This window comes from Macaca fascicularis, chromosome 1 (genome assembly GCF_037993035.2).
Source record: "Macaca fascicularis isolate 582-1 chromosome 1, T2T-MFA8v1.1".
NCBI lineage: Eukaryota > Metazoa > Chordata > Mammalia > Primates > Cercopithecidae > Macaca > Macaca fascicularis.
The window spans coordinates 17,806,179-17,867,126 of record NC_088375.1 but is presented as its reverse complement, the minus strand read 5'-3'; the positions used below and the strand labels follow the sequence as shown (position 1 = coordinate 17,867,126).

Genomic DNA, 60,948 nt, shown 5'->3' with positions numbered 1-60,948 from the left:
TCTCATGGGTCATTGCCAGCTCCTGAGATTTTTCCTAGTGTTTTCTGTCATGTTTGAGATCTTCTACACCTTTTAAAAATTACTTACAGCCAAAATATATATCCTAATGAATAATGCCTTTCAAAATAAACCTGGAAAACAAACCACTCATTCAAGTTTTGCTGGCATTGTTCCAAACATTTTGCAAGTTCCTCATTTGTCAGTGTCTTCAGAGACAACATAAAGTCACATAACAAAGTGAGCCATTTATACCTGATTTTTGGACCAAAACATTATCATTCACTAGGCTAGGATCAGAATTTTTTGGCAATTAAAGAAAAAAAAAAAAAAAAGGCCAGCCAGGCACAGTGGCTCACACCTATAATCCCAGCACTTTGGGAGGCCGAGGCAGGAGGACAGCTTGAGCCCAGGAGTTTAGGACCAGCCTAAGCAATATGGCAAGATGCAGTCCCTACAAAACCTCTTTTTTTTTTTTTTTTTTTTTTGAGACGGAGTCTCGCTGTTGCTCAGGCTGGAGTGCAGTGGCGTGATCTCGGCTCACTGCAAGCTCCGCCTCCCAGGTTCACGCCATTCTCCTGCCTCAGCCTCCCGAGTAGCTGGGACTATAGGCACCCGCCACCATGCCCGGCTAATTTTTTTGTATTTTTTAGTAGAGACGGGGTTTCACCATGTTAGCCAGGATGGTCTCGATCTCCTGACCTCATGATCGGCCAGCCTCGGCCTCCCAAAGTGCTGGGATTACAGGCATGAGCCACCAGGCCCGGCCTACAAAACATCTTTTAAATTAGCTGGGTGTGGTGACACATGCCTTTAGTACCAACTACTCAGGAGGCTGAGGCAAGAGCCCAAGAGTTCAAGGCCACAGTGAGTTATGATCATGCTGGGGCACTGCAGCCTTGGTGACAGATCAAGGCCTTGTCTCTAAAAAATTGAAAACACAGGCCGAGCATGGTGGCTCATGTCTGTAATCCCAGCACTTTGGGAGGCTGAGGCAGGCAGATTGCCTGAGCTCAGGAGTTCAAGACCAGCCTGGGCAACATGGTGAAACCCCGTCTCTACTAAAATACAAAAAATTAGCCGGGCGTGGCAGCATGTGCCTGTTGTCCCAGCTACTCAGGAGGCTGAGGCAGGAGAATTGCTTGAACCCAGGAGGCGGAGCTTGCAGTGAGCCAAGACCGCGCCACTGCACTCCAGCCTGGGCAACAGAGCGAGACTCTGTCTCAAAAAAAAAAAAAAAAAAAATCGAAGAAACAAAATTTTAAAAGCCCAAATTGTCACCATCATCGAAGACTTTTTTTTAATGTGCTACAAGATTTAAGCAAGGGCAATATCATTAAAAACATATATATGGCTGCAAAGGTGATGAAGACTCTGAGAGAAATAACATTCACTTGAACGTGGGCACAAAACTGTGTGTTAAAACCATCCATTATTTAACAGTCACAGGCACATATACTACAAACGTATTTTACTTATGTAACTTCTTCCCAGGTAGATTTTATACACATGGTAGGCTAAAAATTAAAACTGCTTTTCCACAAAACTGATAAATTATCAGATTCTTGGTTCTTTCACGATATCGTAACATTAAATCATTAAAAATATTATAAGGCAATTTAATGTAAACTACTAGCATTTACAAAACAGTAAAGTTATAAAAAATTGTATTCCAGGCAAATGCACCAAATACCAGTGAACATGAAACAGGAGTGAAGTCTGCTGGAGAACATTAAAAAACAGTTTTCAGTGAGTTCACTTCATATTCATGCTGCACTGGGCCTAACGCGTTCAGCACCATGAAACAGACACTTCGGCAGCTAGAGATGTTACTTCTGTCTGACTTTTTTCCTAAAATGAAAAAGCAGTCTGTGAAATGTGTGGTAAGAACGATCTCTCTCGAGTCGCACAGGGTCCAGGGCCACTGCAGTTGACTCAGTTGTTCCCATCCTCGTTTTATCTGATAAAGTACTTCATTTGGCCACTCTGGAAGAATTTATTTTCTTGATATCAACTGGGCTCAGAATCAGCGTTCCATTTTTGAATTTTCCAACCTGTCCAATCCGTCCATTTGACAAAATACTGGGAGCGGACTTCTTCTTTTTGGATTTCCTACATTTAAAGTAAGAGAAAGGTACTATAAATAGTCTTAAACTTACCAACAAGCATCGCAGTACCACCAACCAGGCCACTGCAGTCTGGCCTGCAAATTCCTGGTTGCCTGCCATGCACACCCCCTACCCCACTACGCCTTCCTGTGGTCCCTGAAACATGCCACTGCCTTCCTGCCTCGGGGCCCTCGCACTGGTTTCTTCGGAGAGGAATGTTCTGCTACCAGACCTTTCCAGGCTGCCCCTCTTCTTTGCTCAGTTCTCAGCTCCCATGTCACCTCCTCAGACTGATTTCCCAGCTCACCCCCTCCCTGTGGTTTTCTTTCACAATGCGCTCTTTCAACTTCTCTACAATACTTGCCAGTACCTGATATCATCTTACTTATCCATTTGTATGTTTTGGGGTGTTTCCCTTCCTACAGTGAAGCTCCTCAAGGGCAGGGATATCTTTAGTGTGATTACAGCTGTACACCAACACCTAAAGCACCCACATGCCTGGCACAGAGAGGCATTCAACAGACAGAGATCGGTGGCCAGAACAAATGACCATTTTACAGCACATACAAGTGCAGTAGGAGCTCAAGAAAACAGGCTAAGACAAAAAGAGTCCGTTCTGAAACGGTAACTCAAAGAGAGAGAAAAAGGCACTTGAACAAAAGCTAAGAAACAAGTATAAAGCAACGAAGTCAACATCCCTTATTCATAATTACGGTGCTCTATCTTACGTGGTATGTCAAAGAGCAGGCAATACAGACCCAGACTATGCTGCTGTAGCAGCACTCTTAGAACAGAAATCTTTTCTTGGAAATGTAAACTGCAGCTTTTCCACTAGTCACTTGGAGTGTCGGTGAAAAGTGGGAGATTGGAGAAACTTCCTAATTCAGTTCTCAGGCAGCTGTTTCATCTTGCACAATTTACTAAATCCTACTTTGATGAGGATAAATGAGAGACAGTGAAGCACTCTAATGGGCTAGCAACACCACACACATTCAAGGCATCCTTTGCAGAACTAATCAGTAGGTTCACCCAGATTGTTCAACCCCAGGCCCTGATAAAATCACTCACCTGTCCTCCTGTCCTTTCCTCTTCTTTTTCTTGAAAATATCTGTTTCTTGGGCCTGATTTCAGAATTTAAGATCATATACATATCAGTAATGTATAATGGGATTCAAACAAAGGCAAGAGGTTTGTGACCAAGTCACTGAGATACTATTTTTAATATTTCTTTCAAGTGGGCATATTAAACATAACAGTCTCAAAGTTTTACCCTAAAACCCTTTCAAGAATGTGAAAGGCTGGGCCTGGCGTGGTGGCTCATGTCTATAGTCCTAGCACTCCAGGAAGCCAAGGCAGGAGGATCACTTGATCCCAGGAGTTCAAGACCAGCCTGGGTAACACAGCAAGATCCTGTCTCAGTTAGAAAGAAAAAGAAAAAAGAATGTGAATGGCTATTCCAGGTAAGACTAATAGTCTTACACTGAAAGCTCAAATCTTCCATTTTAGGTGAAAGGTAGAAAGTGTAACATCTATTCCCCTTGTGGTTTTTCATAGGCCCTTGTGTTGTATACAAGGTTATACAATGTAAAATGCAAAAAAAAAAAAAAAAAAAAAAAAAAAAAACCAGAAAACAACAAAAAAAACTAAGGATAGAAGAAAGATCAAAGTAGCCTGCATTATTGGAACAGGATTGCTATAGTTTGGATATTTGACCCTCCAAACCTCAGGTTGAAATTTGATCCCAAAATTAGAGACGGGACCTGGTGGTAGGTGTTTGGATCATGGCAACGGATCCTTCATGAATGGCTTGGTGCTGTCCTCATGGTAATGAGTGAGTTCTCCCTCTGTTACTTCCCATTTCCCATGAGAGCTGTTTGTTAAAAAGAGCCCAGCACCTCTCCACGCTGCTGCTTCGCTCTTTCACGTCTCGCTCTTGCCACGTGATCTCTGTACACATGGGCTTCCCTCTGCCTTCCCTCATGAGTGGAAGCAGCTTCAGACTCTCACCGGAAGCCAAGCAGATGCCAGTGCTATGCTTCCTGTGCAGTCTGCAGAACTATGCTCCAAATCAGCCTCTTTTCTTTATAAATTACCCAGCATCAGGCATTCCTTTACAGCAACACAAAAGGACTAAGACAAGGAGTTTGCTATTTCAAAGCAAACCTTGCATGTAAGTATGCCAGATTACTTGGCTGGTATTACTAAACAGAGCTAACTTGAAGAAGTGGAGAGCATGGGATCCTTTAACTCTGATGCCTTCGTTGCCCTCCAAGCAGCGGCTTCCGGCATTCCACTGTGTCAAAGAGCATCCATCTTCCCATTCTAGCTGAATAAAGGACAGACCATCACACCTACCAGTCTCTTTTCTTCTTCCTTTGCTGCCTTTTTTTCTTTAATTTGCTCCTGTAAAACCTTGTAATTCACATAACTCTTCTTAGGAGGCTGTAATGAAAGAACAAGGAAACAAACCATCATATTTTATTCTGCAAAAATGTGCCAGTGTCCCTTGCCCTGACTTGCTCTTGGCTTTCCTTGCTCTTGCTTTTTTGGCATGTTGTCTGGTGATGAAAGGTAGCAGCAGCCCCTCACCTTAGCGCCCAACATAATGGCACGTTCCTGTTCCAGGATTCTCTCCTTTCCTTTTCCATAACCAGTGATCCCAAAGCGGTGCACTTCCAAACGAGCCTGCGGACACAAAGCACACTCAGACACAAGTGCGTTCCAACAACTCCCAAGAAAAAAACATATTGCCAGAAGTAATGCATTTCAGATCCACTGCTCTGTAATAACAGCGCATAGGAATAATAACTCCACTGTTGTGTGGTCAAAGGAGCTCTATGGAGGCTCTCCTACCACATACCATCTCCCACAACATCTTTCTCCCATATTTTTCCTTGGAGACAGGGTCTTGCTCTGTTTCCCCCCACCGCCCCAGGATGGAGTACAGTTAAAAAGAGGCGTGATCATGTCTCACTGCAGCCTTGACCTCCTGGGCATGATTTCCCTAGTAGCTAGGACTATAGGCACACACCACCACACCCAGCTAATTCTTAAAAAGTTTTGTAGAGAACAGGTCTCACCATGTTGCCCAGACTGGCCTTGAACTTCTAGGCTCAAGTGATCCTCCCACCTCAGCCTCCCAAAGTGCTGGGATTACAGGTGTGAGCCACCGTGCCTGGCCCTCTCCCATGGTTTTTTTTTTTTTTTTTTGAGACGAAGTCTCGCTCTGTAGCCCAGGCTGGAGTGCAGTGGCATGATCTCGGCTCACTGCAAGCTCCACCTCCCGGGTTCATGCCATTCTCCTGCCTCAGCCTCCCGAGTAGCTGGGACTACAGGCATCCGCCACGACGCCCGGCTAATTTTTTGTATATTTTAGTAGAGACGGGGTTTCACCATGTTAGCCAGGATTATCTCAATCTCCTGACCTCGTGATCTGCCCGCCTCGGCCTCCCAAAGTGCTAGGATTACAGGCGTGAGCCACTGTGCCCAGCCCTCTCCCATGTTTAATTTGAACAGCTGATACAAAGATTTATCTCTGCACAAAGTAATAACAGAGCCAGGATTCAACGCAGACCTCTGTAGTTAAGAGCTTTAAGATGCTCTCTAAAACAAGCCATTGTCCATAAAGGCAATAATTTCAACTGAAAAACACCTCTCCAAACACACACACTCACACTTAGAAACCATTTATTGCAGCAGCTTCAAACATAGATCTATAGTTTTAGAAGGAAGAGAAAACGTCAGCAATACCCACTCTTAGTTGTTAGATTACTTCTTCCCATCTTTTTTCTTACGTGCTTTTTAAAACATTACAACCACTGAATATACATATCCCCATAATTACCATTGCATCAGTGGCATTGTAGTCACAAAACCATCATGTATTAAATGAGTATATATAATACTCAATCAAGTGAGTGCAGACCGGGCGTGGTGGCTCACGCCTGTCATCCCAGCACTTTGGGAGGACGAGCCAGGTAGATCACTTGAGGTCAGGAGTTCAAGACCAGCTTGGCCAACATGGTGAAACCCCACCTCTATTAAAAATACAAAAATTAGCTGGGTGTGGTGGCACATGCCTGTAATCCCAGCTACTCGGGAGGCTGAAGTGGGAGGATCACTTGAACCCAGGAGCCAGAGGCTGCAGTGAGCCAAGATCCTACCACTGCACTACAGCCTGGGTGACAGAGGGAGACTGTCTCAAAACAAAAAAGTGAATGCAGTATGATTTGCTTAACCATTTTCCCAACTTTTAGACATGTAAAATATTCATTTTTAGATACTATAAAACTGTTAATTTTGGCCAGGCGCAGTGGCTCATGCCTGTAATCCCAGCACTTTGGAAGGCCGAGGCAGGGGGATCACCTGAGGTTGACCTACATGGGGAAATCCCATCTCTACTAAAAATGCAAAAAATTAGCTGGGTGTGGTGGCAGGCACCTGTAATCCCAACTGCTCAGGAGGCTAAGGCAGAAGAATCACTTGAACCCAGGAGGTGCAGGTTGCAGTGAGCCGAGATGGCGCCATTGCACTCAAGCCTGAGCAACAAGAGTGAAACTCTATCTCAAAAACAAAAAACTGTTAATTTTTATAATATCTAACATTTATACTACACAGTTTGCATGTCATGTTATAAACTTACAATAAATTTAATACAAACATACATTTATAAACAAATATCGTAAATAAAGTTAATTATAAATAATTTAACAATCTCAAAGTACATACCTTTTCTAGATTAAATTCTTGTATATCCACATCTCTCTCCAAAACACCAGATTCAGTCTGCTGAGAGAAAAAATTCTTATTTAGATTGTCTGTTACTATATCATTATAGTATCTATCACCAAAAGAGTAATGTTTTAAGGAACCTGAAAGTAACCCTCTCACACCCACTAGACTGGCTACTATCAAAAAACCAGAAAATAACAAGTGTTGGCAAGGATGTAGAGAAACTAGAACCCATGTCCTCTATTGGTGGGAATGTTTTACCACGTGGTATAGGCATTGGGGAAAACAATTATCATGGTTCCTCAAAAATTAAAAAATAGAATTATGTGATCTGACAATTCCTCTTCTGGGCACATACCCAAAAGAACCTGGAGAGATATTTGTACACCTACATTCATAGCAGCATTACTCATAGTAAATGCAGACGCAACTCAAATGTCCACCAACAGACGAACAGATATTTTTGAACGTGGCATATACACATGCTGGAATATTCCACAGCCTGAAAAAAGAAGGAACTCCTAACCCATGCTACAACATGGATGAACCTGGAAGACATGATGCTAAGTGAAATAAGCCAGTCACAGAAGGGTATGTGCATGATTCCATTTTATGAAATATCCAGAGGAGTCAAATTCACACAGACAGAAGTTAGAATGGCTGCCACCAGGGGCCGGGGGGAGGGAATGGGGAGTTGGTGTTTAATGGGTATAGAACATCAGCATCAGTCTGGCAAGCTGAGAAGGTTTCTAAAGATGGATGGTAATGAGGGCAGCACAACACTGTGAATGAGCTTAACACTACTGAACTGCACGCTTAAAAATGGTTAAAATGGGTCGGGTGCGGTGGCTCATGCCTGTAATCCCAGCACTTTGGGAGGCTGAGGCAGGCGGATCACAAGGTCAGGAGATCGAGACCATCCTGGCTAACACAGTGAAACCCCGTCTCTACTAAAGATACAAAAAATTAGCCAGGCATGGTGTCAGGCATCTGTAGTCCCAGCTACTTGGCAGGCTGAGGCAGGAGAATGGCATGAACCTGGGAGGCGGAGCTTGCAGTGAGCCGAGATCGCCTCTGCACTCCAGCCTGGGCAACAGAGTGAGACATCGTCTCAGAAAGAAAAAAAAAAAAAAGGTTAAAATGGTCAATTTTACATTCATGTATATTTCACCACAATTTAAAAATTGGAAAACAGAAAGAAACCTTGAAACTGGCCCAGATGGCTAAATGTCAAAAGTAATACAAGCATGTTGCTCAAAATCCTAATGAACAACTAACAGAAGAAAAATAAAGACAATACTTTTTAGGGTCTCAAAGCTTATAAAAGTAATGATGAGAAACTGAGAGAAAAAAGAAAAGCTGGTAAGAGAGCAATGCCTGAATCTCACATATCACATACAGAAAATTCTGCTTGCTGCTTGCTGGGAGGGTTTAGGAAAGGAAGCCTATGAGCAGGAATTTTAGAGGGTAAAATTTAGAGAGTGAAACTGCTATATTCAAGTAATTATTTCTTTCTTCCCTCCCATCTGGTCACTAGAGTAATGGGCTAAACAGTTCTTTCAGGAACATCAGATTCCTAACATGGTGGAGATTTGGTTTATAATTCCTAATAGAAAATGATGCCGCTGCAAATGCCCCCAAAATACGTGACTCTTTGTAACAACCTATCCCCTGCCCTACCTGCCAAGAGGTGCCTATCACAACGGCACCATGTGCCATTGTCCACCAATGGTGGCAGTCCACCCTGCAACTACACAGTCCACGAGGCAGCCACAATGGAGTCCACTTGCTCTCTCCTTCTCCAAACAGGAGCTGTGCTTCCGCTTAGCCTGGTTCCTCATCCCCCACCCTAGCCTCCAACACCGTATTTAAGGTGTGTGGGTTTGGACAGTCAGTCACTGCATGTTTTCATAGACGATGGCTCCTGTCTCCCTATGAAATGACTCTTCAGATGATGACCTCTGCACTTAATTCACAGGGGGGTTATTATGATAAAACAGGATAAAGTGTATTAAGTGTGTGGCACAGGGTCCAAAAAACAGCAAGGCTTACCCAATGCTCTTATTCCTAACGGATCTACTGACTATACCATCAGCAGCATCACAGGCATCCACTGTCACACTGGACACTGACTGGCTCGCCACAGGATTGGGGTGCTGATGGTAACAGAGGACGGGACAGCAGAGGACCACTGTCAGGGTCCAGGAGTATGGCCTAGCTCTGTGCTATTAATCACAACAGACATACTTTCCATTTGCTTCATCTTCCTTCCTGGCTTAACATTTTCTCCAAACCTGTCTCCCACTTGGCTGACAGTGTCAAGTGCCTTAACTAAGACCACAGGCATAGCATGGAGGACTCTGTGTGAGCCACTTCCATTTTACCTACCCCGGAAAGAGTCTTCTTCCTATTCCATGACTGGAAAAAATTCCACATTTACTTTCAAGTTACGACATCTTTTCCACTGCCATGCACATCCAATCTATTTACTACGACCATATCTAAGCCCTAAAAAATCAAACAAAACCCTGTATACTGTTCCCAGGTCTCCAAGATCCCCTAAGTTATTTACCACCTTTTCTAAACATTTAAGTAATTCCTCTTTCCTCCTACCTGCGTCACTGAAGTAATGACTAAATCAACTTTCTAAGTCGAACATTTCCATTTCTTTTTTCCTTTTTCTTTTTTTTTTTTTTTTGAGACAGGGTCTCACTCTGTCGCCAGGCTGGAGTGCAGTGGTGCGAGGCACGTCAAATTTCTAGCAATACTGGGGATGTCATAGATGTTTTTGGCTGATCTGTTACTAGAGATTAGCATGAGAATGGAACAATTTAAAGAGGATTTCAGCACAGTAATAAAATTCTTGGCCAACTGTATGATAGCTATGAGGCTGAAACCCCTGGGCCCTGGAGAGAGACTGGCCTACAAAAGAGAGGAGCAATATCAGGCCTCTCCTAGTCCCTGCTGTCCCCATCAGCAGCCACAGAGAACACCTAATCCCCTGCACCTTGGCCGTGGGGACACCAGGGCTGAGGGGCCGACTAGACCAAGGGGAGGAGAGAGCCCCTTGGTGGTAGCTCTGGCACAGACACAGATACCTCGGTGTCCTCATCCCTCTTTAAGCAGTTCACCAGAAACATCTTAGTTTTGTAGCTATTGATGGCTTTTTGAGAAAGGGTCTGAGGTCTAGATCTGTGCATGTATCAAACACAAACTTTTGGGAAAAAAAAATTCTTGGCTCATTATTTCACAGACGCTGAGTCCCTATTAGCACGACCCACCACTACCTAATTTTTATTTTTATTCATAGCTTGAGAGTCACTTCAGCACATTATTCATAATACATGACCTGACTGAGAAACCATCAGCGGTCTCCTCGGTTTTCTTTCCCCCCATATTCTCTGCGGTAGGAGGCACTACTGCCCATAGGCAATACTGCGTCCTCCTCTACTTCCAGGCACACAGGCGACTCACGCTTCCCTGTCTACTTGATGCTAGGAATGCCCAGGGGGCTCTCCCTGGCCAAGAAACACGAGCAGAAGGGGTGTGTGCTTACTTCCACGTGAAACCCTGAAGAGCCCTTCATTAACTCCCCTTTCCTTCATTAAAGCAACTAACAACCCTCCAGATGGTGGCACCCCATCATCCTGGGTCCCTAGATGAGGATGGTGTGGCACAGGAGACCTGCCTCTGCAAATTCTGATGGCCATGTAACATGAGAAAAATTAACTTTTGTCTTTTAAACCACTGGGATGTAGGGATTATTTGTTATCAAATCACAGTCTAACCGATCCCAACTAATCTAGCCTTACTATCCCACACAAGGAGAGGGATATGTATGGAGATTTTGAGAACTTATATGTTGGGCAGGGAAGAAGGAGGAAAAGCTAGAAAAAGAACAATTTGGAAGAAAAGTGAGAGATGAAGGCAGGCAGACCACCAGACTCAGCAAACCTGTCTATGGGATGATTTAGGTATTTTCTCTTACGCGGCTGTGATTTTTTTTTTTTTTTTTTTTTTTAAAGTCTATTAGTTGAAGAGCCCAACCAACCTGTCTCCAGTTAGAGAAAGAGTAGCTCGGTAAACAAACGCTCTTTTAAAAATGCAGGCAGTTAGCCGGGCGCGGTGGCTCAAGCCTGTAATCCCAGCACTTTGGGAGGCTGAGACGGGCGGATCACTAGGTCAGGAGATCGAGACCATCCTGGCTAACACGGTGAAACCCCGTCTCTACTAAAAAATACAAAAAACTAGCCGGGCGAGGTGGCGGGCGCCTGTGGTCCCAGCTACTCCGGAGGCTGAGGCAGAAGAATGGCGTAAACCCGGGAGGCGGAGCTTGCAGTGAGCTGAGATCCGGCCACTGCACTCCAGCCTGGGCGACAGAGCAAGACTCCGTCTCAAAAAAAAAAAAAAAAAATGCAGGCAGCTGTATGAATATTAAGAAGTTTGTTCATACCTTGATGAGTCTAAATTACTTCAGCTAGATTATTTTCTTCCTAACACCCGTCTGACACTGCTCTACCCAGGAACAGGGAGTCTGGCGTAAAAGTAATAAGCGGCACTGGAGCATGGAGGATTTCCAGGTGGATTACCGTGCAGTGGGCTACATCCATACTGTGGGGAAGTATGGGAGGTGCAAGAATTTGGGGAACGATCAAAGCTATCTGACTATAACTTGTGAGAAATGTCTCTATGTCTCGCTATGGCTCAGAGTCAGTGTACTTGTGTCACTCAAAGGACAAAGAGCAGAGCCTAACCTCACCTATGCTCTCTCTAGTATAGCAGTTAAGTACACAGTGTTGAAGCCAGAACGCGTGGGGTCTGAACCCGACCTTTGACTCTTAGTTCAGTTTCATAATCCTTTATTTGGCATCCTTAGGGTCAGGTTCCAGCTTTAAAATTCAGAAGCCTTTACATTTTTAAAAGGCAAAACTGAACATACTGAATATTATAGACCACTTCCAGTAGGGTCCAAGACAGTAACCCATAATTAAACACATTAGTATTTCTGTGGCAATATCTATGAATATTCATACCAAATGAGATGAACAAAAAAAAAATTTTTTTTTTTTTTGAGACAGAATCTTGCTCTGTTGCCCAGGCTGTAGTGTAGTGGCACGATCTCGGCTCACTGCAACCTCCGACTACCGGATTCAAGCGATTCTCCTGCCACGGCCTCCCAAGTAGCTGGGACTACAGGCGCCCGCCACCATGCCCAGTTAATTTTTGTATTTTTAGTAGAGACAGGGTTTCACCATATTGGCCAGGCTGGTCTTGAACTCCTGACCTTCTGATCCACCTGCCTCAGCCTCCCAAAGTGCTGGGATTACAGGCATGAGCCACCGTGCCCGGCCGAACAAAAATGATTTTTAAAAGATTTGTCAGATTTTTTTGCCAAATAAATTTGCACCAATCTTAAAAGAAAAAGGATCAATCAAATTGTGGTTTCCAGAGCTCTGGGTGTTCGGAATTGCAGATATGGGGCTGTGAGGTTAATGTTTAACTACAGGCAAGTAACTTAACCTCTTGGAAGTCTCAGGCTCCTCTGTGAAATGAAGACAGGTCCCAGGAATTGTGAGGATTGAGACCATAAATGAGTTAATGAATAAACACTCTCAGTACACCCCCAGTAAGTATTAGCAATTCGCTATATGCTCAGGGGCAGCCTCCGTGTACCTCAGTCTCAGGATGCAAAGGTCCCTTCTGATCTACGGAACACTATTCTATCATGAGTTTCTTATCTCTTTCTTATCTAAGGCCACAAAGGAGGCTAAGGTTCCTGAAACAGGGCCAGTGAATGATTCACGTTAAGACGGCCCAATGCTAGCTGTGGAGAAATGGCAGCGACACAGCCCTAAGGGCTGAGCAACACACAGGCGCGTTGAGCTACATCTGACACTTCCATTGCTTAAAGCGTAAGAATTTCCTTCCTTGCAGGCAGTCTTGCACTTATGAAAGAGTAGGTTTGCCCATTCATTTTTTTGAGATCATGAGTCCAGGCCATGCTGTTTGAACCTGGACCACTGCAACAAACCCCTAAATCAGTCTCCTCATGCCTCTTGGTATTGCTCCCTTACAATCCATTCACCATATAGGAGCTACAGTGATCTTTTCAAAATTTAAATCAGATCACCTCATGCCCTTGCATGAAATTCTTTGGTGGCTTCTCATGTACTTAAGACTAAAGTCCCAAGGCTCACTACTGCCTATGAGACCTGGCAAGAGCTGGTCCCAGCCTGTCTCTCTTGTATCAGCACCAACCATTCTCCCCTCTGTCCTAGTCCTGCTAGACTTCTTCCAGCTCCTTGAACATGCCAGGTCTCTTCACACCCCACAGTGTTAGCAAGGCTGTTTTCCCCTCCTTGGCTCGCTCTTCTCTGTCCCATTCACCAGCACCATTTAATACAGCATTAGCCTGAATGCTGCCTCCTGAGAGAACTCCCTGAGCACTATATCTAGACTAGGTTCTGCATGGTACTCCAGGAACCCATTTGTTTATAATTCTTTCTAATTATATTATATTGCTCAACTCCGAAGTAGATTGTATAGTATACTCCATAAAGGCAAAGCACTATTACCTTCTTCACTGCTCCATCTGCAAGGTCTGCAGACAGCAGGCACCCAGTGATTGCTGGAATAAATGGAGGAATGAATATGTGATCTCTTACTGTTTCCAGTCAAATTACTTGTATAGTCACTACATTAAAAATGGGACATGGGCCGGACGCAGTGGCTCACGCCTGTAATCCCAGCACTTTGGGAGGTCGAGAAGGGCAGATCACGAGGTTGAGATCGAGACCATCCTGGCCAACATGGTGAAACCCGTCTCTACTAAAAATACAAAAATTAGCTGGGCATGGTGGTGTGCATCTGTAGTCCCAGCTACTCAGGAGGCTGACGGAGAATCGCTTGAACACGGGAGGCAGAAGTTGTAGTGAGCTGAGATCGGGCCACTGCACTCCAGCCTCGTGACAGAGCAAGACTCCATCTCAAAAAAAAAAGGGACATGATGGCTGGGCACAGTGGCTCTCAAACCTGTAATCCCAGTGCTTTGGGAGGCCGAGGGAAAAGGACTTCTTGAGACCAGTGGTTCAAGACCAAGCCTGGGCAACAAAACAAGACCCAAACTCTACAAAAAATTTTAAAATGAGCCAGGCATAGTGGTGTGCCCTATAGTCTTAGCTACTTGGGAGGCTGAGGCAGGCGGATGGCTTGAGCCCAGGAATTGGAGGCTGCAGTGAGCTATGATCGCACCACTGCACTCCAGCAGAAGTGACAGAGTGACACCCTGTCTCTAAACATAAAAAATACATATATAAATAGTGGCCAAGTTCCCAGATAAACCCATGAAAACCTGCTTCAATGCACAATGCAGCTTAATCATAGAATTTATAGCACAAGTTCTGGAAAAATAAGGTCATTTCCTGGGTCTAGGCGGGGCTAGCTGGATTGTTGTCCAACGCACCATCCCCTTCTTCCTTTCTCAAGCATTCTCTAAAAATGACCAGCTGATGCTATGATTGGTCATGGAGGTTATCATTAACCATCATATATTTTTGCCACCCATGTCTGTTTAACTGCCCTGCAATGGCTTAGAAGTTTTTAGAGAACAAGGGCACAACTATACTTTCCCATGTTACATAAACTCAGCACAGATGGTGTACTCCAATTAGCACCAGCTGGCTGACTACTCTTTCACTTAGCATACCCAGAATATGCTGTAAGAACTAGCATTCTATTCACGTGTATTTATTTCCACGCTGCAATGGCAACATTCTGAGGTCGTTTTACGGGTGTATGTGTTTTTAATGTGTCCACATTCTAGCTCCTTAACAAGACACACTCACATTTCAAAGGACGCATTTTAAAAAAAAAAAGAGGAAAGGGCACAGCAACAATGACAAATGAAAAATTTCATTAAGGTCAGGAAGTTCAAAATGTAGAGTGAGCTGAGGCTCCTGAGAAAAGCCAACTTGAATGCACAAGGGCTCGCTTGGAAAAGGAAGCAAGAGACAATCTGACAGACCGCCACGCATGCTCTGTTATTAAGCAACAGGGAAATGCAGACTCATTCAATCCCAACTCTTCTGTCCTTTCTATTAAAAAAAACTTTCCATTCCAGAAAGAACATGAGGGAACATAAGAGGAAACTGAAGTCTGAGACACTTGAAGAAACAAGAAAGGGTGCCTCAATGCTTTATGTTAAAGTCTTCAAATGCTGAATTATATTGCAAAGCAGTGCTCTCCAACATTTTTCACATCATGACACATACAGAAAATACCAGTATTTGTAGGATACACTGGGGTACTGGGATATGGCCAGCTTCGGGGCTCTGGTTGCCCCAAACACCAAGGAAATCCATTTCTTGACCCATCCGTAACAGTTACCAGAGCCTTAGTATTTGGAACATAAGAGTTAAGAAGCTTATCTAGAATCCTAAAATAAAGGTAGGTACAGTTACAGATTCACTAAAAATCTTTTTTTTTTTTTTTTTTTTTTTTGAGACAGTCTCGCTCTGTCACCCAGGCTGGAGTGCAGTGACACAACCACAGCCCACTGCAGCCTCGACTTCCTGAGCTCAAGCAATCCTCTGGTCTCAGCCTCCCAAAGTGCTGGGATCACTGGTGTGAGCCACCACGCTCAGCAAGCAGAATGCACTAAGGATCTTTGAGGAAGAGATGCCAGTGAGCTTGACGTGAAGTGCTACCTGAATTTTAGAAAAGATTATACAGATAGTTTTTAAAACCATAAAGATGCGGCAAACACTGGACACTAACATACATTTACACATTCATAAAGAACAATGCAAGCCAAACTATCTTTGTCGTGGGTAGAATTGTGCCTCTAAAAACATATGGCCATGTCCTACTCCTCTTCAGAATCTGTGATTATGATCTTACTTGGAAAAGGATCTTTATAGCACAATTAAACATCTCAAGACGAGATCATCCCAGATTCAGGGTGGGCCCTAAAGCCAAGAGAAAGGCAGAGGGAACCATGAGACTCAGGGACACAGGGATGAAAGCCATATTAAGACGGAGGCAGAGATTATAGTTATGCAACACACCACAAGCCAAGGAAACTCTTAGAGCCACCTTCTGGTCAGAGGCAAAGCATTCTCCCCCAGAGCCCTCAGAGGGAGCATGGTCCTGCCAACAATTTGATTTTGGACTTCTGGACTACAGAACTATAAGAGAATACATTTCTGTTGGTTGAAGTCACCATGTTTGTGGTAATTTGTTAGAGTGGCCTTAGAAACTAATACATACAATCCTCACTTTTTTGTTGATAGACAAAGGTTTGCAGGACATGGGGGAGGTTACAGAAATGGAATAGCAATGAATTTGTCAAAGCCATTATGACATGCTTGTCAATAAATTAAAAACATCTGGGGCCGGGTACAATGGCTCACGCCTGTAGTCCCAGCACTTTGGGAGGCCAAGGCGGGTGGATCATGAGATCAGAAGATCAAGACCATCCTGGCTAACACAGTGAAACCCCATCTCTACTAAACATACAAAAAACTAGGCAGACTTGGTGGCGGGCGCCTGTAGTCCCAGCTACTCGGGAGGCTGAGGCAGAAGAATGGCGTGAACACAGGAGGCAGAGTTTGCAGTGAGCCAAGATTACACCACTGCACTCTAGCCTGGATGACAGAGCGAGACTCCGTCTCAAAAAAAAAAAATTAAAAACATTTGGAGGAGAAACCACACCTCCCTTGAGGACTGAATTTTGGGTCAGATTTACAAGTTCAGTCTGAAAAGGATTACTGCTCAGAAAAATCAAATTGCTTTTCCACCAGCATTGCTTTTCCTCAAGAGCAAGAATTTCTATATATTTTGTTCACTGCTATATCTCAGTGCCTACAACTGTGGCTAGCACGTAACAGGAATGCCAGAAAGAGTTGCTGAAAGGGTTAACTCAGCAGGCCTGTGTTTATCAAACCCTGCACATTCTCAAGAAAGTCCTATTTTCAACACTGGCAGTTGGCTGGCTCCTGAGGATTGAGCAATTAGAATATTCTGCCTGATCAGAGTGTTTTTGCATACCTGAAGTCTTGAACCACTGCTGTACCAAGTTTTCCCAGACAGTTTATCCTAGCAATGTGATTGATGGCGAATACCTGCTTTTCACTGGAGGTTTAGAACTTGCATAACTAAGGTCAGTCTATAGGCCTACATGACTGATAAGGGCTATATGCTGTCTTGGGTCCTGTGAGTCCTTTTGGCAAATCTGCAGGCCTAAGGATAGTCAGGCATTCCTGCCACAGTCTAAAAAGCTACTCACCTAATACTACAATACCAGGGGTTTCACCACGTACATATAAGCTAACCAACTCATTACCTTTGTGCTCTTGTTATGATCTGGCGTCAATTTTCTTTTTTTATTTCTGCTGTGAAATTCTACCACTTCTACTTGTTCCCTATTGTTCTTTAGGGAAGAGGGATGAAGTGCAGCAGCAAGGATCTCTGGTTCTGAAGAGGGACCTGTGGGGGTCCCAGCAGGAGCACAACGCCGCTCTTCTCTAAGTTCCTTGAAGAAGTTCGAAGCGCTCTTCCTCTGGCCTCTTACGGGAGAACCAGGTAGGGGAGATGGCTCTGCTGCCAAGGCCGCTGCAGCCTCCACATCTCTCTTCTTGTTTTCCCTTTTCTTTATGATCTTCTGTTCTGTTTCACCTTCCGTATCTCCTGTTTGTTCAAACACAGGAAGGAAAATAAATATTTTCAGTCTTAGCTACCATCAATATCAAATCATATGAATGTACCTGTATATATGAACCTGTATATATTCCAGGGCTATATGCACCTAGAAGCACACACAAAGAAATAAACTATCTGTTTTCCTTCAAATAGAGTGTATCTGCAAAATGCAGAGAATCCAAAATGTGGTCATCTTTTCCTAGGTAACTATATTTACGTCTTCGACACTTATTAGTACAATCACTTTAGTCCCCACCTTGGTCCTTACTCAAAGTGTCATCACAGCAATAGTCCCCAGGGCTGGTAATCCCAATTGGCTTTATACTAAAAATATCAGGCACTGCAGCCACTGTTTCTTTTTAACACTCTCTAGGTTACAGGAACATGGAATAGTCTTCCTATTTTCTTTCACAGTTAGGAATTAAGATGAACCTAAGACAACTGGCTCAATTTGAATGCCTTTGTTTTCTATTAAATTCTCTTATTTACTCTATATTTCACTTGTTCAGACTCTAACCAGTCACCTGAAAGTTCTAACCAGAATCCTAGGCATCCTTACTCACATGCATTACAAATACTACAGAGCTCTCTAAATTACCAGCTGTTGATTTATGCTTGCTACTATTTGCTTAATCTTTTACACAATAAACATTTAAGAGCCAACTAAACTTTGGCATTAAGGATATAAAAATGAATAGACACATTCAATGCCTTCAGAGTTCCTACCATGTTTTCCAGCCTGTGTTGACATAAATTATATTATTTTGCAGAATAATCTTTTCCTCTAGATTTTAAACTTCTCAAGGTCAGAGACTAAGTCTTCTCTGTCCTCCAGTATGTCCAAGGGCACAGAAATACTGGTGAATACAACAAGCGTGGGGTCTGGGGCTAGAATCAGAATCCAGGCTCTGCAAAAATTACCAGTTAGACAACCTGTATCAGGTTTCATGAACCTCTAGTACTTGTTCTCACATTTGCAATCATGGGATTTATGACAGTGTCTATTTCATGAAGTTAAAAATTAAATTAGCAAATACATGAAAAGCATGTGGTATATGGCAAGTTCTCAATACTTTTAATTATCATTCCTACTGTTTAGGTGAGCTTAAAATTTTGAGCAGTCGTACCAAAATAAAAATAGCTTTTAAAATATCACGCTGTAAATTTAAGAAATGTGTGTTGTCCTGAAATCTAATGATTTTCCTTAGTGCATGTGCAAAGGGTGTCACCTTCTTCCGGGCAAGCTCTTCAGAGTATGAGGCACTGTGTTCCTACTGACACGCCATGCGACTTTAATGGGCTCTTTTATTTTCCTTTTCCCCCATCAAGATAAAGAATGGAGAGTAAAAGGTTGGCGCACTTGTTTAAAAAAAAAAAAAAAAAAAAAAAAAAAGGCCGGGCGCGGTGGCTCACGACTGTGAGCACTTTGGTCGGTGGAGATGGGCGGATCACAAGGTCAGGAGATCGAGACCATCCTGGCTAACACGGCGGAAACCCTATCTCTACTGAAAATACAAAAAATTAGCCGGGCGTGGTGGTGCGCGCCTGTAGTCCCAGTTACTCGGAGGCTGAGGCAGGAGAATGGCGTAAACTCGGGAGGCGGAGCTTGCAGTGAGCCGAGATCGCGCCACTGCACTCCAGCCTGGGCGACAGAGCGAGACTCCGTCTCAAAAAAAAAAAAAAAAAAGTTGGAAAAGGACAACTCGCCAAGGGCTATGTCTCTGGCGAGGGACACACAAGGATGAAGCTGGTGAATTATCCAACAGGCCCGAGGCCCCAGGGCGAAATGACACTATCGCACCAAGGTCAGGCAGGTCTTGGGGGTGGCATGGGGAAAGGGGACTTCCCAGAGCTCAAGAAAACGTGGAAAAGTGGGCTACTTCGAGAGTCCAAGGTCCTGTGCGCACTGCCCGCGTTAAATCGGAAAGCCTTGGTGCTTCCTACAAGAAAGTACGACGGTCCCCACACTTGGGGACGAGTTGGAAGGTCTGATGAATAACTCGACAGAGCCCGGTCAAGGGGTGACTTCCGATGGAGAAATGTGTTCTGCATCCGCTACTGGAACCAGGTGGGACGAAGTTACGGGTGCTTGACATGCAAGAACCTTTAGCCTCAAAGCAGAGGCCAATCCAGCACAGGCCGCACAGGAGAACCACGTTCCTCAGATCTGCTCTCCACGTGGGCTCCTGGGACCCCGCACTCACCGAAGTCGTAAAGGTTCTGGAGCAGAGCGTCAAGAAGTGTCGGAGAACTGGGAAGTGTGGAGGACCCCGGGCCTTGCTCCTGCGACATTGTGGGATCAACCGAGGAATCAAACCTCATTCTGCCGCGCGGCGTCCCCGCTTCCGGGTTCCGCGACTGCGCGCATGCGCCATAGGGCCCTGCGCGGCTTCCGTCCTGGCTGAGATGGCGGCGCCCGGGGTCCTGTGGTGCGGCTGCAGAGGGTGCCGCCGCCCTAAGCGAAGTAGGGCCGTCCTGCGCGAAAGAACCGCCCCCAGCAGCAGCACCACCACTGCTTAGCAAAGAATCCCAGACCCCGCCCGGGACGGCAGCCGCACCATGGAGTCTCCCAGTTCATCTAACTCTTATTTCTCCGTTGGTCCAACCAGTCCCAGCGCTGTCGTGCTCCTCTACTCGGTAGGCGCCCAGGGAAAAGAGGCCCAGAGCGGAGCTGCGCGAGATAGTACCCGTTTCTCCCACTCCCTATTCCTCCGGCCCAAGACCCTTGCCCAAAAGAGCTGGCCCCCTAGGCTCCCGAGGAGGGGTTAGTTGGTTGGGTTGGTTTCCAGGACAACAGTGTATCGTTGTGTGTCTGTGTGTGCATGCTTTTGGAAGTTTCTACCGATTATGGTTCCTTTGGTTCCTTTCCACTTGTTCCTTCTCTTTCTTTCTATCAGGCCCTGGGCCTTCAGAAAGCTCCTGGACACGGGAATGAGGGGGGGGGAGAATTGGAGTCTCCCCATCTCTAGCGAGGGCGTGTCCAGCTACCTTTTGGGCAAACCTGAGAAACCTGCGGGTCTGACCCGCCCTGAGATAGCCTGTGGCTCCGCACCCCGTTCTTTGCTGCTGTTATATTCCTGGGAGTAAAGCACTTGGCTTGTATGTGGGGATAGAGTTTTAAACACTTTAATGTAGGAAAATTTAGAACTTCTAGACATTTTTATTGCCTGTTTTTGTCTTCCAGTCATTATTGTACCTTTTTCACAAATCATTTTGGAGGACCGCCAGCGCCACCCAGCTTCTCTCCCGCTTGCCTTTTTTTCCCCCAACCCCCTCTTCCTCTCTTGGTTTTAACCGGTCTTTTTTGCTGGCAGATGTTGGTCACCCACGATTTTCATGAAGAAATTATGAGATGGAAGTTTTATAGCCTTTTTTATAGCCTTCAGGATTGCACAGTCCTGGGGCAACTGATTTGGTTTTTGTTTGTTTTTTGTTGTTTTTAACCACTAAATTGGTCTTTAGCTACTTTAGGAGGAAATAAAATAATTCATTTTAAAAGCATATTAGCATGTCCTGGTGATTAGTGTCCGGTTTGGGCTTAAATGTAGTGTTCATTTGTGCAGAAAGGTCAAAACAGGGTTAACACGACAGAGCAAGATAAACATCCCAGTTTTGAAAGAGAATATGGCTTCCTTCAAATTGAGACACCAGTATTCTTTGGAACATGGAGAAACTTCTGTTCCCTCTCTATCAAGACCTTTCGGTTTCTGATAGCTAACTGCCTATAAGGCTTATTATTTAAATCTCTCTCTACATTGATCTTCCCCACAGTTCTGTGGTGGATATCAACTTTGTTTTCTGACTGCTACTCCAGAGCAGGCATGAAGGGAAGAGGGTTGCTATGCAGATCCAGCTTTTAACATGTAGCTGTTTAAGCTCTCAACTGGTTTGTGAATTGGCTGGAATTTTCATTTTGTACGTTAAAGGAAGGAGTTGGTTTTTTTGTTTTTTTTTTTACTTCCCCCTTCACCAACGATTCTTTAATAAGACTTGAGTCCACTTTTTCATGTGAAAAACTATGGCAGTTGGATCTGAGCATTCTGTAGTTCTGATGCTGGACAGCAACCCTCTAGTTCTCGCTACTGTTTTGTGACTGGATAACCTTTACTTCCATGGTAACCTTACTTTCTCTTAGTACTTCAGGCTGTTTTTATTTCCCCAGCTACACTGTTACTGTGTAATACTCTGATCTAAAAGTAGCATTTTAGAAACATACAAGATACTGCTGATTGCAGCAAACATTAGGAATATATACAGTATCCTACTCATTATTCTCAGTTTCTGAGATATAGAAGTTACAGATCCAGGCTCTGCCTTTAAGGGCACAAGAAGTCATAAAAGTAAACAAGTAATTACAGTTAAGTAGGATAAGGGCAATGATTGCAGCATGCATAGCGTGTTGTGGGAGTGACAAGAAGGGGCACCTGACCAGTTTGAGTACTTGGAGAAGGTTTCTAAGAAAAGGTGACATCTGAGCTGATCTTCCTTTTTTTTTTTTTTTTTTTTTTTGAGACACTCTTGCTCTGTTGCCAGGCTGGAGAACAGTGGCTTGATCCTGGTTCACTGCAACCTTCGTCTCCAGGGCTCAAGCAATTCTCCTGCCTTAGCCTCCCGAGTAGCTGGGATTTTAGGCACATGCCACCACGCCCTGCTAATGTTTGTATTTTTAGTAAAGACAAGGACCCACTGTGTCGGCCAGGCTGGGCTCGAACTCCTGACCTCCAAGTGATCTACTTACCTCCCAAAGTGCTGGAATTACAGGCATGAGCCACTGTGCCTGGCCTGAGCTGAGTTTTTGAGCTGTGAATGGCAGATGAGGGAGAGGAAAACTGTCCTAGACATTGATGTAAGAAAACTATTCCCTTGCATATTTGGGGTTAGAATTAGTTAGTTAGGTTTGGGTGGAAGAAAGGAGACGTGAGAAACAAAGTAAGGAAGTAGGCAGATGATATTTCCTAAAGAAATTTTATGTGTCGTGTTTACATATCCTTAGGGATAAAATCATAACTTTATGGGTGATCTTAATCTTATGTATGTGTGTGTGTGTGCGCGCGTGTGTGTGTATACACATATATGTATACGTAAAAATAAATATGTGGGTTTTTTTTTTTTTTTGAGATGGTGTCTCACTCTGTCACCCAGGCTGGAGTGTAATGGCACGATCTTGGCTCACTGCAGCCTTCACCTCCAGGGTTCAAGAGATTATCCTGCCTCAGCATCCCAAGTAGCTGGGATTACAGCTGCCTGCCACCACACCCGGCTAATTTTTGTATTTTTAGTAAAGAAGGGGTTTCACCATGTTGGCCAGGCTGGTCTCGCACTCATGGCCTCAAGTGATCCGCCTGCCTTGGCCTCCCAAAGTACATTTATATTTTTGAAAGTCTGAGAAGACTACTAGGTTTCTGGTGTGATTATCTGTATAGGTAACCTGTCTTGCCTGAGTAGAGATTGTAGGAAGAGAATCAGGTTGGGGAGGGAATCTGATGCATAAAAGTGGTGATCAGTTAGAATGCTATTGCAGTAATCCAGAAAAGTAATGAAATCTGAAGTAAGGCAGTAACAGTGAGCCCGGGAAGAAGGGAAACTGATGAATTTGTGTGATATTTATGACAGTAAATCATCAGCCTTTGGAACCATTTGAATGTGGTGGCTAAGGAAGAGAGCATAATCTGAAGTTCACTGTTGGGTTTCTACGATTTGGCAACTGGGCAGATGATGAGGCCTTTCATTGATAGGAAATATGGGGAGAGGAGCAGGTTTAGTCAGGGTAATAGAATTCAGTTTGGGGTGTGTTCAGTTTGTGATGTAAGAGAGAAATATAATGATTTTTAACTTGTGGATTATCATGTTATGGGCCAGATACATTCCATGGTATTTGGGAGAGATCCAAGTAGAGTTAGAAATACGGTGCCAGAGCAAGAGAGGGGGTCTGGCCTAATTGTATAGATTTTTCAGCAAATAGGTTGTATCTGTAGCCATCGGTGAGCCTGAAATCATTCAGCGAGACCCTAGAATGAAAAGAAGACCGAGGGTGGGTAACCACTGGTGTGCCATAATCCAGATGATGACTTCCTGTTCAAGTCCAAGTGAAAGATCCAGATGCCTTACAGTATCCCACAAGACTGTACATGATCTCTTAACTGCTATTACTCTGACTTTACTAATCTTCATGTTCACCTGTGCTTTAGCCACCCTGGCCTTCTGTTTCTCAGTCAGTAAGCATGTTCTTCCCTCAGAATGCTCATAGTCCCTTCTGTGTGGCATGCTATGTTTTCTCAGAATTTTTATTGCTGGCTGGGCCGGGCATGGTGGCTCACGCCTATAATCCCAGCACTTTGGGAGGCCGAAGTGGGTGGATCACCTGAGGTCGGGAGTTTGTGACCAGCCTGACCAACATGGAGAAACCCCATCTCTACTAAAAACACAAAATTAGCTGGGCATGGTGGTGCATGCCTATAATCCCAGCTACTCAGGAGGCTGAGGCAGGAGAATTGCTTGAACCCGGGAGGCAGAGGTTGCGATGAGCTGAGATCGTGCCATTGCACTCCAGCCTGGGCAACAAGAGTGAAACTCCATCTCAAAAAAAATAAATTAAGTATTATACAAATTTATAATTAAATAAATCCTGTTTTTAAAAAAGGTAATAAATACTGAAAACTTAGCATTTTCTCATTATTATACTGTTACTTGTGCTCTTGAGATTATTTGTCTATCATGCTGGAACGTGGAGATCCTATATAACTGTGTGCTACTGCTCATTTCTCCTCAGTTTTGCATTTGCTGGGGTCAGATTCGTAGCTTTAAATCTGCCCTGGTGGGAGCATATATCTCACAAAAATTGACGAATGCTATAACTCAGAGCTCTCCCATATCAAGTGTTAAATGGTTAAACATTGACCAACATACTACTGGTGGTATCACTAAATGAATTTACCTTGTTTATTTGTTGTCTGTCTTTCCATAAGGACATGTAAGCTCTCAGTGCAGTCCCTGCTTTCCTTGTTCATGCTGTATTCACAGCCTATAAAACAGTGCCTGGTACACTGTGAGCTCTCAGTCACTATCTGTTGAATGAATGGATCCTCCAGAGCAGTTAAAAGGGAGGTACACGAAAGGCCTATTTCACTAGCAATAGGGAGAGGTCTGCTCTACTCTAAGTAAGATGGGGAAGAGATAGTTCCCCTAAGGCTTACTTGGGTTCTTCTTTGTGTTATGTTCCTGAGTGAGTAGCCATGTAAATTTACTTAGTGATAGTAAAAAATTCTCAAGCATAGTATAGGGAAGGCCAATTAATGAGCAGGAACACTCAACCCTAGCTGCACATAGGAATCACTTGGAGTATTTTAAAAAAAGAATTCTGACAGCTAAGCAGCACTCACAGACCAAATTAATCAAAAATCTCTAGAGGTGGAACCTGGATATCAGTATTTATTTTGAAGTGCCCCCAGGTTATTTTAATGTGCAGCCTGAGTTAAAAACCACTGGATTCGGCCGGGCGCGGTGGCTCACACCTGTAATCCCAGCACTTTGGGAGGCCGAGGCAGGTGGATCACAAGGTCCAGGAGATCAAGACCATCCTGGCTAACACGGTGAAACCCCGTCTCTACTAAAAAATGCAAAAAATTAGCCAGGCATAGTGGCGGGTGCCTGTAGTCCCAGCCGCTCGGGAGGCTGAGGCAGGAGAATGGTGTGAAACTGGGAGGCGGAGCTTGTAATGAGCCAAGATTGTGCCACTGCACTCCAGCCTGGGCAACAGAGCAAGACTCCGTCTCAAAAAAAAAAAAAACCAGAAAAAAACACTGGATTCGACATTGGGTAAGAGCCAGAATGGGGAGAGAGTTGAGCCTTATCCTGTGAATACCGAGGAGCCATCATTGACAGGGTTCAAAAAGTGAGTTCATTCTGTAATTTATTTTTTCATTCTACAGTGACATGATTTCCTACTAGAAACTGGGAGTACAGAAATGTGTAAGACACCTTATCTACCAGATAAGAAGTTCACAGTCTTGTAAGGGAGGCACCAAATACAAGTTTAATGAAGTGTTTTAGAGACCATCTTGAAAATCCAATTATTGAGGGCTCAGTAAAGACTGAAAGGAAAGGATGACCTATTCAATCTAGGTAAAGGGGAGAAGCAGAATATGGGACACAGAAGAGGTAACACAAGCTCTGGTTTATGGCTAAATATTTCCCAGGTGAACAGTGTGGAAGGAGCATTTGTAAATGCCCCTCTCAATAACTGGTACCACCGTCCACCTTGTTCTTCATGAAAAAGACTCTCTCTCTCTTGATCACCACTATATCCTCAGCACATACTACGGTGTCAAGCACATAGGCATTCAAATATTTGAGAATGAATCCCATTCTGTAGAGGGAGCAACTTGAACAAAGATCTGGGAACACAGTTTGTTTAGGGAACTGCAGGTCATGACATAGCTGGACTGTTGGATTAAGAGGAATGGTCATGAGGCAGGAGGTGGGGGTCATGAAGAGCCTGGGGTCATATGCTAAGACAGGCGGACTTGATGTAAATCCACCTTGCAAGTAACAGAACCATGGAAGGATTGTAGATGATCATATTTGGCAAGCTTTTTCAAAGTATACATGCCTGCTAGTTTCCCTTAGGGTTTTTTATCCTGAAGACTCCCTCGCTCCCATACATGTCTATGTTTATGTGCAGTTGACCTTTGAACAACATGGGAGTTAGGGGCACCAAACCTCTGCACAGTTGAAAATCCACAAATAACTTTTGACTCTCCAAAAATTTCATTAGTAATAACCTACTGTTGACTTAGCTGATAACATAAGCAATTCATTAATGTTTATTTTATATGTTATATGTATTATGTACTGTATTCTTAATAAAGTATGCTAGAGAAAAGAAAATGTTACTAAGAAAATCGTAAGGAAGAGAAAATATATTTACTGTTCATCAAGTGGGAGTGGATCGTCATTAATCCACTTCATCCTCGTCACTTCACATTGAGTACGCTGACGAGGAGGAGGTGGAGGAAGAGGAGGGGTTGGATTTGCCCTCTCAGGAGTGGCAGAAGCAGAAAATCCTCATACAGGCCAGGCATGGTGGTTCACGCCTGTAATCCAGTGCTTTGGGAGGCCAAGGTGGGAAGATAATTTGAGCTCAGGAGTTTGAGAGCAGCTTGGGCAACATAGCAAGACCTGCATCTCTATTGAAAAAAAATTTTAATTTAAAAATCCTCGTGTAAGTGGACCTGTGCAGTTCAAATGTGTGTTAAGGGTCAACTATATATACATATATACACACACACAAACACAGAGTCATATGATGCATAACAATGTTTTACTCAATATATGATGGTGGTCCCATAAGATTATAATATTGTATTTTTACTGTATCTTTTTTTGTGTTTCTTTGTGTAAATATGTACCATTGTGTTACAGTTGCTTATAGCATTCAATACAGTAACATGCTGTACAGTTTGTAACCTAGGAGCAATAGGCTAACCACTATACCATCTAGCCTAGGTATGTAGTAGGCTATACCGTCTGAGTTTGTGTAAACACACTCTATGATGTTTGCACAATGATGAAATTGCCTACCAATGCATTTCTCAGAGTGTCTTTCTGCTGTTAAGCAGTGCATGACTGTATGTGTGTATGTATGTACCCCCAGCTGATTCTGGTCCTTTTCTCCTTCCACTCCCAGGACCACTAAATGGGAAGTTCTTGTTTTTAAGCCCTAAAATGATATAATGGTAGTTGGCTGCAGTCTATAGAGCTCAAACTGATACAACTATATATTTATTAATAAGAAATGTGGGATTTGAGAAAGTTTTCCAGCCTTATAAGCAAGAGTATTTAATATATTACAAGGATTGCAACTTTACATGAGAACTTCAACAGTGAAAAGACCTTTCCTTCATATAGTCTATATATGGACATAAAAATGTTCATGTTTGCATGTTTCACCTGCCACCTTTTTATAAACTCCTCATAAATGCTATTTGCTTCCACTTATATTCTTAGGCCAAATTGTGGTCTCAGTTAACATTCTGTATTCTAGTACCTCAACATTTAGTCTTTCAGTTACTGAGTTCACTTATTGACCAATTTTGCTGTATTCCAAATACAACCAGATGTTGGAAATACAAGAGGAAATGAACTTTCCTATCTTCAAGATAATTTCATTCTGGTAGGGAGACAGACATGCAAACAATTACAGTGTTGTCGGATACATACCATAATAGATGTAGATAGTAGGAAAAGAAGTGACAGGGAAAATAGGAGTGATTCCATCCAGGACTCTGGGAGAGATTTCATAGAAGAGTGGTGCCTAAGCCTCTAAAGCATTTAGAATGCTGCTTAACACTTTAGTGTTAGCACTATTACAAGTGTCTTGACTCTTAGTAAGCAGTTATATGTGTTAGCTATAATTATTATTACTATTACTTTTGAAGAAAAGTACTTTTTAAAAAATTAACAATTCAGATGTCATTGGTAGCCTTGTAAAGAGCAGTTTCAGGGGCTGATTGGTTAGAAGCTGGATGGCAGGGGCTGAATAAGAAATAAAAAATTTGTCACAGGCCAGGCACAATAGCTCACACCTGTAATCCCAGCACTTTGGGAGGCCAAGGCAGGAGGATTGCTTGAGCCAGGAGTTTGAGACCAGCCTGGGCAACAGAGCAAGACTGTACCTCATTAATATTATTATTATTATTATTATCATTTTATTTTGTAGAGATGGGGTCTTGCTATGTTGCCCAAGCTGGTCTTGAATGCCTGGCTTCAAGCAGTCCTCCTGCATCAGCCTCCCAAAGTGCTGGAATTAACATGCATGAGCCACCATGCCCAGCCAAGACTCTGTCTCTACAAAAAAAAATTAAGAATTAGCTGGGCTTGGTGGTATGCACTTGTAATCCTAGCTACTCGAGAGGCTGAGGCAGGAGGGAGAATTGCTTTAGGAGTTCAAGGCTGTAGTGAGCTATATAATGGTGTCACTGTACTCCAGCCTGAGCAAGAGAATGAGCTCTTGTCTCAAAAAAAAAAAAAGAAGAAAAGAAAGTTATCACAGCAATGTACTGCTCAATAGTACCTTATTGGAGCACTTGTTTCTTGAGTGATTTGTCCTTTTGTTTGCACCATATGGTTTTTTATTTTATATAATTTGTGTTTCAAATGTATGTTTTAATGTAATTTAAAAAGCTAAGCAGAGGCAAACGAAACAAGTTTGTCAGTGTGGCCGATGAAACCAGGTAAAGTTGACCAGATTACTCTAGGGCTTAATGTCTCATCTTTGCTGTCTTCATTAAATTTCCCAAAGAGGTACTGGCAATGGTAGCAATCAGAAATGTAATAAAATATTATAAGTCAGTATCAATCTGTTGATCCTAATTTTCTTTACATCTCTTTTTCTTACTATGTGAAAATCTAACATCAGAACACTCTACTCCTTTTCATATGTCATAGAGTAAAATTTTGTCAAAGATGAAACCTTACCAATGTAGTCTTTAATCTGTCCTGATTTATTTTACAGTATGTGCTCATAACTTTCTGGCCTTATCCACAGAAGGAGCTCAAAAAGTGGGATGAGTTTGAAGATATTTTAGAAGAGAGGAGGCATGTCAGTGACTTGAAATTTGCAATGAAATGCTACACACCTCTTGTCTATAAGGGAATTACTCCATGTAAACCAACTGATATTAAATGTAGTGTTCTCAGTTCTGAAGAGATTCATTATGTCATTAAACAGGTAAGTGATTCTCTCTTCAACCATGGCCAGATTTGTTCATTGTCAGCAAGTTCTAGATTCTATAATTTATTTTGCTATCTTTAATATATCCTTTTAGGCTGAGCTGTATTCATCACATTTATCAAATACTTATCGTATCCATATGTGTTAGCCTTTTGCTGAACACTGGACTAGAAGTCTAACAGTGAGCAAGTTGAGCATAAGTGAAATAAGTCATCTGGGCATAAGTGAAATATGATATGAGACATGCTAGTAGTGGAAGCCCAGTGTGCAGGGGCGCTAATTAATTATAGGGGCAACTCATTTGGTATAGGGAGTCAAGGAAGTGATTTTTTTTAATGAGGCCTAAAAGATAATTAGAGATTTTGCAAGTGAATTAGGGAAAGAGTATTCAAGCCAAACAAATAACTTATTCCCGTGGTTTTCACACCTCCACATTAGCATTACCCAGGGAGCTTTTCAAAATCCCCATATCATCCCCATGCCAATTAAATAAAATGTCAGGGAAGGAATATCAGTAGTTTTTAAAGAAGCCCAGGTGATTCCAAAGTATAGCAAAGTTTGGGAGCCACTGGCTTGTTTTAAGGACTGAAGCCGTGAAAAGACTTGTACTTTTCTCTTGGAGAAGCTGTCAGTTTTCTCTGGTAGGAGATAGGTTGAGCCTATTCCATTAAGTGCATCCAATTTTCCTCATCAATTAGATGCTAACAACAGTGGTTCTTAACACTGGCTTCCCCTTAGAATCACCTGTAGGACTTTTGCAGAAAGTTTACTTTCACTGTACTGAAACTAGTTCAGTATGACTAGACCAAAGAGCAAAGAAGGGATGATAATAAGAAATAAACCTGGAGAGGTAAGAAGGGTCGTGTTGTGAAGGACTTTGTAAACCACATTGGATTGTATTTTATCCTAGTACAGTGCAAAGATGTTAAAAGGTTTCAAGATAGAGTGTGACACGATCGGCTAATGTTTTAGAAAAACCATCTGCTAAAACTAGACAGGAAGTCTGCTTGTGATGCTCTTGGAATAATCCCTTTGTGCAGTCATAGTTGCCTAGACTAGGGAGTGGTTGTAGAAACAGAGAAATGCACAGATGTAAGGGATTTGAGAGGTGGGGTCTACTTTATTTATGACCAGTTGGGTGTAGAAATGGAAGGAAAAGAAAGAATCAAGGATGATAAACCCGTTCACTGAAATAGGGAACTTAAGAGGGAACCAGTTTGGGAGGGAAACTTAAGTTCTGTTATAGCTGTGTGATTTGAAGACATCATAATGAAGGTATTTGGTGGGCAGGAGCTTCCTGATCGCTGGCCCTCCACGTCATATCACCCAGGTGCTCATATGGTTGTAGGCCCACAGGTGGATAAATGGATGTGTTGCAGCCGTTACTGACCTGGGGCTTGGTCCCGCCCAGATCCTCTCGTTCATAGCTTTGGGAGTATGGCATTGAATGACTGGCCTCATTTTTGCTAGCAGCAATCTCCTATTGCTCCTGCCCCCATTTTTTTCCTGGTCCGAAAATAAAATATTCCTCTTTCCTAAGAAACTCCTCTAAGGAATATGCTCTCTCCTTTTTTTTTCTTTTGGTCCTCTATAAATGTCTTAAAGGAAAACAAGCGTGCATGCAACTAGTGTGTTTTTGTAAGGAGAGTGAACTCATTCAGAATTGCAGTATTCTTGCTTGATGTTGGTTACCAAAGAATGTTAACATTTAGCGCTGCCTCTTTATTCATGTAGACTGTGGCTCACTCTCATCTTCCCTGTAGACAGAACTGACTCCGTTCATGTTTAAGGACTCTCCCTGACTTTGGCTGTTACCTCCAGTTTTTTTTGAGACAGAGTCTCGCTCTGTCACCGAGGCTGGAGTGCAGTGGCGCCATCTCGGCTCACTGCAAGCTCTGCCCCCTGGGTTCATGCCATTCTCCTGCTTCAGCCTCCTGAGTAGCTGGGACTACAGTCTTTAAATTTACCTCTCATGCTCGAAGGCTGACCTGTAGAGATCTTGCTTTTTTAACTTTTAACTGGAGTTTAATCAGGTTTGTGGCCTTGGGAACGTTTTTTATCTCTGCTCTCTGTTTTCTTGATTTGGATATATGAGCTGTGCTCCTAATCCTTTGTTTTTATTGGCCTTACATATCCTGGGGAAGCTATCCAGTTTTATCTGGTTGGGCCTATTTCATAAGTGAAGTCAAGTTTCCTCATCAGACGCTAACAACAGCAGTTCTTTCTTATGGAAGCACTTGGAGAACTTTTGCAAAAGTTACTATTATTATGCACTAGGAGCTAAACTCCATGAAGGCAAGAATTCCTGTCTCTTTTTTCACTGTGGTGTTCCCAGTGCCTAACACATAGTAGACATTCAATCAATATTTGTCGAATTAGTGAATTTTTAAAATTGAGGAATTTTTAAAATTGAGGCCATGGTCCCATCTACAGAGATTCTGATTTAACTGGTCTGGGATAGGACCCAGGCATCTCTCTCTCTTTCTTCTACTTTTTTTTTTTTTTTTTTTTTTTTTTTACAAAGTCTCACTCTTGTCCCCAGGCTGGAGTGCAATGGCACAATCTTGGCTCACTGCAACCTCCGCCTCCCAGGTTCAAGCAGTTCTCCTGCCTCAGCCTCTCGAGTAGCTGGGATTACAGGTGCCTGCCACCACGCCCAGCTAATTTTTGTACTTTTAGTAGAGTAGAGACAGGGTTTCACCATGTTGGCCAGGCTGGCCTTGAACTCCTGACCTCAGGTGATCCGCCCACCTTGGCCTCCCAAAGTGCTGGGATTACAGGTATAAGCCACCACGCCCAGCCTTTCTTCTGCCTTTTTTAAAGCTCCTCAATAATTCTAATGCACACGCAGGTTAAGTGTTACCGATTTAAAAGATCTTATTCAGGCCAGTGTTTCTCTGACTTGTCTGTGCTGCTGAGAAAAATCACATAAACTAGGTAGATTGGAATCGTACAAATTCATGATTAGGCAGCCAACTGGGCCTTCCATATTCCCCAGTAATTCTGTTTCCCTAGTGAATTGTTTTTCATTCTCCAAAATGACAGTTTTAGCAGCCCCACTCTCTTTGAACTTCCAACCCTGCCTCCTCCTGTTACTCTCAGCAGATGGTTTTCTTCCTGTGTCACAAAGAAAAAATATATATATATATTTTTTGAGACAGAGTCTCACTCTGTCACCCAGGCTGGAGTGCAGTGGCACGATCTCAGCTCACTGCAAGCCCTGCCTCCCAGGTTCACACCATTCTCCTGCCTCAACCTCCCGAGTAGCTGGGACTACAGGCGCCAGCCACCATGCCCGACTAATTTTTTTTGTATTTTTAGTAGAGACGGGGTTTAACTGTGTTAGTCAGGATGGTCTCGATCTCCTGACATCGTGATCTGCCTGCCTCGGCCTCCCAAAATGCTGGGATTACAGTCATGAGCCACTGCCCCCAACCACAAAGAAAATTTAAACTATTATTCGTGCTCTCTCAACTTCTGTGATCAAATCTACCGATTTACCTGTATCTAGTACTCATTATTTTCTCCTGTTAAATTAGAAGGAACCCCTTCTCCTGTTTGAGTTTAATCCCTACCCTATTCTTTTGTTCTGAATTCCACCCCCTCCCTCATCCTCAGGAACTTTGCTGTCCTTTCGCTTCATATTTCTTCAACTACTTCTTTGTTAGCTCTTCTCCCATCAGCATTTAGCATATTTACTTCTCTCCCAGCTTAAATAGACCTACATCCTTTAGCCCCACGCCTTCTCTAGTTACTGCCCATCTCTTTCTTCCCCTACCTCTACCTCTCTCCTCCTCTTTTAAGAAATTGATGGGGGGTTTTTTGTTTTGTTTTATTCTTTAGAGACAGGATCTCTCTGTCACCCAGGCTAGAGTACAGTGGCATGATCATAGCTCACTGTAACCTTGAACTCCTGGGCTCAAGCAATCTTCCTGCCCTAGCCTCCTAAGTAGCTTGGACCACAGACATGTGCCAACATGCCCAGCTTTTTTTGTTTTGTTTTTTAAAATTTTTTGTAGAGACAGGATCTCGCCATGTTGCCCAGGCTGGTCTTGAACTCCTGGACTCAAAGGATCCTCCCGCCTCGGCCTCCTAAAGTGCTGGGATTATAGGTGTGAGCCACTGTACCTGGCTCGAAATTGGCCACGTTGTCCGTGCTTACCATCACACTTCCTAACCCTTCATTTACTACTCAACTTGCTGGAATCTGGTTTCTCATCCACTGTCATGGCTCTTTCTGAGGTTGTAAATGACTTCCTTATGGGTAAATTCTACCTGTTTCAAAGCTGTCATAGCCTTTGGCTCTTGCTCTTTCTCCTTTCTTTCCATGATCCTAAGCCCCATATCTTTTTAATCATTCCTCACTTGCTTTTATGGGGGCTTTTCCTTTGCCTGTCTCTTTAAATGATGGAATTCATCAGGATGTTATTCCAGCCTCTGGTTTTATTCTACCCAGTCACTGGGCAGTTTTATTAATTGCCAGAATTTTAAGTACCTTCCTTATGCTGACATCTCCCTATTATAATAAATCATAACATAATAAGAACATAGATAAATAATATCTGTTCCTTCAGCCCAGATCTCTTTTGAGTTTCATGTGTCTGTTTTTATATGTCTACTAGAATATCCTCTTGGAAATTCCAAAGCACCTCAAGTTCAAGATGTCTAAGTCAAACTCTTTACCCCTCCCACCCCTACCCCTGAGCCAGGTGTCTAGAGATATTACCTCCTACCCGCACCCAGTTTTCCCTGTCTCCAGGAATGGCCCCTCCACGCACTGGTTGACCATACCACCACAAATCTGGATGCCATCTTCAGCTTCTTGCTTTTCTTTCATATACTGTCAGTCACTAAGACTGCTGATTTGCTCTCTTAAATGTCACTTCCTGTCTATGTATTTCCACCTCTGCTGCCACCTAACTCAGTCTGCCTTTATCTCACAGAATACAGTAGTAACCATTGAAGGGGTCTTAGCCAAGGAAAGATGTGATTACTTTTGCATTTAAGAGATGGCTCAAGTTTATAATGTGGAGAAGAGACTGAAGAGTCAGAAAAATGAGACAAGGAGTTAGTTATAAGACTATTGCTCATCTGTTGAGTTTTATATTAGGTTTCTATGAAGGTGTATCTTCTGGGCAAATGAAAAGCCTAATTGCACGGAATAAGAGGTCAGGTTGTCCTCTGCTCTGCTCCAATCATGAAGAACGCATTTCCTTCAAGCAAGCCGGCCTGTTCACCTGTGTTGTTGATCTATTCGTTTCATTCTAATTCGCAAGAGTCTTGTCTTTCCTACCCATCAGCCCTTTCCACTGGCTCAAGCTGGCACGAGGATTTTCCATCTAGGGGAAAGTCCCCCTTTGGTCATGTATTCTGCCTTATTTCCCTCTTTCCCTACTTTTCCTGCTTCTCAGAAGAGTGGGTACATGTGGTGTCTTCCTTTTCCATTCAGGTCCCAATTGTAGCAGATTGCTGAAGCTTATCTAGTAAAGGTTATCATGGATCTCCAAGGGGCCCATTCATCTCCACGTTATCTTTTGCTGTGTCTTTTATTGTTATGTTAGACACTCTTCTTCAGGATCATCTTACCTTGAATTCTGTGACATCCGGTTTTATTCCGTGACATCTCATGTTAGATGTTCCTCATTGATATCTTTCATAAGTTCTTCTGTCTGCCCCTTCATCCCTCTTACCAGTCCCTTGATTCCTCCATTTTCCCTTGGTTCTGCCCTCTGCCTATCCAGCCGTTGTTAGGATTATCTGAGTAGCTGTTTCACCAACGTCCTTAATTCTCCTTTGTAATCTTTCCTTCCAGACTGACAAGGAAAAAAAGCAGCCTGGAATCTGCCAGCTCACCTTCTCTGTTCCTATAACCAGGTGTCTGGCTGCTCCTGGGAGAGTGGGTGAGTTATACAGATCCACATTCTGCAGCCTCAGTACCCCTTCTTCCATCTGTCCCTTTTAGTCCAGTCTCAGAGACAAGGCACCTGCTCTCCTGGTCACAGCTAGCCACACCCCTGTGGTCTGGAAGCCATGCGGTCCAGCGTCTTCTGAGACCTTTGGCATGCACCTGCTACCTTTCCTCTATCTTCAGCCTTTCTCTCAGGGGACTTCTTCTATTTAGTCTATAAACAGGTCTGAGGCTTTAACACCACTGAGCTGTATACTTAAAAATGGTTAAAATGGTATATTTTATGTTATGTGTATTTTAATGCATTTTTTTCCTTTTTTTTTTTTTTTTTTTTTTTTTTTTTTTTTTTTTTTTTGGAGACAGAGTCTCGTTCTCTCACCCAGGCTGGAGGCAGTGGCTCAATCTCGGCTCACTGCAAGCTCCGCCTCCCAGGTTCACGTCATTCTCCTGCTTCAGCCTCCTGAGTAGCTGGGACTACAGGCGCCCCCCACCATGCCCGGCTGATTTTTTTTTTCTATTTTTTAGTAGAGACGGGGTTTCACCATTTTAGCCAGGATGGTCTCGATCTCCTGACCTCGTGATCCACCTGGCTCAGTCTCCCAAAGTGCTGGGATTACAGGCGTGAGCCACCGCGCCCAGCCAACACAATTTTTTTAAAGTGGAATGCTAATTAGTAAAAACAAAAAAAACAGGTCCAGGACTTTTGCGTCTCGGGAGAACATTTTTTGCTTTAATTCATATCCTCCCTTTACTTCTCATTCAAACTTTCCCATTATTCTGTGGCCAGTGTCTTAGTTCTTCAGCAGTTCATTTAGTCTTCAGTCCATTCAGTATGAGTTCTCTTCTGACTATATTTTTAAACTTTTTTTTTTTTGGTACGATCACTATTTCAGGTAACCTCTGAGTAAAACAAAGGAACATAGGTAAGAGGAAAGAGTTTATCCCAGTTCCTCACTCTTAGCCCTGTTGAACTGAGCCCCCCAAAAAAGATAGGATATGCAGCAAGATAGAGATGGTGGTTGCACAACGTTTGTGAATGTACAAAATACCACTGAATTGTTCACTTTAAAATGATTAATTTGCCTGGACGCGGTGGCTCACACCTGTAATCCCAGCACTTTGGGAGGCCGAGGCAGGCGGATAACCTGAAGTCGGGAGTTCAAGACCACCCTGACCAACATGGAGAAACCCGGTCTCTACCAAAAATACAAAATTAGCCAAGCATGGTGGCACATACGTGTAATCCCAGCTACTCTGGAGGCTAAGACAGGAGAATTGCTTGAACCTGGGAAGCGGAGGTTGCGGTGAGCCGAGATCGCACCATTATACTCCAGCCTGGGCAACAAGAGCGAAACTCTGTCTCAGAAAAAAAAACATTAATTTTATAGTGTGTGAATTTAACCTCAGTGAAAAAAAAGGATAAGATACTTCTTCACTACATGTAATTGGGGTGCCAACACCCATCCTCTGAGCTTCTGAGCTCATCCTAAAGCAGTGCACTCTCCTTTGGGAAGCATAAGGATTACTTATTCTACAGACTTCATTTCAAAGTGCTTGTTTGGGGGACAATGAAAATGGGCAAATCAGGGCTTCCTCAAGGATAGAAACTGACTGTCAGGCCCTTGACAGTCCTAGCACACAGCAAACATTTTGTTTCTTTACAAAAGATCTAGAGGACCATGTGAATAAAATAAGTTCCATTTTGAGATCCTTTGTTTCACTAATTATCCTTTGATAGTTTGGGGCTTTGTGTGCCCATGACTTGATAGATCTGATGTAGTCTGAGTCAGTAATTTCAACGTAATCTTGTATATTACCTTGTAATAGCATTGAGCCAGCTGGTGGAGCGCTGCAGTAAAACACTGAGAGAAGCCACTATTTGCTAGGACACTAGACTATGGGCAGCAACTTATTTTAGAGAGTTTGGATGTAAACTTATTAACAAACCAAATGGAAAGGTGAAGTGTTTTCTTCACTCTAAAATGCTATCCTAAAAAGCCATTTTTCTTCTAATTTCTGGCCTTTAACCTTCTTTAAATAGGCTCATTTATCTACTATGACTGGGTTGGGAAGTTGTATCAATTTAAATTAAGAAGACACTATATTTGAGTTATAGAAGATTAATTCATTTGGAATTAGTCATACTGGTTTGAGTAAAGCTTTCTCTCTTTTTGTTGTTGTTGTTAGAAATTATTCCTGCTTTTCCTTTCCTTTTAGCTTTCCAAGGAATCCCTTCAATCTGTGGATGTCCTCCGAGAGGAAGTTAGTGAGATTTTAGATGAAATGAGTCACAAACTGCGTCTTGGAGCCATTCGGTTTTTTGCCTTCACCCTGAGCAAAATATTTAAACAAATTTTCTCGAAGGTGTGTGTAAATGAAGAAGGTATTCAGAAAGTGAGTATTGATTGCTAAAAAAAAAAAAAAAAAAAAAAAAAAAAAAAAAAAAAAGTATCATCTTAAACAAACAAAAAAAAACAGTCTCTTTTTCAACCCCTCACAATTTAAACAACTCAAGGACAGCTCACTTGGTCCATCAAAAGCCTAGGGCCTAATCATCAGGCCTCCAGTCTAGGCAGAAGAGGATGTGCATCTCTGAAGGTTGTTTTCTGTTTTTGGTTTCCCTTTAACTGCAGACCTACAGGCTTCAGACTAACTTAAGACTTATAGACTAACTTAATGTCAGATATTCAGTAGTGTTACAAAAGAAATGCAAAGAATTCCTGCATATACTTCACCTAGATTCCCTTACAGCATTTCCTTTATCCTTTTTCTAATACTCTGCTGTGTTTTTCCTGTAATTAAGGACATTATCTTATGGTACAAGTATCAAAATAAGGAAATTAACATTGATCCAATACTAGTAATACAGACCTGACTCATATTTCACCAGTTGTCCCGGTCGTGTCCTGTCTAGCCAAAGAAAATCCTAGCTCATGTGTTGCACTAGAAATCCTAGAAAGTGTTCAACTTTCTTCTTTATCCACTTCCATATTAGACTCTTTTAATCTAAAATAATTCCTTAGTATTTGTATTTGTGTTTCATGCTAATTTTTTTTTTCTAAAGAACAGGCTAATTATTTTGAAGTGTGAAATGGTTTGAATTTGAGTATTTGAGTGATGTTATCTCAGTATTAGGCTCAGGTTGTGTACCTTTGCTAGGAATACCCTGGAAGCGATGCATTCTTCTCAGTGCGTTGTATCAGCAGCACATGGTGCCTGTTGGTTTCATTACTGGAGATGTTTCACTTCCATCAGTTGGTTATGGTTATGACTGCCAGGTTTCTCTGCTGTAAAGTTATTATTTTTTCCTTTATAATTAATGAATATCTTCATTAATTACATAGTGAAAAGACACTTTGAGAATGGCTAAATATCCTGTTTTGCATCATACTTTACCCCACTGGTTTTTGCACCCACTGATGATTTTTACCAGAATTAGTTATTATGTTAATGATTGCCAAATGATGACTTTTCTAATTTCATAAAGAGCTTTCCTTATGGAGATTATTTTTACTTGTTTTTTTTTTTTTTTCCTCCTAGGAAAGCTCTTAACTTCACTTGCCTTCCTCCTCATGCCTTTTAATATTTTGTTTTAATTCAGTCATTTACTTTCCTGTCAAATATTTCTTCTTCCTCCTGACTGTTTTCGAGATTGCTGACTTATACCCTGAATCTGTCAGAGACTGTTACAGTGTTTGGGACCAAGGGTGTTGGTGAGCCATGTCTTAAGTGATGATCACAGATTACCTGGCCTCTGTTACATTTAGATTTCAAAAAAGCAGATAACACATGGATACCAGTGAATCTTGAGGTTGATGGCCTGAGGAGTATATTTGGAAACTCAAATTATCCCTCCCAGCCACATGACACCCATTCACCCTGGCAGTGAGTCCAGCACATAGAGAAGTACCATTCTTCTCACCTTGTCCTATGAATTTGTAGATTTTTTTTTTAATCTCTCCAAGAGAAGCTTTGTTTTCTCATACTACAACCAACCAATTCAATACAGTGGTTAACAGTTGGCTTTTTAAGTCAGACTGACTTGGGTTCCATTCACAGCTCTACCATTTATTGGATGCATGACTATTTTACAAACAAGGAAGCTAAGGCTTAGACCTTGTTAATTATGTGGTATTAGACACAGCACATAAAATAACTGTATATAAAATGATGCTAATATAGTGCCCAACTAATATGTGTTAACGATCATCACTGTTACCATTATTCTGACCCATAAAAATTTACATTTTTAATATTCTTGCGTTATGTGAAATTGTTTAACTAGAAACAGTACTTTTACCTTATCAGAGCAAATCGTTTATGTGTATGGTAGGAAGGCAGAAAAAGAGGATGGGTATTCCCTCTCTACATAGACTTATTCTTCCGTTTGCTGATTTGAGATGTGATTTGATAACATGACAACTGAAGTTATTCAAAATGTAACATTTACTTTCAAGCTACAAAGAGCCATCCAGGAGCATCCTGTTGTTCTGCTACCTAGTCATCGAAGTTACATTGACTTCCTGATGTTGTCTTTTATTCTATACAACTATGATTTGCCTGTGCCAGTTATAGCAGCAGGAATGGGTATGTATTGTTTTTCTATTTTTTTAACTGTAAAAATTAAAAAGTTCACTGGCATATTCTAGCAGTACTGAGGTATTTGAAGATGATGATGAAAATAGCCTCTCCTCCCTTCTTCCAGTCCTAGCACCGAACAACTTGAGTTATGTCCTTCGTCCTGTGCTTCACTGTGCCTGAACAGACATCTGCAGTTCATGCACACAGGGTTCTTTAGTGTAGGCTTTACAAATGAGACTGTACTACTTACAGGTATTACCTGCCTTTTGCTTTTTTTATTTGGTAATATATTAATGGCTACCTCTCTAGGCAATAAATAGATCTAACTTTTTTAAGTTTAATTGTGATAAAATACATATAATATCAAATTTACCATCTAAGTCATCTTCAAAAATACAGTTCAGTGGCATTAAGTACATTTACATTGTTATGCAGCTATCAACACCTTCCATCTCCAGAACTTTTCATCTTGCAAAACTGAAATGGTACCCATTAAACACACTTCCCATTCTACCCTCCGCCTGACTCTGGGCAATCAGCATTCTACTTTCTGTCTCTATGAACTTAACTACTCTAGATATTTGATAGATGTGAAATCATACAGTACTTGTCCTTTCGTGACTGGCATATTTCACTTAACAGAATGCCCTCAAGGTTCATCCGTGTCAGAATTTCCTTCCTTTTTGAAGTTGGAAACGCATCTGCTCAAGACCCTGCTCTCCATTTTTTTACATATATACCAAAAATGGTATATATAGAATTGCTGTGTCTTGTGGTAATTTTTTTCATTTTTTGAGGAACCACCATACTGTCTTCCGTAGCAGCTGCACCGTTTTACATTCCCACCAACAGTGCACAAGAGTTCCAGTTTTTCTACATCCTTGCCAACACCTGTTATTTTCTGATATATTTTATAATAATTTTAATGAGTGTAAAGTGGTATCTCATTGTAGTTTTGATTTGCATTTCCCTAATGATTAGTGATGCTGAGTGTCTTTTTCGTGTGCTTATTGGCCATTTGTATATCTTTGGGGAAATGTCTATTCAAGTCCTTTGCCTATTTTTTAATTAGGTTGTTTGCGGGTTTTTTAGTTGAGTTGTAGGAATTGTTTCTACATCCTGGATATTTACCCTTATCAGACAGATGATTTGCAAATATTGTCTTCCATTTCATGGGTTACCTTTTCACTCTGTTGATTGTGTTATTTGATGCATGGAAGTTTTTAGTTTTGATATAGTCTAATTGATCTATTTGTTTCTTTGGTTCCCGGTGCTTTTGGTATCAGATCCAAGAAATCATTGCCAAATCCAAGATCATGAAGCTTTTCCCTTATGTTTTCTCCTAAGAGTTTTATGGTTTCAGGTCTTAAATTAAGGTCTTTGGTTTTTTTGAGTTAATTTTTGTATACGGTATAAGTTAAGGGTCTAACTTCATGTCTAACATTAATTTTAATAGCTGTATAATATTCAGCAATGTGGATATTTCATAATTCAGTAGTTTTGCTGTTATAAACAATGTCATAATATATTTTTATATTAGTGCTTTTATTCCTGTAAGATCAATTCCTAAAAGTAGGATTGCCAAGGCATATAAGTTGTTTATCCACTCCCTTTTAGGGTAGCCAGGAAAGCCGGGATTCAAGTATACACCTTTGTTAATAAATGCAGTGAATGGTAAGGTTAAAACTGCCAAGAACTTAAGCAGTTTAAAAGCATTTTCATCTGAACAAACTTGTGAGGAAGTTATTTGAAAATTAAGGGAAACGAAGAGAAAGACTATTTTAAAACTGCTGGTAGCAATCTTCCTTTCTTACAAGATTTGCCTTGTTTAATCTCTTCCAACAAAAGTAAGTTGATATTTTTACCTGATAGGAAAAAGATGAGAGCTGGTTTGGCCTGGCTGTCCAGAGCATGTAGGGCACAGATTGGTCTGTTGTCAGGCTCAGCAGCATGACTGACTAAAGAAATTGACATCATGTCATTGTGATGTTGCTCTGCTGTTGCCCGTGGTTTCTAGCTGACCTACTTGTAAATGGAGTGGTGTATGGAGAAGCGAAAGGTAACCTCCCAGTGAATACCTGCCCCACAGAATCCCCTCTTTTCTATAATTCTATTAGATATCTCTTATGCTTTTTAATGTCAGAGTATAATAATATCATAGGGGTATCTTACATTTATGAAATCTTTCTTAATAATGTTTGAGTTTAGGCCAGGCACAGTGGCTTATGCCTATAATCCCAGTACTTTGGGAGGCCGAGGCAGGAGGACTACTTGAGGCCAGGAAGTTTGCGACCAGCCTGGCCAGCATAGCAAGACCCTGTCTCATAAAATAAAACAATAAAACAGAAATGAAAAATAAGAATGTTTAAGTTTAGATCTTTATAGACGATTTCAAGATCAAGATCTGCAAATAAATATTATCCCCTCTTTTTTAGACTTCCTGGGAATGAAAATGGTTGGTGAGCTGCTACGAATGTCGGGTGCCTTTTTCATGCGGCGTACTTTTGGTGGCAATAAACTCTACTGGGCTGTGTTCTCTGAATACGTAAAAACTATGTTACGGGTAAATGCAAAGAATTCCCAAGTACTCTTCAGCCATATTTTCTTCACTGATGTTTGCTCATTTAAACTCTTAACTTCTGAATAGAACACTTAGCTATTTCGCTTTCCCTCAAGAACTGTTCATTACCGCAGCAGTTGGTTTAATCTGTATGACTCTCTTGTTTAATTTTCACTGTAAGCTGTGTTTGTTCAGGAAGCTTGGGAGGGAGCTTGGGAAAAGGAATCAAAAGAAGCATTTATCATTTTGAGAGTAGGCAACGGGTTTTGTGTTTTGTTTGTTTTCTCTTTAAAGAATGGTTATGCTCCTGTTGAATTTTTCCTCGAAGGGACAAGAAGCCGCTCTGCCAAGACATTGACTCCTAAATTTGGTAGGTCACTACAGATTAAAAGGAAAAATACAAACCCAAAGACATCAGCTGCTACATACAACTCGACACTTTATTTAACAAGATATTCTTTTCAAGTGTAAATGTGTAACTGTTGATATTTACGGGGTTAGTGTATAATGTATGCTTTTAGTATTTTCTGTTTATGTGCCCATGTTTGCTCTGCTCTTCAATATGTTGATGAAGCATTTCTCCCTGTGTTTTGCAGGTCTTCTGAATATTGTGATGGAGCCATTTTTTAAAAGAGAAGTTTTTGATACCTACCTTGTCCCAATTAGTATCAGTTATGATAAGATCTTGGAAGAAACTCTTTATGTGTATGAACTTCTAGGGGTTCCTAAACCAAAAGAATCGACAACTGTACGTGAGCTTGATTTTAGCCTAATTGAGAGAATGTGCTGACTGACACATCAACTAATTTCTAAATTTACCACTTTTCGTTTTGTTTTCCCCTGTATTATTAGGGGTTGTTGAAAGCCAGAAGGATTCTCTCTGAAAATTTTGGAAGCATCCATGTGTACTTTGGAGATCCTGTGTCACTTCGATCTTTGGCAGCTGGGAGGATGAGTCGGAGCTCATATAACTTGGTTCCAAGGTGTGACCTGTGTTTTAACAACTGTCTTAGAAATGAGGATTAAAATCCAAAGGTGTGAGTTGCGATTCTGGAGTTGACCACTTCTCTTGGTTTACTTAAGATCACAGAGAAAATGATCAGAAATGCTGTTTCATCAGTGGAAACCTTCAATTAACAAAGAATTAGTGTTTGTCCCAAAAAAGTGATGAGCTGTAAGATATGTATGTCAAATATGCAAAATCAGACCATGATCATGTTTCTCAGGGGAACTAAAGTGGTAAGAAATAATGCCACTATTAACAAGGATATGTGCAGGAATTGTTGAGCACTATTGCTAGGCTACCCAAAGTATGCACTATTATTTTTGACCCTAGAAAGGATTGCATAATGGTAATGAATGGGAGTGAGTCCTTAGTCTCAAGAAGGTTATAGTTTTATGGGCAAGAAAATATATTAGGTTCTTTCAGGATATAGAACACAGATATACATATGAGTTTTCTTAATTAAGAGAAATATACCTGGACAAGTAAGGGAGACAAACCATCTGCCCCTCCAGGCCTCATGTGCTTGCAACATCATTTGCAACTTATCTGTAGCTTCAGCAGTTTCCCAGCAGCTACATTAGTCATCACAGAAGCTTATGTTAGTTTTTTTCCTGCCACAGGCTTTCTCTCTTTAGATCTCAAATTGGGTTGACAAGTTATTACCTAGTACAAGGCACCCTTACTGGCTGCATCTTTCTCATTAAGCCACCTGTGTGGCAATTTTTAGGTCGTGTGTGTCTCTGCTCCAGCCAGCTCTGTGTAGGCCTTATCGTACTGTTCAAAGTGTGGTAATCCATGCATGAAGTCAGACAAACTGAATGGCGCCCATTCAGTATAAAATAGTTATTATATAATCTGATAAGTGTGTTCCACAATGGAGATACGTTCAGTGCACTACAGATTCTGAAAAGACAGTAATTCAGTCTACTGGGGCAGGTATCCATTCTCAGAGAAATGATGTATCCTATTTAGGAAGCAACAAAAGTTGTTTCCCTAGAACCAGGACTAATAGGACCCTGGACCCCTTCAGTATTTTTACCACCTCTCAAGAGCATATTCCAGAAATGTATGGTCAGATTACACCATAGTAAAGCAAAGGAATACTGTCTGCACCTGACCTGAGAGAATTCAGTTGGCAAAAAGTATGAGAAGCCTTCTAAAAGGTCAGTCTTTTTCCATCCCCATTTGTCTAAGTAGCAGAACTGTAATTTGTTGCTCTGTGCTCTTCCTTTTAGATACATTCCTCAGAAACAGTCTGAGGACATGCATGCCTTTGTCACTGAAGTTGCCTACAAAATGGAGCTTCTGCAAGTTGAAAACATGGTTTTGAGCCCCTGGACCCTAATAGTTGCTGTTCTGCTTCAGAACCGGCCATCCATGGACTTTGATGCTCTGGTGGAAAAGACTTTATGGCTAAAAGGCTTAACCCAGGCATTTGGAGGGTTTCTCATTTGGCCCGGTATGTAGGTAGGACATATGTGTTGAGAATGCTTGCTTAATTTGGAAGAGTTATAACCTGGACCTGAAAAATCTATAGAGGACTTGAGCAAAGGATTGCTCAGAAAAATAAAGGACAGGCCAGGTGCAGTGGTTCACACCTGTAACCCCAGCACTTTGGGAGGCTGAGGCGGGTGGATCACGAGGTTGGGAGATTGAGACCATCCTGGCTAACACGGTGAAACCCCAGCTGTACTAAAAAAATAGAAAAAATTAGCTGGGCGGGCTGGCGGGCACCTGTAGTCACAGCTACTTGGGAGGCTGAGGCAGGAGAGTGGTGTGAACCCAGGAGGTGGAGCTTGCAGTGAGCCGAGATCGTGCCACTGCACTCCAACCTGGGTGACAGAGTGAGACTCCGTCTCAAAAAAGAGAAAGGACACCAGATCTGTTTCTATCACTAAAGGACACAGTGAACACAGCACATTGATTATTTGAGAATAATTGTTTACATGTCATTTCCCACTATAAGACTCTAAATATCTTGAGGACTAGAATACCATTTCCTTGGCACCTAGCACAGTGGAAAATAAAGTCGTGAATCCTAGCCAGACATGGCGGCACACACCTATAATCCCAGCTACTTGGGAGGCTGAGGTGGGAGGATCACTTGAGCCCAGGAGTTTGAGACCAGCCTCAGTAACACAGTGAGACCCCATCTCTAAAAAAAAAAAAAAAAAAAAAGGCCGGGCGTGGTGGCTCATGCCTGTAATCCCAGCACTTTGGGAGGTTTAGGCAGGCGGATCACAAGGTCAGGAGTTCTAGACCAGCCTGACCAACATGGTGAAGCTCCATCTCTACTAAAAATACAAAAATTAGCTGGGCGTGGTGGTGCACGCCTGTAATCCCAGCTACTCGGGAGGCTGAGGCAGGAAAACTGCTTGAACCTGGAGGCAGAGCTTGCAGTGAGCCAAGATCGCGCCACTGCACTCCAGCCTGGGCGACAGAGTGAGACTCCATGTCACCAAAAAAAAAAAAAAAAAAAAATACAGACTACAGTTGGAAATGTGTTTTTTTAAGACCAGACAATTATTTGAAGTCGAGTACCTAGTATTCTTTGATCAACCCAATGCTGAATACCTCATCTGTGCTGGGTGCTACCAGGGATATGAAAATGAACAAGATGCCATCCCCATCCTGGAGGTTCCCCTGGGTTGCAGAGGGCAGGGTGGGTGGGTCGTGTGTAAACAAGTTGTGAGGGTTCAGTGAACAGAGACAAGGAGTGATGTGCGCGCTGCAGAGGGTTCCTAAGAGTTGTGCAGAGGAAAGGGACCATACTCAGGAAGATTTCACAGAAGTGACTTTTGAACCCTTCAGGAAGACCAGGAGAGGAGCCTAGCCAAGGCAGGGATGAGGAATGCAAGATGGCAGGCTTGGGCCCCAGGGATTCATCAGTGATGTTAAAATGTTGGCCCAGATGGGGGATGAGGGGTAGATGGAAAATAAAGATGGACCTCCCCGCCCCCTCCCCACCATCCACCACCAGAAGACTGGAGGTAGAGAAACAAGTTAGGAGGCTGCTCTGTCCCAGTGAGATTTCTGCAGGATGCCTGAGCCACAGCAGTAGAAGCACGCAGGCCACAGCCAAGAGATGAGGAGGATTTACTGACAAAAATGCCAGTCACCAAGAGAGAGACAAATCAGACATCTGTTCTCAGTGCTATGACGGTCTGGTAGGAGGCAAAGGACGTGTTGATTATGATACAAGGTAGCAAGTGTTGGGTGTCATGAGAAATAGCTGAAAGGGCTCAAACCCATCATTGTTTGGCCCAGGAACATATGAAAACATAGGTACTTGTTTTCTAAAGTGTTTTGCTTTTTCAAAATGGGATAAATGCCATGACTGATCCATAGTTAAGAGTGTCTGTTCAGTATCACTACAGTTCTGTTGCTTTTTTCTTTTTTTTTTTTTTTGAGACGGAGTCTCACGCTGTTGCCCAGGCTGGAGTGCAGTGGCGCAATCTCCGCTCACTGCAAGCTCCGCCTCCCGGGTTCCCGCCATTCTCCTGCCTCAGCCTCCTGAGTAGCTGGGACTACAGGCGCCCGCCACCGCGCCCGGCTAATTTTTTGTATTTTTAGTAGAGACGGGGTTTCACTGTGGTCTCGATCTCCTGACCTTGTGATCCGCCCGCCTCGGCCTCCCAAAGTGCTGGGATTACAGGCTTGAGCCACTGCGCCCGGCCTGCTTTTTTCTTTTTTTATGCAGATTACCCCACATGCCTAAGCATGTGCATATCTCAAGCTTTTTATGATCATTTCACATAAAATATTATTCAGTTGAGCAAGCTGAGACAAGGCAAGTTGGTCAAGAATGAATGTGATCAAGTCCAGGAGGAAGCCATACCTCTCACTTGTCCCTGCCTTGAAGCAGTAGCAGAACTTGCCACCAAACTTGAGCAGTGTGCCACTGCCAGCCAGCTCTTTGGCTCAGGTTAACCGTAGAATAATTTTCCGTGCTGAGAATATTTGTTAAATATCACCATCTCTTCATTATGCTTCTGTAATTCTACCTGCCTGGCAGCTGTCTGCAGGCCAGTATGTCAGGTGATAAGCTACCAAGAACTGCCATGGATCTGCCTCTTTAGTTATCTTTGATTTGGGAAAAACTGCAAACTGATATTTTTACCATCTTGGTATAGGTCTAAGCAAAGGGTGTGTGTGTGTGTGTGTGTGTGTGTGTTGTATGTTGTAATGTATTCGTACACTAATCATGGGCCTTTTTGTCTTAGTCTTCTTACATTCCCATGCATGTGACTTTCCAGTTACGTAACTTGCTGTTACAAAACTTTAGATTCCCTTGGTTCCTGAAGTACACAGAAGTGGTGTTCATTTTCAGAGTAGAAACTGATGTGCCTTGAGAATGGCTGACAAATTTGGGGTAAGAAAGTATGTTACATGTCCTTAGAGAGAAAGAATTTATTTATGAAATAGTACTTTTAAAATTTTCTTCACATTTGGTATCATTACCATAATTGGTAGACACTAAAAGCTGTCACTTGAAAATGAGCATCTGTCACGTTACTGTTAATAACGTTAATGCCCACTAGGCCCAAGACTCCCTTGTTGTTTGAATGAATTGTCTTTGTGTGTAGATAATGAACCTGCTGAAGAAGTTGTCCAGGCCAGCATTCTTCTGCATTCCAACATCGCCAGCCTTGTCAGAGACCAGGTGATTCTGAAAGTGGACTCCGGAGACTCAGAAGTGGTCGATGGACTTATTTTCCAGCACATCACTCTCCTCATGTGCTCAGCTTATAGGAACCAGCTGCTCAACATTTTTGTCCGTCCATCCTTAGTAGCAATGGCATTGCAGATGACACCAGGGTTCAGGAAAGGTAATTTTCAGGAATGCAATCTTGAGTTTTAGAAGAGGTCTGACCATTCCATTCCATTTAGGGAGCAACATTTGAAGCCTTGTAATGTTCAGCCTCACCCCAGTGAAGAGCAGGCGTATCACTGAGAAAAAGTTAGCTTTGTTCCCCAAATACTTGTTCATCTGCTTAGAATTTTGGAATTGGGAGGACCTGGAAATAATCTAAACCTTTCCTTTTATAAATATGGAAAATGAGGCCTAGAAAGTTTCATAATTACTGAGAGAAGGATCTGGCATTTGAGTACAGTTCTCTACTTCCTGGTGTGCAGCACTGTTTCTGCTGTGCCAGCTCCCTGATCCAGCAAAGGCAGGTAGGCAGGTGAGCAGTCAGCAGTAGATGAGTACTCACGAGATGCACGGTCTCATTCTAATTGCATTAGGAGTGTAAAAATGAGTACAGCACAGGTCATGTTCACAGGAGCCTGTAGTCAAGGCCAGGGCGTTCTGTCAAGGCCCCATGTTAGAATTACGAGGGGAGTGGTCCCCACCCCATTTCTTCAGTTGACCTGGGGTATGGGCCAGCCATTGGTGTTTGGTTTTGGTTTTGGCTTTTCAAAGCTCCACAGTGATTCTAAGGAAAAGTGCTATAGATACAGTAAAGATACCAGGAAATACGAATATAAAGGGAAATTAAGAAATCAGTACCTTTCCTTCCCTACTAGGGAGCCATGGGGTAGGGAAAAATGAAGTGTCCTGGACTCTAAGGACTGTGATGTCTTACTGAGTTTCTACTGGTTGTAGATTATATTCAATCATTTAAAAACTATGCTAGGGCCTGACACAATGGCTTGTGCCTGTAATCCCAGCACTTTGGTAGGCCAAGGTAGGAAGATCACAATATCAGGACTTTGAGTCCAGCCTGACCAACATGGTGAAACCCTGTCTCTATTAAAATACAAAAATTAGCTGGGCGTGGCGGCGGGCACCTGTAATCCCAGCTACTTGGGAAGCTGAGGCTGGAGAATTCGCTTGACCCCGGGAGACGGAGGTTGCAGTGAGCCCACATCGCACCATTGCACTCCAGCCTGGGTGACAGAGCGAGACTCCATCTCAAAAAACAAAAAAACAAAAAGAACAAACTATGCTAGACCGTAGTTCGCTCTGTAGATAAGATTTGGGTTTAATTTAGCTTCCCTCAGGGGACTTAATTCTTGTCCCTGTTACATGAATAAAATATGCCTTTGAAATACATTTTGTGATAGTGAGGACTTCCTGGTACTCCCTTAAAGTTGAAAGGGCAATGTTGTAATTTTACATAATAAATTTATTTCCAGAGGATGTCTACAGTTGCTTTCGCTTCCTACGTGATGTTTTTGCAGATGAGTTCATCTTCCTTCCAGGAAACACACTAAAGGTAAAGTGCTTACAACAAAGAGCAAGTGTATTTGCAGTGTGAGTTCTAGAAATGTTAGGGGTGAATTCACAGATATGTCTCAGGCAGTGTGCCATCCCTTTCTTCAAGGCAAAGGTGGGGCAGACTTCAAGAGAAACTGGGGCGCTCACAGTTCAGCAGACTCTAGTTTGATTCTTGGTCAAGTTTAGTTAATAACTTAGGGATTATCTCATGAGAGGAGAGTCATTCTTTGAACTATCAGTGTGGCCGTTGCAACTAAACTAACTTTATTTTAGTAAACGTTTAAAAATCAGCACACAGCCGGGCGCGGTGGCTCACGCCTGGAATCCCAGCACTTTGGGAGGCCGAGGCGGGCGGATCACGAGGTCAAGAGATCGAGACCATCCTGGCCAACATGGTGAAACCCCATCTCTACCTAAAAATACAAAAATTAACTGGGTGTGGTGGTGGGTGCCTGTAATCCCAGCTACTCAGGAGGCTGAGGCAGGAGAATCACTTGAACCTGGAAGGTAGAGGTTGCTATGAGCCGAGATTGTGCCACTGCACTCCAGCCTGGCGACAGAGCAAGACTTCGTCTCAAAAACAAAACAAAATCTGCACTCATTTTCCTGTTAGCAAGTTGTTAGAATGAGTCACCCAGGCAAGTGCCTTTTACTTTGAAAGTAGCTAGTGGTGGTCCTGCCTGGTCTAGACAGCTGAGGAGTCATCAGGCTCGCAGAACTGGACTGCTGCTTGGTTGAAGTGGGAAGTGACGGAGTAGATAAGAGGCATGTTAGGTTTTTGTGTGCTTTAAGGATAAGAGGTTTGATTCTGTAGGGAGTGAAATAGGAGTGCTGGAAATTTTAACCATAGCATAATTCTAAGTATTTTTAGGACTTGCTGTATGTATTTCCTATTTAAATTAAGTAGTGGTTCTGTAAAGTGAAAGAAAATCCATCACCCAGGTTGTGATTTGTAAGGCTCAGAAATGTTGTGTGTTTGAAAACATTTTGAATGTAGAACAGTGCTTCTCTGGCTACTATCTCACAACAGAATTGTTCTGGAAGTTGGGGAAATAGCTGATATTCTGTTGTCTGAGGGCATGTGGCTGCATATATTGAGACAGGCGGTGTACCCATTAACCTAGATGAGGGGGTACATGTATTGAGCTGGGCACTATACCCATTACCCTCAATGAGCACTATGGCTTCCTCTTCACCTCTAGGACTTTGAAGAAGGCTGTTACCTGCTTTGTAAAAGTGAAGCCATACAAGTGACTACGAAAGACATCCTAGTTACAGAGAAAGGAAATACTGTGTTAGAATTTTTAATAGGACTCTTTAAACCTTTTGTGGAAAGCTATCAGGTACGTAAATTTGGCAAGTTCTCCTTCATGCCCCCCGTATCAAATATAATAAGACATTCTCACCCTGTGCTTATTTCCAGTCTGAAGGGCAGGTATCTTCCTCAGGCAAATGGAAGAAGGAGAGAGAGTGATTAATACGATCAGTGATTTCACCTCACCAGTGAGACCTTGCTCCCTGCATTCAGGAGGAAGCTTGGTTCATTACAGACCCAAGAGGACAACAGCTTAGTGATGCCATGAGCACAGCATTCACAGGACCACAGTTACACCCAAGCATCATCTGTCATACTGTGTCTCATGTCTTAATGAGGTCTTCATGTCAGTCAATATGTAACCTCGAGATTTGATATATACCAGGCACTCAGTAAAGGCAAGACTTGAGTGATACATAAAGTCAGTTACAGATTACCAGATGTTTATGTTGGAAAGAAAAAGTTCAAGTGCAAGTTCTGAAAGCGTTTGTCAGAGCTCTTGGAAGTAGTTAGAGAGGGGATGGTATGTTGCCCAGCAGGAATTGTGCCAGGACTCAGCAGGCGAGAAAGTCTGAAACATAAACTGTAGGAAGGACTTCCACATGTTTGAGAGAAGAGGATGCTGTGACTCGGGTCTGTTTATATAATACATGCACTAGCTCTGGGTACCTGGACCCACTTCCTGGTGCTTGTGGTCCGTGAAATAACTCATTCAGCCTCCTTGCACAAAGTCTGGCACTTACTGAGCATTTGATAAATGCTAATTCTACCCTTAATCACCTTTCTACAGTAGAAATCAAGTATTTTAGGGTATGGTACTTTGTTAGGTGTATTTAGAGAAAAAAAGCAAAGTTATTAAAATCTGACCCCTCTCTTCCCAAGTAGCATAAGAGATGTGAAGCTGATGGTAATTAACTTGTACCCCTTGAAGTGAGAAATTATACTTTAATAAATGTCATTATTATTTTAAACCTTTTTCTAATTGTAAAATGTAATGTAAACTCAAAGGAGATGTCCTAAAAATTCTTTGATTTTTCTGTGCTCATTCCTTAGAGGGTCTTTATGCTGCTCTGCTGTGATACGTCTTTCTCTTAAGAGGGGCAATGTAAAGTTATTTACTATTCTGTTGAATTTGGCTATCCTTTTTCTCGTTCTGTTCCCCTCATCCTTCCTCTTAAAAAATCAGATAATTTGCAAGTACCTTTTGAGTGAAGAAGAGGACCACTTCAGTGAGGAACAGTACTTGGCCGCAGTCAGAAAATTCACAAGTCAGCTTCTCGATCAAGGTCGGTCACTGTTCTGTGGGTGCTGATTTCTTTTAGTTGAGAATAAAAACTGGTCAACTAACTATTCCTCACCCCTGATTTCAGGTACCTCTCAGTGTTATGATGTATTATCTTCCGATGTGCAGAAAAATGCCTTAGCAGCTTGTGTGAGGCTCGGAGTAGTGGAGAAGAAGAAGATGTAAGTACTGTACAAGATTCCATGAGTGCTCAAACAACAAGGAAACCAATCACATTTGAGCTAAAAATCCAGAGATGTAGAAATAGATGATCCAGGAAACGTTATATTACACTTTCCTTATCCTTCCTCTAATTAGTTAATTCAGTACAGGTTACCCGGAAAATTGTATGTGGTTATGAATAGAAATGCAACTGAAGCAAAGAAAGAAAGAAAGAACTTTAGGCCAATATTTTTGCTTTTACTTTATGTTGAAATTTATAATTACAAGAAAGATTTTCGGGAGTGTAGTGGGCATATGAGTGTATATACACATAGACACACATAAATATATAATACATATATAGATACACGTATATGTATGTGTAAGCATATAGATATATGTTCTTCTAAGTGGTTGAATTTAACAGTGATAAAGCTTAATATGTAAACTCTGACAGTCATGTCTCTTATGTGGTCAGAAGAATGAAGCAAGAAGCCAGGAAGTGGGACAGGAGCCCGAGGCCTTTGGACTACTTAGGACCGGCCTTGAGGAAGTCAATTGAAAAGTAGTCTTACAATAGCTACCGTCAGGAACAAAATATAAAAGTTTTCTTTTCCCCAGAGTTTATGTAATAATAAAGCTTGTTATTTTCTCCTAGAAATAATAACTGTATATTTAATGTGAATGAACCTGCCACAACCAAATTAGAAGAAATGCTTGGTAAGTGCAGTTTAATAAAATACAAGTTTTCACATTTTGTTGATGAATTAAGAAAGTATACTGTGGCACCAAATACTTTATTGAAATGATCAGTAAGTAGTAGAGTTCTAACATAAACAGGGAATTACTTATGTAGTCTAGAATTTTCTGGCCGGGCGCGGTGGCTCAAGCCTGTAATCCCAGCACTTTGGGAGGCCGAGACGGGCGGATCACGAGGTCAGGAGATCAAGACCATCCTGGCTAACACGGTGAAACCCCGTCTCTACTAAAAAATACAAAAAACTAGCCGGGCGAAGTGGCGGGCGCCTGTAGTCCCAGCTACTTGGGAGGCTGAGGCAGGAGAATGGCATGTACCCGGGAGGCGGAGCTTGCAGTGAGCTGAGATCCGGCCACTGCACTCCAGCCTGGGCGACAGAGCATGACTCCATCTCAAAAAAAAAAAAAAAGAAGAAATGCTTGGTAAGTGCAGTTTAATAAAATACAAGTTTTCACATTTTGTTGATGAATTAAAGTAAGAAAGTATACTGTGGCACCAAATACTTTATTGAAATGATCAGTAAGTAGTAGAGTTCTAACATAAACAGGGAATTACTTATGTAGTCTAGAATTTTCTCAAGCTAAAGAGAAAGCACAAAGAAAATTAACAAATCACAACAGGCATAAAAGAAGCAGTCTTACACAGTAGAGTCAGTCCCTAACATGACTGACCTCAGCCAGAGGCCCAGACCCTTCACATCCTTGCCTCAGAGAGAGTACCTCATCTCCACTCTTTGATGCTCTCACTGTCTGTCTGGCATTGCTTCTTTCCCAAGTGAGGGATTAGAGTCAGTGTCTCTATCACGTAGACTTTCTGAACTCAGAATTAGGAGCTGATAGCACATCCTTGGCACAATAATCCGAGCCTAACAGCGACAAAGAAATAGTCCAGCCCAAAGAGAGTCCTTGAGTGTTGTCTTCCTTGACATAAGAGTCCTTGAGTGTTGACATAAACAGAGATACAGTCAGAGGGGGTCAAGAACATTTTTCCTAGCAATGATAGGGCCATTTTAGAAAGGAGGGTGTTAACATTTGGAAAAAATAATCTGCCTATTGAATAGCATGATGTCGTTGAGTGGATCATCTTACAAGTACTGTTTTTGTACCTAATCTTAATTCAGTACATCATCAAACCTGCATGGAAGAGCTTTAATAGATGTCTGTAGGGATTTGTGGCAGATCAGAATGGGGCATACGGAAAAGGAGAATGGTTGAAGAAAAGGGTAGAAGGGCAATGGGGTAGTTGACGCATATCGGGAAGGCGGAAGTACTAGACCTTGTAGAAAAAAATATGTAGGCCGAAATCCCAGTCTCCTATTTATATCATGTCTGAAGAGGTGTATATACCTACAACAACCACAAACACCTCGCCCCGTGAGGGTGACGGAATCAATTACTTAATCACAGAAAACAGATGTGATGTGAGCATGAACATACTGGACTGGAGTTCAGAAAACATGACGGGGTTCAACTCCTGGCCCTGGCCCTGTGGCTCTGGCCATACCGTCCCCTCTTGGAGTATCTAACGCTTTCCTTGTGGAGGGGACTGGCTTCCCCATGTGTACTGGCCAGCCTGTGAAGCTCTGCACAAGTGTCCAGCGCCTCCCCTGGACAGTCGCCCAAGGAACAGCTGTGTGAGGAAGGGCAAAATCAGCATCATTTCATGAGCTGCTCCTCTTTTTTCATCTTAGGTTGTAAGACACCAATAGGAAAACCAGCCGCTGCAAAACTTTAATAATCGGCAAGTAGTTATGGAAAATTCGGTCACATAATTACTGTCATCGAAGGACTCATTACAACAAACAGGGAAGTAAAGGAAGAGAAGCATCCTCTCGTACTCCCTGAGACTCCGAGAACAGTGGACGCAGAGGGAAGAGATGATCATTGGAAGCAGTCAGTCTACTCTTCCCCACCACAGTGGTTAAAAGGCATTTGTATCCAACACTATGCGTGTGTTTTAAAATAAACTTTTGGAAACATGTTTGGAAAAGCAAAGCTCAGCTCATTTCACTACCACTTTTCAGCTTACTGTATGTATTAAACTTTTACTTGACTTTTGAATGAAAGATTGATATCACTGAGAGCTCTGGGTAGTAAAAGAAAATACTGAAAAGGGCATCTCTACATTATTTGTAGCTTGCTTTAATTAAAGTTGCCTCAAACAAGTACAAATTTGACAGAGATATTTAATAAATTAGCTAGCTTACTTTAAATTTTGGCCACCCAAGGGCCTTAATTAACAAAAATGAATTAAGCATGTGCAACAAAAAGATGCTATGTGATGCGCCATAAATATGTGTAAGAAATCAAGAGAAGAGAAATTTAGAGTAAGTAGGTAAACACCAGAAACCTTGGCAGGTAGCCACTTCTGGAAGTGACATGTAAGCTGAGAACTGGATTGAGCAGGAGCCAGCCCCTAGAGTGGCAGGGTTGGAGTGACGGAGGAAGGGACAGTGGAGTGCAGTGTGCCGAGAGAGTAGTGTTCAGGACGTCCTGTGGCAGGTTCCAGAGCTCCCAAAAAATCAACATGGCTGGAACAAGAGTCGCAGATAGCAAAATTGAAGACAGAGGCAGGTGCATTAGTCAGTTTTAGGATGCCATAACACATCAGCTTAAACACAGTTTAGGCAGCTTAAGCACAGCTTAGACAGCTTAAACACAGACTTATTTTCTCACATTTGTGGAGAAAGTCCGAGATCAAGGTGCCTGCAAAGTAGGTTCATTTTGAGGCCCCTTTCTGGGCTTGTAGGTGGCTGCCATCTCACTGTGTGCTCAGAATGACCTCTAGGTGTACTCGGAGAAGAAACAAGTTCTCTGATCCCATCATGAGGCCCTCCTCGTGAGTTCATCTAATACCTCAAAGACTCCTCTCCAAATATAGGCACATTGGGGTTAAAGGTTTCAACACAGGAATTTTGGAGTAGGTGATACAATTTAGTGCGTAGCTGCAAGCATCAACATATATTTTGTTGACTTAGAAACCCTTGTAAAATGTTTGATTTGAAATTGAAGTGCCATGGGAAGTTACTGAAAAGTCTTTTTTTTTTTTGAGACAGAGTCTCCCTCTGTCACCCAGACTGGAGTGCAGTGGTGCAATCTTGGCTCACTGCAACCTCTGCCTCCCAGGTTCAAGCGATTCTTCTGCCTCAGCCTCCTGAGTAGCTGAGATTATAGGCATGCATCACCACGCCTGGCTAATTTTTGTATTTTTAGTAGAGATGGGGTCTCACCATGTTGGTCAGGCTGGTCTCAAACTTCTGACATGGTGATCTGCCCACCTCGGCCTCCCAAAGTGCTCGGATTACAGGCGTGAGCCACCAAGCCCTGCCTGAAAAGTCTCTTAAGGTGTGATTCTGGGATTACCTGCATCCAGGGGTCCTGCAATGTGTGTGCGTTCCCCAGGACCAGGCTGTTTCTGCTGCACATTGAGATTGGAGAGCCATCCTCCCCATGCACTGGTAACCAAGAGGCCCTCTCTGTGGCTCTGCTTGGGCTGGTTCTCTTGGGAAGCTGGGGGACAGTCTGTTGAGATTGACGGAGAGCAAGTTGAGCAGTCAGTTGAACAGGGTTCCTGGCTGAGGACTGTGTGGCATGCCTGCTGAACAGGGGCCCTGAACTGCTGTTCTCCAGGGAGAGAGAAGCTGTCAGTCCAGGGCATTTGGGAGACCCGAGACCCTGGCCAATTCTTGCAGTGTAGACATGCCTTAGAAAAAATCCCCATTACCCAATTTGTTACTCATTTTTCTTTACCCTGACACTCATGCCGTGCATGTACGTGTTGAAGACTGAGTCAGATGACCTTTATTTCCTTTTAGGTCTGTTTGTAACACATGTCAAGTTTAGACAAAGACTTTGGAGTTTTGTGTGGCAGTGGCTAGACTTGTCTCCTGGCTAGCTCTGTCATTAATCAAGCAAGCAGACAGTGTGAAGGAGAGAGGAAAATGGGGTGCAGCGAAAACCAAATGAGGCTCTGCAGCAGCAGCAGCTCTAGGTGGCCGGAGGCCATGACTCACACCTGTAATCCCAGCACTTTGGGAGGCCGAGGCCAGCAGATCATGAGATCAAGAGATCGAGACCAGCCTGGCCAATATGGTGAAACCCCATCTCTACTAAAAATACAAAAGATTAGCTGGGCGTGGTGGTGGGTGCCTGTAGTCCCAGCTACTCGGGAGGCTGAGGCAGGAGAATCACTTGAACCTGGGAGGCGGAGGTTACAGTGAGCCGAGATGGTGCCACTGCCTGGCAACAGAGCGAGACTCCATCTAAAAAAAAAAAAAAAAAAAAAGCAGCAGCAGCTCTAGGCATGGGAGCAGAGCTTATCACTTCTAAATTTTAAATTTTGTTATTAACCGCCCTCTCTAGACACTTTAAATAAACCTAAAATTATGGTGAAAGAATAGCATGCTTACTACCAAGTTTCAAAGTATGGACTCTGTCCCCCACCCCAGACCTGCTCCTATGCACACCCATACCTTTCAACCACATTGCTAGCCGGAGGCAGTGGCTCGGGCCTGTAATTCCAGCACTTTGGGAGGCCAAGGCAGAAGGATCACTTGAGCCCAGGAGTTCAAGACAAGCCTGGGCAACATAGTGGACCTCGTCTCTACAAAAAATACAAAAATTAGCTGGGTGTAGTGGGACACCTGTACTCCCAGCTACTCAGGAGGCTGAAATGAGAGGATCGCTTGAGCCTGAGAAGTCAAGGCTGCAGTGAGCTGTAATTGCACCACTGTACTCCAGCTTGGGTGATGAGTGAGACTCTGTCTAGGGAAAAAAAAAAAACATGGCTTATGCCCCTCCACTACCTACTGTCTATAAATTCTGGAGCTGCCACTGCTTTGAAGTAAGTAGAAAGAAAGCCTGCAGGCCGGGTGTGGTGGCTCACGCCTGTAATCCCAGCACTTTGGGAGGCTGAGACAGATCACTTGAGGTCAGGAGTTCGAGACCAGCCTGGCCAACGTGGTGAAACCCCGTCTCTACTAAAAATACAAAAAATTAGCCTGGCATAGTGGTAGGTGCCTGTAATCCCAGCTACTCAGAATGCTGAGGCAGAAGAATTGCTTGAACCCAGGAGGTGGAGGTTGCAGTGAGCCAAGATAAAATACAAAAAATTAGCCTGGCGGGGTGGTGGGTACCTGTAATCCCAGCTATTCAGGTGGCTGGGGCAGGAGAATCACTTGAACCCGGGAGGTGGAGGTTGCAGTGAGCCAAGATCGCATCACTGCACTCCAGCCTAGGTGACAGAGCAAGACTGTCTCAAAAAAAAAAAAAAAAAGCTTGCAGCATCTTGTTTTTCAAGACCATCTCCCCATCAAACACAATATAATGTAGTAGCTAAGAAAGCAGTATCTGGAGCCTGACTGGGTTTGAAACCCAACTCTACCATACACTAGCCTTGTGTGGTCTTGTGTAATTCACTCGCACAAAGTCTCAAAGCCTCAGCTTTCCTTTCCATAAAATGGAGATGATACTAATACCTACCCACCTCTTATAGTTGTTGGGAAGATTAAATATAAGTGTAGATATCTTAATCCATTTGTGCTACTAAAGCAAAATGCCTGAGATTGGGTAATTTATAAAGAATAGAAATTTATTTCTCACAACTCTGGAAACGAGAGTCCAAGCTCAAGGTACCGGCAGGGTTGATGTCTGGTGAGAGCCTGGTCTTCGCTTCTAAAGTGGCCCCTTGTTTCTGCATCCCCCAAAGGGAATGAGCGCTCTGTCCTCACATGGCAGAAGGGCGGACGTGGCAGACAGGGCCTAAGCTGGGTCCCCCCAGCCCTTCTACAAGGCACTAATCCCATTGATGAGGGCAGACCCCTCATGGCTTAATCATCTCCTAAAGGCCCCCCTTATGCCACCACGATGGGGACTAAGTTTCAGCACATGACTTTTGGGGGCATTCAGATCATAGCTCTAGGTAAAATGTTTGAAACTGTTCTTTGGCAATAAGCGTAATCTGTCATTACTACTGCTGCCAACTGGGACAAACCCTGCTTGGCTTCTGAGAGAAAATGAGATCGGATGCCTTCAGGGTGGTTGGTACAGCCATAAGCGTTTGCCTCCTTCACTCACAACCTGTCCCGGCCAGCTGTTCAATATTATATTGTGGCGCATGGCTCCAGCACCCCACTCACAGATACCTACCACCTTCCAAGTTCAGCTGAGCCATGGTAGGAATCACAACTCTTCCCTCCTCCCTTCCTCCCACCAATAAAATGGAATCATTCAATGTGAGGTAGAAAATTGATTTTTTTTTTTTTTTTTTTTTTTTTTTTTTTTTTTGAGACAGAGTCTTGCTCTGTCGCCAGGCTGGAGTGCAGTGGTGCGATCTCAGCTCACTGCAAGCTCCGCCTCCTGGGTTCAAGTGATTCTCCTGCCTCAGCCTCCTGAGTTGCTGGGACTACAGGTGCTGCCACCACGCCCAGCTAAATTTTTTGTATTTTTAGTAGAGACAGGATTTCACCATGTTGGCCAGGCTGGTCTCAATCTCCTGACCTTGTGATCCACCCGCCTCAGCCTCCCAAAGCACTGGAATTACAGGCGTGAGCCACCGCACCTGGCCTGTTTTTGTTTTTGTTTTTGTTTTTTGAGACAGGATCTTGCTCCTGGGCTCAAGGGGGTCCTCCCACCTCAGCCTCCCAAGGAGCCAGGAGTACAGGTGTGCACCACCATATTCAGCTAATTTTATTTATTTATTTGTAGAGGTGGGGGTCTCATGATGTAGCCCAGGCTGGTCTTGAACTCCTGGCCTCAAACAGTCTTACCACCCCAGCCCTACAAAGTGCTGGAATTACAGGCATGAATCACCACGCTCAGCCAATATTTTAGAGTTTGAATGCTTAAAAGTATCTTTTCCCCACTCTATTAGTTGTTTAATAGTTTTGCGGAGTATAGAATTCTAGGTTAGAAATATTTTTCCCTCAGAATTTTGAAAAGCATTTCTCCATTGTCTTCTAGTTTCTAAAGTTCTTTTGAAGTCAGAGCTATTCAGATTCCTGAACATAAACTATTTGCTTTCTTGGAGAGCATTTAGAATCTCTTCTTATAGTTTCTGAAATTTTAAGGGATGTGCTTTATGTGGGTCTTTTAAATTCTTATTCTGGGCCCTCAATGGACCTTTATAATAGGTGTGTGTCCTTCAGTGCTAGGAAACCTTGTATTATTTCTTTTATAATTGGCCCCCTTCCGTTTTCTCTCCTCTTTATTGATAATATTTATTTTATATTTTTGGACCTCCTGCTCTGGCTTCTGATTTTCTAACACCCTGTTTTTTTACGGATGTAATATATTTTTCTCTCTCTGATAATATTTATGGTTTGTGGAAGTTTTCTTTATCTCTTGCAATTCCGTTTTCAAGTTTTGCTTTTCATGTTTGACTTTGCCCCCCAAGTACCTGTGGTCTCTCCTGTTCATTCACACTTAGGAGCGAGACACTTAAAGCAGGCTATTGAGTTGTAGGCTTCTCGCATAATGGACTGCACAGGTAGGGTACTAGGACAAGGACTTGGCAGTTTCCTTAGGAGATCCCAAACTTCACTACATTTTGGTTTTTTTTCTATTTGGCCGGTCAGATTTTCCAGAAAGGAATTTTCCATCCTTCTGCGTGAAATAAATAATGACTGTCGGCACTCCCCTGTGCCTAGCTGTGCTTAGTGAATACAAGCATAGGGTCAGAAGGGTAAGCATCGAGTCTTCTGGACATGGAGGAGGAGCTGCCTGGTGGGGTGAGCTGGGCAGGTGCCTCACAGGGCTGACTGCTGACTGCTCTTACATAGACTTCCAAGCAGTCTTCCTCCTCACACTCTTGCCTTCCTAGTACATCCAGTTCCCTCAGTCTTTCTTGGTTCTATGGCACAAATTGTTTGGCTTCACCTCCTACAGGTTAAG

The 60,948-nt window shown here is 42.8% G+C and overlaps 2 protein-coding genes across 4 annotated transcripts; one reads left to right on the top strand and one right to left on the bottom strand.

Moving 5' to 3' along the window:
* Positions 1-1,271: 1,271 nt before the first annotated feature.
* On the bottom strand, positions 1,272-19,881 carry FSAF1 (40S small subunit processome assembly factor 1). 2 transcript variants are annotated; one of them, XM_005539780.5, is made up of 7 exons: positions 19,739-19,881; positions 17,179-17,522; positions 6,834-6,893; positions 4,695-4,790; positions 4,461-4,547; positions 3,174-3,226; positions 1,272-2,109 (listed from the first exon to the last, which is right to left on the bottom strand). In XM_005539780.5, exons 1-7 carry the CDS (start codon positions 19,854-19,856, stop codon positions 1,971-1,973), a joined length of 897 nt encoding a protein of 298 aa, XP_005539837.2. In that variant the 5' UTR covers positions 19,857-19,881; the 3' UTR covers positions 1,272-1,970. The 2 variants fall into 2 exon arrangements, with proteins under 2 accessions (XP_005539837.2, XP_005539838.2); XM_005539781.5 differs by having other exon boundaries at positions 6,834-6,890.
* A 43-nt stretch (positions 19,882-19,924) lies between these two features.
* Positions 19,925-55,048, top strand: GNPAT (glyceronephosphate O-acyltransferase). 2 transcript variants are annotated; one of them, XM_005539784.5, is made up of 16 exons: positions 19,925-20,171; positions 29,083-29,262; positions 37,391-37,567; positions 39,631-39,760; positions 42,190-42,317; positions 42,609-42,684; positions 42,911-43,062; positions 43,167-43,297; positions 44,556-44,779; positions 47,907-48,149; positions 49,462-49,541; positions 50,746-50,886; positions 52,045-52,144; positions 52,229-52,322; positions 52,961-53,022; positions 54,750-55,048. In XM_005539784.5, exons 1-16 carry the CDS (start codon positions 20,094-20,096, stop codon positions 54,791-54,793), a joined length of 2,040 nt encoding a protein of 679 aa, XP_005539841.2. In that variant the 5' UTR covers positions 19,925-20,093; the 3' UTR covers positions 54,794-55,048. The 2 variants fall into 2 exon arrangements, with proteins under 2 accessions (XP_005539841.2, XP_005539842.1); XM_005539785.5 differs by having other exon boundaries at positions 29,080-29,262.
* The last annotated feature ends 5,900 nt before the right edge of the window (positions 55,049-60,948 follow it).

Bases quoted from the DNA above. Each gene is read 5' to 3' on its own strand.
- GNPAT (XM_005539785.5), top strand. From the start codon at position 20,094: ATGGAGTCTCCCAGTTCATCTAACTCTTATTTCTCCGTTGGTCCAACC. The intron at 29,263-37,390 runs GTAAGTGATTCT...CTTTCCTTTTAG, and splicing joins TTCATTATGTCATTAAACAG to CTTTCCAAGGAATCCCTTCA. The intron at 49,542-50,745 runs GTAAAGTGCTTA...CTTCACCTCTAG, and splicing joins TTCCAGGAAACACACTAAAG to GACTTTGAAGAAGGCTGTTA.
- FSAF1 (XM_005539780.5), bottom strand. From the start codon at position 19,856: ATGAGGTTTGATTCCTCGGTTGATCCCACAATGTCGCAGGAGCAAGGC. The intron at 4,548-4,694 runs GTGAGGGGCTGC...CTTTCATTACAG, and splicing joins CCATTATGTTGGGCGCTAAG to CCTCCTAAGAAGAGTTATGT. The intron at 3,227-4,460 runs GTAGGTGTGATG...TTCTGAAATCAG, and splicing joins AGGAAGAAGAAAAGAGACTG to GCCCAAGAAACAGATATTTT.